General features: G+C 36.9%; 7 protein-coding genes and 1 pseudogene across 10 annotated transcripts; 4 read left to right on the top strand and 4 right to left on the bottom strand.

Annotated features, from left to right (window-relative positions):
• Positions 1–35: 35 nt before the first annotated feature.
• Positions 36–7,369, bottom strand: LOC116002267 (26S proteasome non-ATPase regulatory subunit 13 homolog B). Its single transcript, XM_031242368.1, has 6 exons — positions 7,061–7,369; positions 3,197–3,643; positions 2,128–2,208; positions 1,193–1,389; positions 989–1,088; positions 36–547 (listed from the first exon to the last, which is right to left on the bottom strand). Exons 1-6 carry the CDS (start codon positions 7,208–7,210, stop codon positions 362–364), a joined length of 1,161 nt encoding a protein of 386 aa, XP_031098228.1. The 5' UTR covers positions 7,211–7,369; the 3' UTR covers positions 36–361.
• Positions 7,370–16,521: 9,152 nt separating this feature from the next.
• LOC116001857 lies at positions 16,522–18,948 on the bottom strand. The gene is made up of 3 exons (XM_031241807.1): positions 18,639–18,948; positions 17,673–17,864; positions 16,522–16,878 (listed from the first exon to the last, which is right to left on the bottom strand). Exons 1-3 carry the CDS (start codon positions 18,702–18,704, stop codon positions 16,699–16,701), a joined length of 438 nt encoding a protein of 145 aa, XP_031097667.1. The 5' UTR covers positions 18,705–18,948; the 3' UTR covers positions 16,522–16,698.
• A 4,219-nt stretch (positions 18,949–23,167) lies between these two features.
• On the top strand, positions 23,168–27,106 carry LOC116001333. Its single transcript, XM_031241218.1, has 2 exons — positions 23,168–26,578; positions 26,687–27,106. Exons 1-2 carry the CDS (start codon positions 23,168–23,170, stop codon positions 27,104–27,106), a joined length of 3,831 nt encoding a protein of 1,276 aa, XP_031097078.1.
• A 976-nt stretch (positions 27,107–28,082) lies between these two features.
• On the top strand, positions 28,083–34,554 carry LOC116001618 (secretory carrier-associated membrane protein 4-like). Its single transcript, XM_031241508.1, has 12 exons — positions 28,083–28,268; positions 29,420–29,542; positions 29,642–29,704; positions 29,804–29,837; positions 29,923–30,045; positions 33,067–33,129; positions 33,284–33,377; positions 33,492–33,537; positions 33,619–33,686; positions 33,982–34,030; positions 34,126–34,191; positions 34,315–34,554. Exons 1-12 carry the CDS (start codon positions 28,206–28,208, stop codon positions 34,345–34,347), a joined length of 825 nt encoding a protein of 274 aa, XP_031097368.1. The 5' UTR covers positions 28,083–28,205; the 3' UTR covers positions 34,348–34,554.
• A 759-nt stretch (positions 34,555–35,313) lies between these two features.
• On the bottom strand, positions 35,314–40,443 carry LOC116002611 (plastidal glycolate/glycerate translocator 1, chloroplastic). 3 transcript variants are annotated; one of them, XM_031242778.1, is made up of 9 exons: positions 40,051–40,443; positions 38,993–39,308; positions 38,348–38,609; positions 38,092–38,207; positions 37,290–37,399; positions 36,761–36,938; positions 36,499–36,628; positions 35,552–35,715; positions 35,314–35,453 (listed from the first exon to the last, which is right to left on the bottom strand). In XM_031242778.1, exons 1-8 carry the CDS (start codon positions 40,414–40,416, stop codon positions 35,565–35,567), a joined length of 1,629 nt encoding a protein of 542 aa, XP_031098638.1. In that variant the 5' UTR covers positions 40,417–40,443; the 3' UTR covers positions 35,314–35,453; positions 35,552–35,564. The 3 variants fall into 3 exon arrangements, with proteins under 3 accessions (XP_031098638.1, XP_031098637.1, XP_031098636.1); XM_031242777.1 differs by having other exon boundaries at positions 35,557–35,715; XM_031242776.1 differs by having other exon boundaries at positions 35,314–35,715.
• A 478-nt stretch (positions 40,444–40,921) lies between these two features.
• LOC116001332 lies at positions 40,922–45,006 on the top strand (annotated as a pseudogene).
• Positions 45,007–46,144: 1,138 nt separating this feature from the next.
• Positions 46,145–50,593, bottom strand: LOC116001617 (4-coumarate--CoA ligase-like 6). Of its 2 annotated transcripts, XM_031241507.1 has the most exons (7): positions 49,308–50,593; positions 48,623–48,812; positions 47,937–48,082; positions 47,729–47,796; positions 46,901–47,003; positions 46,665–46,810; positions 46,145–46,338 (listed from the first exon to the last, which is right to left on the bottom strand). In XM_031241507.1, the coding sequence occupies exons 1-6, from the start codon at positions 50,370–50,372 to the stop codon at positions 46,697–46,699; spliced, it is 1,686 nt and encodes a 561-aa protein (XP_031097367.1). In that variant the 5' UTR covers positions 50,373–50,593; the 3' UTR covers positions 46,145–46,338; positions 46,665–46,696. The 2 variants fall into 2 exon arrangements, with proteins under 2 accessions (XP_031097367.1, XP_031097366.1); XM_031241506.1 differs by lacking the exon at positions 46,145–46,338 and having other exon boundaries at positions 46,401–46,810.
• Positions 50,594–57,086: 6,493 nt separating this feature from the next.
• LOC116001687 (CSC1-like protein At1g32090) lies at positions 57,087–62,913 on the top strand. The gene is made up of 9 exons (XM_031241590.1): positions 57,087–57,628; positions 58,011–58,163; positions 58,982–59,117; positions 59,567–59,668; positions 59,848–59,967; positions 60,091–60,171; positions 60,320–61,231; positions 61,312–61,545; positions 62,296–62,913. The coding sequence occupies exons 1-9, from the start codon at positions 57,312–57,314 to the stop codon at positions 62,647–62,649; spliced, it is 2,409 nt and encodes an 802-aa protein (XP_031097450.1). The 5' UTR covers positions 57,087–57,311; the 3' UTR covers positions 62,650–62,913.
• The last annotated feature ends 6,674 nt before the right edge of the window (positions 62,914–69,587 follow it).

Raw genomic sequence — 69,587 nt, 5'->3', positions numbered from 1 at the left:
CCCCCCTCCCTCTCCCTCCCCCGGGCCACAACACAAACTCCAACAATTTAATTAACCATTATCACATATTACGTCCTGTGGCCTAAACATAAGTGAAACAGCAGCAGAAAAATACATGGAAAGAGCACCTAATTTTCCCCCCCCAAAAAAAAACAAACCAAAAGAAGGGGGAGATTGAGAGAGAGTGAGAGAGAGAGGCTTGAGAATTGCAAATTGCGAATTGTGCATTATAATCAGAACGAACATACACTGAAGCCCTCTAGAATGTGAACACTGTCCTGTTTCTTTGCTGGAGCACAGGCACATATCTTCGAATGAACACAGTTGAGACTTGAGACCAGGATATTGTATTGGAAATCTTTTATGCTCCAACTAGGTCAGGAGTTTCAGCTTCCACAGATAATAAAGCAGTGTGCACTTTCTCAACCCAATTGTCTAGGCGATCTCGCAATGATTTTATTTGAGGAATGCCCAGAACTCTTGGTTGTACCCAGGAAACATAAACACTCCCATCAACTTGATCAATTATTCCCTCGATCAGATGGACCTGCACCATAGAATAATTGAATTGTTGATAAATGGCTTCAAGACATTCGAATCCAAGGATGTATAAAAGGCCACACACATATATTTGTAAAAGAGAGATAATTTAAAGATACAACCACCCCTCCACCCCTTTCCCTCTCTTTCTCTTCTTCTTCTTCCTCTTTTTGCACAAGAGCATATGAAACTTATTTCTATATCTGTTACATTCCCCATCACATACAAATCAGTGTCTACAAGCAAAAGCCACAGCACTTAAAAATCTTTCTCCATGAGTGGTCCAGGGGCCACCAAAGATGGAGTGGAGCATTTGAAAAGGGTCAAACAGATAGACATCAATTCTGCAATTCATCTAACCAAATACTGCTTCATGATTGTTGCAGTAAGCAATACCATCTTAAGAGCTAAATATTGTAAGCTGAAGCAATAGCAACCGAGCACTTACAGAAAGACTCTTCATAAGGAGATACTCCACATCTTCTACTGTCAATTTTGTGCGCTCTGCAATGATACTCAATGGGATAGTTCTGTCTTCAGATGGGCGACTGCAAGTAAGTTTTGCTGCATTCAGTTAACATGCATGGTGGCAAACTGGCAATAAAGGGCTTCCTTCAAATCCCAATAAAATCATGAAATTCTATTATCATACCTGAAAATGATTTCCATCAAACAGAGGATGTTGATCTTTTCCAGAAGATTTTTCTCATTTTGTACCAGGGCAGGCTGAGCATTCAAATCAGCTTGATGGACATGGCACAGTTCTTGATAGCGAGCCAAATCACCAGTGTTGAATGCTTCAAGAATATAGTAGAGCCACTCAACCTTTGTCCCTATAAGGCTCTTTATCTGTAACAAATTTCAATTATCACATGTCAGATCAGATTAGCATCTAAAAGATGAAATGAATAATTAGCACCACAAAAACATTCTTATTGCAAAATGCTTAAGGGTCAAAAGCCTCTCAAATTAAATCATAGATACATGCGTGAGCAGTGAAATCGCATAGTGATTCTGTATTAACTTCTACAAAAGAAATGTTCCCTTCTCCCATTACATGTTGACAGAATTTGAGTGGATACAAAGTTTATGGAAAAACATGACTATTATTATATGGAAGAGAGTAACATAATAATAGTTATTAGAATTAGTATCTCTATTATTTTAAACCAATGAAATTGTGAATCTCCAAGTATCACTATTAGTCTTCTAAGGCTGGTGGTATGCCGTGGCCCTGGAATGGGGTAACTTCCTCTCCTAAATATCTAGTATATAAAAAAAAAATAGTATATAGTATATGAAATAAAAACATTCATGGAATGTGTAAACATCTTTTGGATGAAAGAAGTAGCAAGGTGGGATGACTAGGTAAGTTGATTGGGAGTTCACAAGGGAATCACTAAATCACAATAATGGTATTCTAGATACACCCATATTTAGTATATCCTATGTATTATTCCATTTATCCACTTCCACAGGAAACTGTGAGGAATACTACCATATCACTGATAGTTATGTTTTGCACGTGGAGCAAATTAAAAAAAAAATGAAAAAGAAAAGAAGAAAGTGGCATGCTAGTGAACTTACAATTGGATGTGCAAGTAACTCTCCAAAGTTGTATATATTTTCTCCAAGCAATGCTGATAGTGACAAATCAAATGCCAAATCCTAAATAATTAAGACATTGTTAAGATTTCATTAAGAAATTAGAAATGACATAAAGAGCATAAGCATAGAAGCAGCTATCTAATTGACATAACTTTTCATTAAGAAATTAGAAATGAAACCATCAGGAAACTGGCAATTAATAATGCACATTCATTCTACCTTTTGAAAAGAAGCAATTAGAGCAAAGGATACTAGAAGACACTTGCAGCCACTTTTGGAGAAAAGTTTAAAAAATATGTGCCAAAAACAAAATTAAAATGATACCTCAATAAAGTTTTTAAGTTATTTCACATTTGAGTAATTTATGCGACATTCTAAATAATCATTACTCCAACAAACAAGTTTATGTTGCAAAGCAATGATGCACAAAACATGAGCAATGTACAGAAGGTTCAATACATTATTGGTAGAGTATGGATGACAGTTCAGAAACCATGAACTTTTAGTAGTGTTCACTAAATTAAGAGCACAACTGTATTAATGATTCAGTTTAACATCCTAACAGAATTCTTAAAAAGAAAAACACAGCAGCATTCTTGAGTGTAGTGAAATATAAAACTATCAAATATTCACTGCACTAAAGAACTCCTACAATAAAGATACATTTTTTTAACTCCCACGATAAAGAAACTTAAGGAACAGTTTAATCAAATTCTGCTGACCTCAAAATGAATCATGGCCAGAAGTCACAAAAAGAGCATTTCTACAACTAAGACCTGTATGATTACCAAGTATCCAATGTTCAAATACTAATAAAACATTTTAATTTTTTACGTCAGCTAGCCCATCATATATCCTATTATTTCCAACTAGAATTCAAATCCAAAGAATTTGCTCATCACTTGCCTTCAACAACCAACAATATCCCATGTGAACTGATTCTTAGAACTATTAAACAAAAACCAAAATGATGACAGGAAAGATTACAATGTTGATGCAACATCACTCAATTCAATTGTAATTTGCATGAACAATAAAAAAAATTTACCAGCTTGAATGATTCTGATAGAGACTCTACTGAAGTGTAAGCAAGATAGAGAAGAGCACTTTTGTAAAACTCTGCAAATTCTTGACGAGATTTATGATACTGAGATGATACCCAATAATAGCTTGCATATACTGATGGATCAATGTCGGTCATGCTATCAAGTGTGCCCTTTCCCTCTTCCAAAAGTTTATTGCAGCTTTTTTGATCCCCTTGCTCAAGCTTAAATAAAGCAATCTGCATCTTAATATAAAGGATCGGTTCCTCTATGCGCATCTCTTTAGTATTACGAAGTTTCTCAATCACACCTTCAAGGTAACAAATTGCTGCTTCTTTCCCCGAGTACTGCCGAGAAACAATGACAGCAAAATGAGCAAGCTTGAGGAGATTGATCTTTGTCTCAAAGTCAGTGATGAAATTATTATACAGCTGTATAAGTGCATCACCAGCCTGTAAAAAAAATAGCACAACAAAAAGATTGGATTAGGCATACATGTAAGTGCATATGATTATATGAATAAAGTTGGTATTTAAAATGGTGTCCATATGATTTTAAAATGTATCATTCTTGAAGAGTGTTGAGAAATAAGAGAGAGAAGAAGTAAAGAAATAATGGAGGACAAAGTTCAGAAGTGAAGAACCATGTTCTCTTACTCTTCTTCATTCAAGTTTGGGATTACACAATATATATACACATAAAAGATGCTCAAATAGTAAACCTACAAAGCTACCCAATAATCTTTTCAGCTCCCAAGGCTACAGTATGTTCATTTCAGCTCCCAAGGCTAATGTTCACACCGCTCAAGGAAGACAATTCTAACACTCCCCCTCAAGTTGGAGCATAGATGTTAATCATGCCCAACTTGTAACATAAATATCACATGAGCCATAGCTCAGATTTTACAACTAGAACAATCTTTGGATCATGTTGTGATAGGGATTGCACCAACAAAGCTTCCGCCAAATACAAAGAAAACCTGGCCAAACATTGCATAAAATCACTTGTGACTTGTACCCAAGCTCACTCCACAATCTCTTGTGGAGCCAATATGGGATCGTATCATTGTCCACCTCTTGAAAAAGCCGACGCCCACGGTGGCTTACTCTGACTAACACACTGGACTCTTCTTGGCACCAGGTAGCCCTTTTCTCCTTTGGATGGCTTCACTCCGGACCTTATCAAGTACCAGGTAGCCCTTTTCTAGGTCGCCCCTTCCACTAGGCCGGCACCGGATGAGTGGATGGCTTCACTCTGGATAGCTTTCACTCCAGGTTCTTCTCAGGTTCCATCACACTCCGGCCTCTCAAAGAGAGCACCAAAATTGATTCCATCACACTCCGGCCTCTCAAAGAGAGCACCAAAATTGATGCTACTCACATAAAGCCTCTCAAAGAGAGCACCAAAATTGATGCTACTCACATAAACCAAACAAGCTTAGGATACAAAATTGATGCTACTCACATAAACCAAACAAGCTTAGGATATGATACTCCCCCTGAAACAAAAGCTTGGATGTTACCAATGCCTACGGATACCCTCATCACCAAAGTGTTCAACATCTTTCTAGTTGACCACAAAGCCTACTTCTATTTGGCCAAAACTTTCTCCGATGAAGGAATGCCCTTCTTTCTTCCAATGAAGGAATACCCATCTACACAATCCTATGACCCACACTAATTATTTAAGACAACACTTAAACTGAACTTAAGACCAAATTAAAATTACAACAACCCACAAAATGAAATAAAGCAGACAACATAAAAACTACTGCCTAACAGGCCAACTACCCCTCTTATCAGCTTCATCCTCAAGGCAAACCTACTGCAATATTACCAAAAAATTCACAGGAATCAGCAGATAATGCTGACATCTACCTAGACAAACAGCAACCTATAAACTTCCACAACAAAATGAAATGCAGTTATAAAACAACCAACAACCCCAGCTGCAAAATTGCAGCAGCCTGCTGCAAAAAGCCTTAGAACAATGCAATAAGGTTTCTTGGAGGGATCTCTTCCCCCCTTAGCAAGCTGAGATCTAGTTGCCACTAAAGGTCGCCGTTGCTGTTGCCCGAGGAGAATCCAGCACCGCTGCTGGAGTTTTTCTGCTGCACCGAAAGTGAGAAAAAGAGGGGGACATAATCTGCAAAAGTTGCTGAAGACGGGCAGCAGTGACACCATGATGGAATGGGCTCACTAAAATGAGATGAACAATACAAATTTCTGCCGGAGAGGTCGCCGGAAATGGCCTCACGCGCCGTCACGCGCCGACGTGTGGTCGACGGAGGCGCGTGGCGGCGAAGACTCCGTTTGCCGCGAACTTCTGCCGGTGAGATCGCCTTCCTGCGGCAATCAATGCCCAGTAGGCTCTGATACCATGTTGAGAAATAAGAGAGAGCAGAAGTAAAGAAATAATGGAGGACAAAGTTCAGAAGTGAAGAACCATGTTCTCTTACTCTTCTTCATTCAAGTCTGGGATTACACAATATATATACACATAAAAGATGCTCAAATAGTAAACCTACAAAGCTACCCAATAATCTTTTCAGCTCCCAAGGCTACAGTATGTTCATTTCAGCTCCCAAGGCTAATGTTCACACTGCTCAAGGAAGACAATTCTAACAAAGAGGATAAATATAATGATACTTGACGCAACAGGTAAGAATCTATTGCTTCAAATGATGACTTCTATAATAAGACATTATTGTTAGATACCTAAGAATAGTGCAAACTGTGTTGGGAAATGGCTACTTGGCACATTCCCAGAATTATGTGCTGCAGGTTCTCCGAGTAGTAGCACTCTAATCAAGAGCCAGCAAGACCTTATCATTCAACAATTCCTATTAACCATTCAATTCCATTTTGTCACTCCAGGGAAGGAGAACATCTACTACTTGATAAGTAATGAGTTGTTTTAACTAGTTAAAAATGCTTTCCATTTAACAATTTTAAAATTTTTTTGGGTGTGTATATGCAGTATTAAAAAACATGGTTAATAATATGAGAAAACATGTCTTGTTGACATGACTAATGTAAACTCCCTTAGATCATCTTAAGTTTGGAAATTTTCATTATGACACTAGCATGATGATATAATGCTGGATTACAATAAAAAGACAGCCACCACAGGAATGTTAGTCTTTTGTAAGTCAATAACATGATTTCTTCTAGGAACTTAATGGAATGAACAAAAGGTTAGGAGTTTCCTATTTGACATAACAAAGGGAAGTTTAACTGCATAATTTTCTCTTTATCATTGAAATATGGAAGTTCCTCGTTAATTTTTCAAAAAAGATTTAATCAGTGAACCAGCAGATTTACAATTCACTGTGATTTAAAGAGGAAAACCATTATTCTTGTCAAATTCACTTCATTACTTCTGCATATCAAGTCTAAACTTTAGAAATTGGCTAGTCCATTACTCACTTTTCCTTCTTATCATGAAAACCAAAGTTCAATTCATAATTATCATTTCAATATGTAGTGTGGAATTGAAAGAGATCTACTAAATTTCTAGTCATGTATTATAAATGACTTCCGTTTTGAAGATTTTCCAAATTCAAAAGGCATAACGTAATATAACAACTCAAGTTTTTGCTCTGCCCCTGCCTTAATTCCTTAGTCTCCTCCCAACCAAGGCGCCACTTTTTTCAAATTTCAACTTTTATTGACCCCTGTAGTCCCCAGTTTCCGACTCTAAACCTAACCCTTGATACCCAATGACCAAACTAAACCCATAAGAGCATAAAAAAACCCTAATAAATCTCATATACAACCAAAAAGACTCGCGGAATCAAACAATTACATTCTCAGAAATGCAACAACAAATAATTGCATAAGTAAATATTCAGACGAGCGTATATAGACCTGAAAGACGGCGAGAGCAACGAACTGCTCGAGCTTGAGCGTGAGCTGGTGCCAGAGCTTGCGCTGGTACAGATCTGCAAGGGTATTGTACCAATCGGAGAGTTCGGGGTGGGCATTGCGAAGCGAATCCAAGTATTGCAGAGCGGCCATGGGTGATTGAGTGTGAGCGAGCAGGCAATGAAGAAGAAGAAGAAGAAGAAGAAGAGAAAACGGTGATGGATTGGAAGCAGCAAGAAGAAAGACACAGAATTTGGCTTTCTTCTGCTTAAAGAAAAGAATATCAATATGGGGTCGTAGCCGTAATTGCTATAATTCGGGGTCTTGTGAGAATAATAAGAGAATTTATCATTTTCTAATACCGAAATGACTATTTAATCCTTATACTGTATTTTCCAGGCACTTGCTTGTTGCTTGCCACCTTAAAAACAAAAATAAAAATTCTTCAATCACTCTCGACCAATAAACAAGACTTTCACTCTCATTAGTTTCATATCCAACTTCGAACTTTCAGTCCTTTTTTTTTAAAACCTTTCCAGATCAATCGCTTAGAATAAAGAAAAATATTAAAAAGAAAATGTTGTGTAATTTTTTGGTAATCTTTTATAAGTGCACATATTTTGGCTTTCGACTGCACAATTTTGACATTTGAGTGCATATTTTTATGTCTTTGAGTGCACAAATTTGGCCTTCAAATGTACATGTTTGTGCTTTCGAATGCACATTTTTTGTAGATTAGAGCAAGTCCTTGGTAGAAAATTAATAACCAATCTCAGTTTGACATCTAGAAAAATTGAATGGATCAGATCAAATTTTTTTAAAAAAATATTGTGACATTTTTGTAATTATTACCAAATTTATTGTGCAATTTTTAACACAATATGTATTACAGGAAGTTAAAAATGCACGCTTAGTTGTTACAAAGTGCACTTTTGTAAAAGGCCACCATATTTTTTCTAGAAATGCACATTTAGTTATTACAAAGTGTACTTTTAATATTAAAAATTGCACTTTGTAAACTGCAAAGTGCATTGCACTTGGAATTTGTATTTTAGTGTGTATTTGGAAAGCAACAAAATGACTTTTGAAAAATAAGTTATTTTTTAGAAAATATTTTTCTTTTCAGTGTTTTGTTACATTTCATAAAACTGTCTTATAAGTTATTACTAGTTGATGGAGGTTGTGAAGTTTGAAGCTTGAACCTAGAAGATGTAGATGTTGTACGGGTAGAGATGAGTGTTGTTATACATCGGGAGGTAAAAAAAATAGCCTGGCAAGTTTTAGGTTTAAGTTGATGATAAATTAGGAATTAACAAGTATGAGCTATTCCTGAAAACTCAGAATAACCTAATAGTCTAATACCATGGGATGTGAGGGCTTGGAATAAAAACATTTAAGAAACAATGGAATAGGCCTATTTTCAATACTAAGTTAAATATTACTCAAAATTGAATTGTTAATACTTTGATTCAAAACTCGGCAAACAAACTAGACACATAAAAAAGGGGACAACATAACTCAATGGGGTAGCTCAAGTGGCAAGTGAATTCTCTTTGTGGGGAAGAATTTCGGGAGAACCTGAGTTTGATTCCCATAAGTGACGATTCCCCCTGAGCCAACTCATATGCATATGCTCCTGCTCCTGTCAAGTCCATATATGAGGGAAAAAAAATAAACGATACATAAATATCATAATTAAATTAAATAATTAATATGTTAAATATTGTATGCTTTAAATCCTCTTTCACTCATTACTATGAGTAACTTAGGGTCCGTTTGGAAACCTATACAATGTTTTATGGAAAATAATTTTCAAAAAATGATTTATTTTTCAAAAAATATTTTAATTTTCTAGTGTTTGGTTAGTGTTAGAAAACTATCTTTTTATATTTGGCTGAAAGTTTAAAAAATTACATTTTTTCTGTTTGGTTCATTTTCCTGAAAATGAACATAATAATAATAATAATAACAACAACAACAATAATAACAATATGTGGTGGTGGGGTTGTGATGGTGTTGGTGTTGGTGTTGGCGATAGTGGTGGTGGTGGTGCTATGGAAGTGGTGATGGTGACAGTGGCGGTGGTAGTGGTGGTGCTGGTCTAGTAGTGGTGGTGGTGTTGGTGGTAAAAATAATAATAATAAAAAGACTAACTTAAAAAAGAATGGAGGGAAGATAGATGAAAAATAAAAAATCCGAAAAATTGTCTTTTGACTAAAAAACTATGAAGACATTTTTTGTCAAATTGAACATTTTTTCGTTGATCATGATGAATATTTGCCTTTGAATTTTTTTTTTTTGAGTACCCAAACACTAAAAAAATCAGAAAATGACTTTTGGAAGTCATTTTATGGATTTCCAAACATACCCTTAGTCCTCTATTAATCATATCAATAGTCACGATAGCAACATCTATCTATATATAAAACCATTATCTTCCTTCTAAAGTTTCCCGCCCAAAGTTAGTGGCATTTTGGTAAATTAAGTTATTTTATTTATTTATTAATTAATTATTAAATTATTATGGTTAAATGTTGGTGATTGAATAATTGGATTTATTAATTAATCAAAATGTTAAAAAGGTAATATAATATGGTAATATTAATTGGTGATTGAATAATTGATGATATAATTGGTGTGATATATTTGGTGATATATTTGTAATATAATTTTTGAATAACATAACATAAATATATATGTGATTTAATATTGAAATAAATTCCTTCAATATTTTAGTCTTATCTTCACCCATGTTGCACAGAATATTTGATTATAAAATGAACGGAGTGAATAATTATTACATTTAATACAAAATCAAATGACATGAGACACGTGTTAGTTGATTATGCTAAATACTTTTTTAGTACATCTTATAGGAAAATTTCATTTTTTGGATTGAAAAAGTTACTTGAATTTTTTTTAACCCAATATTTTATTAACTGATTTTTTTTATTAACTGATTTAAAATGTGATAAATGTTAAAATTCTTTTATATTCATTTGTTATTATAAATTGACCAATTTGATTGTGATTTAACCAAATAATACAACAATACATAGTAAAAGATTTTGTGGACAAAAAGTAAAATGTGTAGCATTACTTTTTGATCTGACAATCATGCATCATTTTATTTGATTTCAGAGTGCTTAACGCCTGAAGTTATTACATATTATTTCGTTTTTAGTAATAATATAATTAATAAAAAAAGTAAGTCAATTAAATATGTGTATATAATAAGAAGAAGAAATCATACCCTATATATCTATATAACTGCAAATCAATATATAATTATATATGTAAGTTAGGCAATTAGGAATTATTATAATTATATAATTAGGAAAACTATAACGGATGTATATATTTATGTATATTGTTAATATTTAAATATCTATAAGGAAATTATTAAATATCTTCCCCATAATTTTTTTTTTATTTTTTGCATCAGTAGAATTCTATTTTCGTTGCCCCATCAGTCAAACGATCAAAAGCTTCCAAATCTCACCAGTAATAGTATAAGACAATGTAGAGCGCTTAGATTCATCTCTTTACGTTCTTTCCGTATGAATTGTCTACATTTTTCTAACTATATTCCCTGTACTTCAATATTTTTTTTGCAGTTTATATCACTTGGTATGAGCTCGAAGATACTTAAGGAGACTCTGCTTCAACAAAAGGTAAATGAGGAGGAAGATGCTCGGTAACAGAACCCTAATGATTTAGTTTATGGAAGAGCATAGAGATGCGATCGAGGATGATGATGATGGTGATTTTGATAATTTTGTAGGGTTTTATTTAACTCATAGTTAGTATGTTGACTTCGAGGTTTCTATATGCCATTCAAGTTTCTATATTTTTCTTATACAAAGCTATAATTGTAAATTTATATTAGGCAATTATATTAATATAATTAATTATTAAGGCAAGTATAATTTATTTTGTACTGTGGACACATTATTTTTAATAATTTCAATTTAATAATATTATATCTTATTTATTATATATTATTAGTACAAAATAAATCATGCATGCCTTAATAATTAATTATTAATATTATTGCCTAATAATTATTTATTGTAATTCTCTTCACATTTTTCATTGTAATATTATTGACACAAAATAAATTATACTTACTTTAATATATAAATATTTTTTAATTTAATTTCTTAATATTTATTAATGGTAATTATTCTGTTAATTTTTCACTTTTTTCGTGTAACTATTATGGTAATTTTATGGTAATATATTTTAAAATTGTGGCAATTTTATTAATTATTATGCTAAGTTATGGTAATATATTTTAATATTAGAAGAGAAAAAAATATTATAATTGATATAGTTAATGAAATTATTATGGTATTTCCATAATATTTGATAATTATAATTATTATAATTAACTTCATTGAGAAATATAATATTTCTTCCATGGAAATATTTTTGGCAATTTCATTAAATTATAATCAATAAAATATGAAATATAATTAAGGAAATGAAATTATAAAATTCACAAAATATGTGTTCATAAATATTTAGAAATTTTTTAAATACATACATATGCACTACATTAATTATACAAAATTTAAACGCTAAATTTTTAATTTCTAAATGTAAATTTTTAATTATAAATCTATCAATATAAATCTATACTATTGCAATCATCCTATTTCATTCTATTTCATTCTCCCGCCCAAACTTTTGCAATCAATTAATTAAATATTTTATTGGTCAAATAATTAATAAAGCTTATTTGGTAAGAAAATGTAAAATGGAAATTAACTAATATCTATTAATTGGTAATATTGTTTCTATATTCAAGTATCAATCCTATTAATAAAAGTAAAATCATTCCCTTCAACTTTCCCGCACAAACTAATATTATTAATTAATTAGTAAAAAATTAATAAAGTTTAATTGGTTACAAAATTTTATTTCCCAAATTTCGAGAATAATTAAACCATTATAATTGTGAGAATTATGGAAACAAATTTTGCGTAATTTTATAAGAAAAAATATTTTATTAATTATTATTTATACCAATAATAATAATTCGAATACTTATCTATACTTCTATATCACCAATAATAATAATTCGAATACTTATCTATACTTCTATATCTATACTACTATTAATAAAAATAAAATCATATTTTTGAAATTTCTGTCCAAACAATAGTAAATATGAAGTTAACCTGTTAAAAATGTGTCCAAACAATAGTAAATATGAAGTTAACCTGTTAAAAATGTTACCAAACAATAGTAAATATGAAGTTAACCTGTTAAAAATGTTAATTGCTCTTTTTTACGGGTTTAGTGGCCTGTTAAAAATGTTAATTGCTCTTTTTTACGGGTTTAGTGGCTTAATTGTTCTTTTTTACCAAGTTCAGTGGCTTATTTGGGTGTTATTTGACGATGACCTAATTGTTGTTTTCCAAATAGTACGATGGCTTATTTTTACTTTATCCCAACTTTAAATTATTTAAACTTTAAAAAAAATAATTAAACATGTGTTGTTAGATTTTTTTTTAATAATAATTACAATTAATTCATTCAAACATTGAGGAGGAAGAAAAAACTAAACGCGATATGGTGAAAATAACTATACTTAAGGTATGTATAAAAGTATAATTGCACATATATTAGTGTAATTAACTAATAATAATTGCCTAATAATTATTATGGTAATTAAGCTAAACATGTCATTGAATTTATTTTTATACTCTGTAATAATTATAATTAAATTATTTTTCATTTTTCCCATATTTATTTTAGTAATAATATAATTAAATAAGTCATATTACATATCAATATTTTTAAAATAATTATAGATAAACAAGTCATATATTATTTAATTAATTGAGTAATACTTTTGCACTAATCTTATAATCAAATAAATGCACACGTTCAATGTTATATTTTTTTTATCTAAATATATAATAAAAAATTTATCTGTGCATCGCACGGGTAATTGGACAATTATTTGCTCTAATTCAAATAAGGAAAACATATAAAAGAAAAACATAATCGATCCAACAAATTTCATCAATTGCGCTATATAATATTCGATGTTATAATTTATATAATTGTATATTGATTCAAATATTCTTAAAATATTATAACGAATTCATTCCGTGCAACGCACGAGCGAAGATACTAGTTAATAAAATAAAAGAGCAAACCCAACCCATCTTAAAAATAACCAATCATTATACCATGTATCATGATCCACCTTGTAAGGCAGACCATTAACATAAGATACATTTTTATTATACTAAAGGTACATTCTTAATACACTATTAGTTCATTTTTTTTAAAATACATTATTTAAATACTAAATATACATTATTTGATATAATACCAAATAATATACATTCAATATATTAAACATGTACATTTATTCATGATCGACATTACAATGACCCACAATATAATTTGTCAAAAACACTACCTACCCATTACCCAAAACCACATCCAATTAAAAACAGCACAGTTGCGAAGCAATGAATGCACAGAGTGTGAGTTGTGACACCATAATTGATTCTCATCTGACTTATAAGCAAAGAAAACTATAATAATTAATAACCCTTTTTCAGCCTCCATAAAAAAACCCATCACAGTTCACACAAGCACAACCTCACAAGAAAGGCACAATGGTCTTCAAGCTGAGAGTTTCAGTTTTCACTTTGCTTGCTCTTCTGCTCTTCATTCTCATATCTTCCATGGCAGTGTGCAGAGGTTCTGAGGGAGAGAATGAAGCAAGGGATAATCAGAAGTGGGAGTGGAAGCCATGGATGAACCATGGAAGCTTTCGTGGGCCGAGGAAACACCTTATCAATCCCTCTTCTCAGCATCCCTTTCAAGTTCCACAATCTGCACTTTAATTTAATTAATTAGCTCTTCTCAACTGTTTTTCTCTACTTTCTGGTTTTTAATTTGTACCATGATTTCAGTTCAGAATATATATATGTATGATCTTATGTACAAGCTAAGGTTGTGATAGATTGAATTGTGTTATCTCAATGCACTAACATAGTTCTGTAAAGATTCTCCGTTTAGAGCGCAGCTGTGATCCAATACAACACGCATCATATCTTTCCTTATCTCATGTATGAATGATTTTAAGTTTACAAAACTTACCTAACTCCTCACCAAACCAACTCTCACTTCCAATTTTACAACTTACAATTGGTTAATCAACATTTGTTTTGTTAGACCACGGGTGTCGTGATTAGAACGTAACTATAGGAGGCACTTTAAATCCGTATCATGATTAATCTTCATTTGCACCGGGTCAACCAATTAAGAGATAAAGTGCTGGTCATATTAGTTTTTTCTTACGAGATGGAGAGTTTTAACTCCCAATCTCTCTATGCGATGAGAGTGTCACTCACGTCAACCAAGTTGGTTTGGTTAATCAACAATCTTAGTAGTCATGGGTGGACCAAATTGGGTTGAAAGAAACTGAGTGATTTAATTAGTAACTACCACATTTTTTTTTTGGAAAACAGTAACTACCACACTTACTAATTAGTTTTTTCATGTGTGATGCGAAAAAATAGATGTTCAATATTAATACTCAATATTATAATCTTAATTATATTTTAAAAAAATTTAAATAATAGTATACAAATTTTAAGAAAAAAATTTATAGTTATAGAATTCATATTAGGAAAAAGTATAAGTGATAATTTGGGTGATAATTATGTATGATTAATAATTATTAATGTAAGAATTTTATATATGATAAGTGATTAAATATAATTATGATTTTAGATATGGTAAATGATTACATATGATTATGATCAGATTTATAATAACGAAAGTTAATTTGGGTAATACTTATAAATTATGTATGAATAATAATTATTAATGTAAGAATTTTATATTTAAATGATTAAATATAATTATGATTTTAGATATGGTAAATGATTACATATGATTATGGTCTCATCTAATATATATAACTAAAGTTTAATCGTGTAAAATAATTTTGTCTTATAAAAATGATAGTACAATATTTGTAATACATTGTACAAACAATAACATTTGAAAACTTATAATTAATGAAACTTAGATTTCAAATATTATTACAACACAAATAATATAACAAGGAGCCAAACACCTTGTGTTCAGATGATATGTAGTGAATCTCTCATATGGGAGGTCATGAGATTGAGCCTCAGTGGAGGCGTGGTTCTAAGCTCTTTGTGCTTAGCACCCACAAAAATATATATATAACAAGGAAACTTTTTATTACAATGCTTGTGCAAAAAAGGAAATATGGACAATTTTGTCACGCACAACTTTTTTTTCCAACCATTTTATATGATTAAAATACCCTCCTTAAAACAATTTAGGAAAAGGTATAAAATAGGTCACTAAACTTATCACTTCTATGCAATTGAGTCATTGAATTTAAAAAGTATGCAATCAAATCATCAAACAAGTAAATATATGCAATTAGAATATTTTTCTAAATTTTCTCTATAGAACCTGATCATATTACATAAGTAGTACGAGCCACACTTTCCTTTGTCATATTACTTGGAATGAAATTTTTTTAAAAAAAAAAAAAAAAGTTCAACTCAAATTGCATTAATCCATGTACTATAGTCAGACTAATCCATGTTCACACCGACCCGGTCCAATTAAGGGATAAGAGTACACGGCTGCTCACGCCAACCAAGTTGGTTCGTAGAATTCATTATTGACCTACTCTCAACACAGTTTTTAATTACTAGCTCTATAAATAAAATAAAAAGGAAATATGCTAAGATTGGCCTATAGTATAAAGTGAGAGTTTGGACAATTAAATTGCATCCTTTTTTTTTTTAAATAAACCAAAATGTGTACCGAGTCTATCTTCGTCCGTCTTATGGTCTAGGTCCACCCGACTAATCCCAATTCATTCCAAGAAGTACAGGAGTTAGTCCAAGAAAAATGATCACTTATGAAACTCAAACCCAGGTCGTTCCAAAGATCATTCCCACGAAGAAGCTCATTTGTCACTTGAGCTACCCCTTTGGATTATTAAATTGCATCCTAGTTACACTAAACATAAGCAATTGGTGGAAGAGCTAAATTGTTTCATCCAGCTTATGGACTAGTGGATAACCATTAAGAAATGGCAATACACATAGGGTGTGTTTGGTTTGCACATGGGAATCGGAATCGGTATGAGTATCAAATACTTGGTATTTTTGGTAAAAGTATTTTGCATATTTAGTGTAGGGTAGAATGAGAATGATTATTAATAGTTGGGGAAGAAATAAGGAAGGGAAATGAAACCCTTATTTCATTCGGGTATGGATTTTCCAATTAATGGGGTATTCCAAACTCAGAAATATTCTTAAAACCTATCAACCAAACAATAACAATCACTTTGATACTCATACCTTATGCCTAAACCCACCCACCAAACACACCCCTAATGTATATCCGAAAATTTAAGAATGTTGTAAGTTACAATGTGTGTTAAGAGCACAAAATACTATTGCATTATAAAAATTCCCTATATATACATGACCAGATGATCTCAACAAATTATTTAGAATCTGTGATAGAAGACAAGAGAATTAACACGGGGTTTTTATTGTGTAGTATGAAGAGGAAATGAAGTGTTGAGAGAGCAATATTAGATTCCATGGCTAAATCCCAGATTCCTCGAGTAATTTAAGGATGCTATGTTCTGGTGCACTAATTGAGGGATGAATGGTTGGGTTAGAAGGAGGTGTAGGTTTCATCCCACCTCTCCCTGCCTCCTCTCTAGCCCCCAAATCCCCCCTCCTTTGCACTGTGGAAACTATGTCCTTCCATATTCTTCCATCCTGCACCAATTCATTCAAAACCATAAAATGTATACATTACTCGGGCTTTCACGTAATCACGTTCAAGTCTGTTAAGAGTCCCCACATTACAAAAAATAAGAGAGAAAATATGGATTTATAAGGCCATGCATTAGACTAGCTAAATGATTCGATTCAATCGTTTAGTGTGGTTAGCCCAATTGAGTGACCTACGTCATAGGACAAACACTTCAAAGGCAAGTTATACCATGATCAGGGTCTATCTTGCTTGACCCTGGTCCCTGGTCCAAAAATAACATTTAGATTATGTACGATACCTAGGTTGTAGGTACCGTCCGTACAGAATGTGTTAACTGCAGACACATAATGTATTTATGCATGACATTCCAGAATGACCCAGGCGTTTTGTTTTGAGGCTTATGCAAATAACACACCAAGACCAACATTCATTATCACCAGTATAGCAACACCAAAGAAACTAACCAGTAAAAGAGCCTAGAGTTTGTGATCTGCATTGGCTACCAAAGCATAAAGGTGCATACAATAGATTCTTTTTTAAGGAAATTCGAGAAATATGTAAGTTGATGTTAGAAAAAAAAAATTGAACACTTTAACCTTTACCTTATTGGCAAGGCAACCTAAAGAAATCCAGCAGGAAACAATACACTATGATTCCAAACATGATGCATGGTGGGAAAAGAAATGTAGATTTTGTGTGTCTCAATTAAGTGAAATAGCAAAAATATGTGTGGTCCTCTATACTGCAAACACCCTAATTATCAGACAGACCAATAAAAAGTGAGTTTCAAACTTACATTAAGTATAGAAGGCTCTGGCAATGGACATTGAATTGGTCTATCGTTGTCAAGAGGCTCGGTTGGGTGTTCAACCGGCTTAAACTCAATCATAAGTTCGATACCATAAGTGGCAGCAGAGGCAACTCCATCAACAACCGTTACACCCCCGGTCGCTTCCAATCTCCTTGGCATTACTACTTCCCTTTGATCCTGCATTAGGCGATCATGATTTCTTTTTCTTTTTTACTGATGAAAAGCTCTACCTCTCTACTTACCAAGCATCTCTCCAAACAAAGATCTTGCCATTGGGAAATGCCATTTCAAATGGTGAATCTAGCAAGTAGGAGATCATTTCACATCTCCCTCATATGTACCCAAAAACATTACCTTTCAAAATGTGAGGTAAAAACTCCTCACTGTCAATTTCATGAAAGAGGACCATTATATTTTAATGATTTTAAAAAGTTACAATGAAAATTGAAGCATATACTCAATCTCAACTAAAATAAAAGTATGTTTATATATTATATGCTCAACATGCTCCTCACGTGTCTAGGGGTTACTTTTGACGGACTCCAAGCAATACATAACCAAAACCAAAGTGTCTTTTTATGAGGTATACCAAATTGAAGGGTGTACTCATCTTAACAAAAAAAAGTCAATAATTGGATTGCAAATTTATATTTATATATTATATACTCAACAATGAAGGCCAAAGCAAAACTCTATACCAAAGTACCTAACATTTGCTAGGATAAAAAAAGAAAAAAAAAAAAACACTTCCAAATTATATGAATTCAAAACAAATTTACTATCCACAAGTTCCCATCATCAGATTTACCCAATGAAACTATAAATTCACAGGGGGACGATTGAAACCCAGACCAGTAAGGAAATTTACCAAAGAAAAAGTTAAGAAAATGTTGAAATAACACACAGAATCAAGAGGAATACAATACAACAATAGCAGGAGGAGGGTCTTACAAGTGCACTTTGAGATCTTCTATGCCCAGCTTTACTGGCAGAAAATCTTGGAAATATACCCACCATACTCTGAGCCGAAGATCGAGAATCCTCAAAATGCTGCGCGAGGTTTTGTCGATTTTCTCTCCCTAGAATGTTGGTTAAAGAAAGTGAGTGAAGAAGACGATAAGGTGGTGGCTGTCTCTTGGATTCTCCTTAGACAGCTCACATTCAAAACGCATAAAATGAGAATTTTGAATTTGGTATGTTTGAGTTTGTGACATGTCGCTACCAACGCAAGGTTGATGATTTGTTTTTGTTAAGCTGAAGGAAGGAATCGGAAAAGCTGCGAATAACGAATAAAGGGAGAAACAGAGCCACTCGGTCATAATAATAATGATAAAAAAAAAAAGAGTTTATTACTGAAATAGTCCATCGACTATTGCAAAATTACTAATTTAGTCATTGATAATTTTTCGTGTCTAATTAAGTTCATCGACTTTGAAAAATTTAACCAATTTGGTCCTCCATTTATTTTGCCGTTAAACATCCGTTAAATCGGGACCAAATTGGTAATTTCGCTATAGTCAAGGGATCATTTCAGTGAAAAATTAATTACCTAAGATCCTCACGTACTCGACATTGCCATTGACAAAGAACGATTTGGGGTCAGGTTGAATGAGATGAAGATAAGAGCTGGGGATGAAGATGGTGCAATCCACGGCTAAAGAGACGAAAATTAAAAAAAAAAAATTGGCACAGAAAACAAGGAAAAATTGAACAGATGAAAATGACATTGCTTAAAATAGGGGTTCACTTGAAAAAATCATCATAATGACTGAAAATATAATGTCCTAAATATGGTAGTTTTGATTGTGGTTTAAGACTAAATTTAGAACTGACACCAAAGACAAAAGATCTATATTGAAATTAACTCATTGAAAAAAGAATAAAAAATTGAAGAGATGAAAATACCTTTACCTAAGGGTTTCACCAAGGAAATCATCAGAAGGACTAAAAGTGTCCAAAATATCCTGATGGAATTAGCTCTTAGTAAAATTAACTTTAATATTGCAAATGAACTAAAATTCTTGAAAGAGCTTTTTAACAATGAAGATAGTATCAAATCTTTTGTGATTTAAAAACATTAGGCTCAAGTGCCATTCCGCACCATGAACCAATCGCGATTCTTCATGCCGCACCCTCACCTTGAATAACTGCTGATTCGATGCATTAACCGCAAAATTTTTATCGCCTAGCCTATTTTGCAGGTTACCTTTAAGTTAAAGGTAATTAGTTGCTGATGTGGAGGTGATTTTTTGTTGACATGTTTTAATTTGTAGAGGTGGTAGCCATTTCATCATTTGACTCAAATAAACCCACAATTAAAATCTAAAACCAAACCCTAATCACAGCAAGGCTGAACTCTCCGATTTAATCCATGGCTTATCTGATTTGCCGTCCACCAACGTCATCTTCCTCGCTCACCAAGCATCGCTGCCGCACTGCCTGCCACCGCCAATCGAGTCCACAGCAACGCCGGAACTGTGGCTACAAGGAGTACGCCGGGTTTTCTGCTCTGCCTAGATCGAAACTGTAAATATATATATAGAGAGAGAGAGAGAGGTGCTATATTTATGTATATAGAATAGTGGGTTTTTCAATATGATGATGTAAACAACGTTAGGGGAAAATGACTAAAATGAGGATTCATCATCAAACTGCAGTCTCGAAGAAGGTAGACGATGGAGGCAGTAGTAACGTCTTTCAGTTTCAGATTCACGACCGCCGCTATCGCAGCTGGTGGTGTTTGAGCATACCCAGACCCAAACTCATTTTAATGGTCGCCATGCTCTGTCTCTTCTTCCTCTGGTGGCTAATTTTTAACTCTGTGCGTTTGGCGATAAAAGATGAAAGAATTAGGCTACGTTTGGTTCGCGGAAAATATTTGAACGGAAGTGGAAGTGAAATTCCGTGGAAAAGTAGTTACTAGGAAGATAAATTATGTTGTTTGGTTGGTGGAAAAAAAGTTGCTGGGAAAATAAATTCTGTTGTTTGGTTGGATTTAGAATGGTAAGGAATAAGGTATATAAAGACTTAAATGCCCCTAATAATAATAATAATAATAATAATAAACCTAAAAGAAAAAGAAGCAAATCCACATACGGATATACCCTATATTGGGGGCCCAAAATACAATTAGGTTTCTACATTCTTCAATATTCACTCCATTCCATTCTCTGGAGTTTGTAGGTCAAAGCGAAGCAGTCAGCAACAAAGCTAGAGAGGCAAGGTGGCGAAGGCAGACGGCGATGTGGACGCGAAGGCAGAGGCAGGCGTGGCGATGTGGAGGCGGAGGCGGAGGCAGAGGCGCAGTGCTGAGGCGGCGACTTGCTAGGCGGGAGCGACGAGGGCAAAGGCGGCGAGGCGGAGGCGGTCGGCAGCGATCGGAAGCGGCGACTGGTGAGTGCTATTTTGCTGGCTTTCCAGTTTGGCAGGGAAGAAGACAATGATGGAGGAAGAGAACAGGAGGGCAAAATAGTCTTCCTAGATCAATAATTTTTCCCAAAAGCCATGGAAAATAAAATCCTAGGTTCTACTCCGGATTTTGTTTTCCTCATTCTTGAGGAACTCATTTTCCATTGGAATAAAAGTTCCAATGAACCAAACGCATGAACTGACCATTTTCCTTAATTTGAAGGAAAATCTTTTCCTTGGAAGTCTACTTCCTGCGAACCAAACATGCCCTTAGTGGAACCCAGAGGAGTGAATTGCTGCATTTGGAGGAGTTTTTCTTAGATTTTTCTGCCATGGATGGATCACTCACTCCACCACCTGATTAGTCACTGTTTGGAATTTTTATAATTATTTTTTTCTCCCTCTCTCTCTATGATAGTGATGTGTGGTGGTGGATAGATGGTGTAGGCAGTAGAGAAGTACTCCTTGCAGTACTATACAAAGACCACAAAGACCACTGCTACACTCCAGTCACCGTAACTTACCAACCGTGCTGTAAGAAGGACCATCGTTGTCGATGCTCTGCTCGCCGGGAAGAAACAGAGGTCGCCGAGAGGAGCTGATGCTGCGTGCTGCCGTCGTCGGAAGTTCTAGCTGCGTTGGAGTCCGCCGCTGCACAACGAAGGTCGCCGGAGAAGAGAGACAATGAGAGAGACTACTAAGAGAAGGTGAAGTTGTTGGTTTGGTCAAGGAAGGATACCACTGGAAAAAGTGAATCGCATTGTCATTAGGCTAACCGGTGCCATGTCATTAGGCTAACCGGGGAACCTGCAAAATAGGCTAGGCGACAAAAATTTTGTGGTTAGTGCATCGAATCAGCAGTTATTCAAGGTGAGGGTGCGACATGAAGAATCGCGATTGGTTCATGGTGCGGAATGACACTTGAGCCATAACATTATTATTATTTTTCATAATGAATGTATCATATATGATAAAGATAGTAAAAATATATTATAGGAACAAATGTTAAATATGTCACTGAACTTATTATTTAATTTTTGTGCAATTGAGTCACTAAATTTAAAAAGTATGCAAATGAACCATCAAGCAATCAAAATTTGTGTGGTTGAAACATTTTTATGATTTCTTTTAATGCAATTTAAGTTGAGAATGTTTTAATCTTTCATCCCAATTAATATGGCAAAGGAACGTGACATTTCGAGGGTGGTGGATTACGGCCCGTGGACATATGAGCAGAATTTGGTGGTTCTGAAGCGGTTGACGCAACATGATGATCCGTTGCTGGTTAAGTTAGAGAAAGAGTCGTTTTGGATGCAGGTGCATAATTTGCCGGGAGGCTTCATGTCTGAGAAGGTGGCGAAGCTGGTAGGTAATTCAGTGGGGAGGTATGAGAGTGTTGATCCGAAAAATTTTGATGGTGGCTGGAAGACATTTTTACGGGTTAGAGTTGTTCTTACGCTGTCGAAACCTTTGAAGTCGAAAATCCGTATGAAGAAGCCTGGAGGGGATTGGTTTTGGGTTGACCTCAGGTATGAGCGTTTGCCTTCGTTCTGTTTTCAGTGTGGAATCATTGGTCATGGGGACCGTTTCTGTGCTGTTGAATCGGCGAATTCATCTGGTGAGAAGCCGTTTGGTTCGTGGCTCAAGGCTGGTGGTCGGAGAGGGACGCAAGCTCTGGTGAATCGGTGGTTAGTCTTGGATCCGACGGCGGTAGGTCCTGAACCGGATATTTCGGGGGCGGGGTCTGTAACCGTTACTCATAACGTCGGAGTTATGAAGCCATTACATTTGAATGAGACATTTAAGACTATGATTAGTGCAGATGAGGGAGTGGGGGGAGGTAATAATGGGGTGTTGGGGAGTAATGAGGGGGTGATTAATGGAGAGGGTAAGGTCCATTATGGGGAGAGTAATGAGACTGATGAGTGTGAGGGAGTAGTGGTTATTGATCCAAAACGCCGTCGTACGGTAAATGTGGAGGAGGGTAATGGTAGTGGTTTTTCTCCAATGGTCATTGAGAAGCAGTCTTCTAATGATGAGGTGGGCTCTGGTTGCCAGGCCCACCCGGCCCAATGAGTTGTTTAAGTTGGAACTGCCGTGGGCTTAGAAACCCATTGGCAGTTCAGTCTTTATTGGGCTTAGTGCAGCAACATAAGCCTGATATCTTGTTTCTGATGGAGACTATGTGTACTAGTAGACAAGTGGAGGGGGTTCGGGTCAAACTAAAATACGAGAGTTGTTTTGTCGTTGATGCTATTGGTCGAAGTGGAGGTTTAGCTCTACTTTGGAATGGTGGTTTAAGTGTGGAGGTAGTTGGATATTCGAACCATTATATTGATGCGAAGGTGGGCGGAGGTGTTTTCTCTCCAGAGTGGCGGCTCACGGGCTATTACTGCCACCCTGACCGGAATCGACGTCGTGATTCTTGGGCGTTACTCAGGTATTTGTCTTCTCTTTCTGCTCAGCCTTGGGCCTTAGTGGGAGATTTCAATGACCTTCTTTGGGATTATGAAAAAAGAGGCCGAGTTCCACACCCTCCTTGGCTTCTTAGGGGTTTCCGGGAAGCAGTGCGAGAGAGTGGCCTTGAGAATTTCGATTTTGGGGGTTTTCAATTCACTTGGGAAAGGGGTAGGGGAACTGAAAATTGGGTACAAGAAAAGTTGGATCGAATTTTAGTTTCAGGGGAGTGGCGTGATGTTTTCCCGAGTGTGAAGGGGGTGGCTCTTGAAGGGGGTAGTAGTGATCATTTGCCATTATTATTAATCACAAATAGGTTTTGTGGTGTGAGGAAGCGACGCCGGCCGAGGTTTGAGAATGCCTGGGGGAAGAATCTTGAGTGTAGGGGTGTTGTTGAGGAGGCGTGGTTTGATTCTCAGGGTAGGGATTTCGTGGAGCGGCTGGAGGATTGTGGGCGGAGGGTGTGGAATTGGGGAAAAAGGGTGGGGCAGATGGAGGTGGAGGATTTAAAACAATGCAAATTACGTATGGGCTTATTGAGGGGAAAGAGGGAGGTGGAGGCAGTACGTCAGTTTGGGCAAGCACAGGGGCGGTATTTAACTATTCTACAGAACCAAACTGATAGATGGAAGCAGCGTGCAAAGGAATTATGGTACACTTGCGGTGACCAGAATTCTCGCTACTTCCATATGTCAGTCAATCGAAGGCATCGTCGTAATTCCATCCGCTGCTTGCAAAATTTCGAAGGTGTACTGGTGTCGGATGAGGGTCAAATGGGAGCTGTAATGACGAAGTATTTCACAACTTTATTCACTTCCGAAGAAGGGTGTGCTGGGCCGGTGTTGGAGTGCCGTGATAGTCGAATCACTGATGAACAGAATGCAATTCTGCTTCGACCAATTCTACCAGAGGAAGTGAAGGGGGCTCTTTTTTCCATGCACCCGGATAAATCTCCAGGCCCTGATGGATTATCTCCAGCCTTTTATCAATTGCATTGGGATATTCTGGGAGAAGAGGTAGTTTCCTTTTGCCAAGCTTTTCTTTTGACTAGTCATTTGCCTTCTCGTGTTAATGATACGCATATTGTCTTTATTCCCAAAAAAAAATTCCCTGTTTTGATGTCTAAGTTCCGTCCTATATCTTTGTGTAATGTGATTTATCGCATTTTAGCTAAAGTCTTGGCAAATAGGATGAGAGTTTTACTGAATTCTATTATTTCGAATGCCCAAAGTGCTTTTATTCCGGGTAGATCCATTGTTGATAATGTGCTTATTGCGTTTGAGTCTGCCCATACTTTGAATAGGCATAGAGGGAGTCGGGGAGGTTTTGGTGCTCTTAAAGTTGATATGAGTAAAGCGTATGACAGGGTCGAATGGGGCTTTTTGGGTAAGGTCATGTTGGGAATGGGTTTCAGTGAGCGTTGGGTGGATTTGATGAGAGAATGTATTACTACGGTACATTATAGGGTTTTGGTGGAAGGTAAAGAGTGGGGCCCTATTATTCCGGGTAGGGGCTTACGTCAAGGGGATCCTCTATCTCCATGTTTGTTTCTTCTTGTGGCCGAATGTTTGAGTGCTATGTTAAGCATCCAAGAACGGGAGGGGTCTTTGCATGGGTTGAGGGTTGCTAGGAGGGCTCCTGCGGTGTCTCATTTGTTCTTTGCTGACGACTGTTTGTTCTTTTTTCGGGCAAATAGTCTTGAGGCGGGTGTCATTCGTGCGGTGTTGAGGGAGTATGGTGAGGCGAGTGGTCAGAAAGTGAATTTTGATAAAACCAGTATTGTGTTTGGTAGGAATGTGGAAAGGGAGGATAAGGAGGCTGTTTGTGAAATCTTGGGGGTTCATCAACAGCAGGGGCGGGGCAAGTATTTAGGCCTTCCGGGGTATGTGGGTCGTAGGAAGAAGGAGATTCTGGGTTTTGTGCGTGATAGGGTTCGGTCACGGATAAATAATTGGGGGAATAGATTTCTATCTCGGGCCGGGAGAGAGGTTTTATTGAAAACGGTGATTCAAAGCCTCCCAAATTATGCTATGAATGTTTTCCTACTTCCTCAAGGTTTGTGTGATGAGATTGAGCGGGTCATGAACTCTTTCTGGTGGGGTTGTGAGAACCGGGGAGGGAGAGGGATCCGTTGGAGTACATGGGGAGACTTATGTAAACCTAAACCTTTTGGGGGGATGGGTTTTCGTAAAGTGAGGGAGATGAATGTGGCTATGTTAGGGAAACAGGGATGGAAGTTTCTAACGAATCCAACCTCTTTAGTCACTCAGGTTTTTAAAGCCCGGTATTTTCAGAATTGTTCTTTCCTTGAGGCGGGACCGGGGTCAAATCCATCCTTTGTATGGTCGAGTATTCGTGCTTCTCAAGGGGTTCTGCGAGAGGGTGGGCGGTGGTGGGTTGGAAATGGTCAAAAGGTGAGAGTGTGGGGAGATCCGTGGCTACCTGCTGTTGATAATCCTTACGTTATAACCCCAGAACCTGCTTATTTGAATTGTCCTACTGTTAACTCTTTGTTCTGTCCTATGTCAAACACATGGGATTGGGAGCTTCTCCGGAATATTTTTTGCCAACGGGATATAGATCAGATTATGAGTATCCCTGCCCCTTGTGTGCGAACTCAGGATTCTATTTTTTGGGGAGGGAGTGAGAATGGGATTTATACTGTTAAGAGTGCCTATAAGATTGCAACCGGAATTATTCGAACAGGGACTGAGATGAGTTGGGCTGGGATATGGAAGTTAAATCTGCCACCCAAGGTTAAATGTTTTTTCTGGGCTTTGTGTGCTATGTATCTCCCTACAAAAGATGCTTTGCTGTTAAAACGTGTGGATTGTGATCAATTATGTTTATTATGTGGGATGGCTAATGAAAATGCTACTCATATTTTTGCTAATTGCTCTTTTGCGCGTGATTGTTGGCGGGTTTTGGATGATGCTTGGCAGCTATCCTATGTGGCTTCCTTGGCTTCTTGGCTTGACGAAATGATGGAGGTCCTTCCTGTTCATATGCTTGAGAAGGTTGTAATGGTTTGTTGGGGGATATGGGAGAATAGAAATGCTGTGCTATGGTCGAATCAGTGCCGTGATCCCACAACTCTGGTGCAGCATGTTTTGTTTTATGCTCAAAATTGGTAGAATCTGAATGCTACTGTGAATGTTCCTACCGCCAGTCATGAGCAACGTGATAGCTGTTGGCAGCCACCCCCTTCTGGATTTTATAAGATGAACATCGATGTTGCCATGGATAAAAATCGGAGATGTATGGGCTTTGGTTCGGTTATTCGCGATGACTTTGGTGCAATCGTCGGGGTTCTTATGTCGCGAATTAATGGACTATATTCTGTCAAAGAGGCTGAAGCTATGGGAGCTCGGGAGGCCCTTAGTTGGATAAAGAAAAAGGGATGGACGCGAGTGATTCTTGAAACCGATGCACAAGTGGTAACTCAAGCTGTTTACAATGGTGATTTCCTTACCCCGTTTGGGGCCATTGTTCATGAGATTCGTGCTTTTTTGAGTGAGCTACCTTATGTTCAATTTCTTTTTTGCGAGACATAGTAGTAATGTGTTAGCTCATGCTATGGCCAAAAGAGCTCTTTGTAATGTTGAGGGGGAGCAGGTTGAGTACCTGGACTTTTTACCTCGTTTTCTTTCCTCGTCTGGTTTAATATAAAGTTTGCTTTGTTTGGTTTTCAAAAAAAAAAAATTAATATGGCAAAGGAAAATGTGATTTTTTTGTATATACCATAATACTATATATTCCGTAATTTATATGATTCGATTCTACTAGGATTTTTTTTAAAAAAAAGTCTCAATTACTCATATTTTACTTGTTGGCTCTATTACAATATCGGTTCATAACTACTTTCTTAACCCATTGAAGCACAAAACGTCAATACCACCTCTACTGAGACTCGAACCCACAACCTCTAATATGGGAGTGCAATTTGGTGCCACTAAACCACAAGGCTCGAACTCACAATTATTCGTATGGACAGCTCAACTGGTCACCGTGGTGAAGTTTAAAAGCAAAGACCACAAATCGAGTCTCACTAGCAACAATGTGGGATTCCTTGTGTCCAATAAGTGTTTAGTGACAGATATGATACTTTTATCTAGATTACACAATCAAATATATGATAATTGGTTACTTTTATTAAAGAGAAATATTTGAAAATGTTGATAATTGCGTTTTGCATCCAACGCATTTTTACCAAAACGCCCACCAAACCAAGTAACCAACCGTTCGGTGAAGGGGTTAAGTCGTAATTAAAAGTGTAAATATTAGCAGATCCTAACCGCAACGCAGCAATAAGAATCCACTGCGCACACATTCACCTATCATAGCACTTTCCAACCAATCACTGCCTGCCACGGCGAACATGAAAGAGTATCTAGTTATCCTAGCCAATGGCGAGCTCCCACTTCGTAGTCCCTCCTACAGCGTATAAAATCTCACCGCCGTAAATTACTGGATTTTGGAGGGCATAGATGCAAAAAGCTTTTATTTCTTTCCCGCGTTGTACACATGCCGCATGCGTACCCGAAAGCGGAGTGCTTTAACTGCTGCTCCGTAGTTTCTACATTAATCCATTGCTTTGTTTCCGGAGAGATTTTCTGAGGATTTGTTTGGGGAATTTGAAGGTTTAGATGCGCAATGGATCGGCGAAACGATCCCAATCCTTTTGATGAGGAACAGCAAGAAGTCAATCCATTTTCGGTAACCGCCTCTTCATTTCCAGCTTCATGCTCTTTTACCATCCCTAGATCTGCGCTTTTTTTTTTTTTACTGGTTCTATTGTGTGGTTCGTGGATTGTGGTATTCAGCGGAGTTGCAGTCGGTGTTTTTGCGAAATAGGGGGTCGGTTGTGTGATCTAGATCTGAGGAGTTGAACTTAAAGAAGAATGTTGACGTATTTATGAATTGAAATCCAAGTTTAAGGGCTCTTTCGTTGATATTGTTGTTTTGGTATGAATTAGTCATTTGGCAGTCTGAGTACAAGACTTTAGAACTATCGCTGAAGTGCAAGTTGGATTTCACGAAATAGACGCAACAATAATTTGAATTAATTTTTTGAAAATTTACTGCAAGACATCGTGATCTTAATAGTCTGTCGAGGTAGCAGTTGCAACCTCGCTGTGGAGGGCAATGTTTCGTATTGATCTCCGTTATTGCAAAATGTTACTCCATGCATCATGGTAGGAGGTATTGAAATTAAAATCAGAATTAATGAAGAATTACAAAGGACAATCCAGAAAATCAAATTAGAACATAATTGAATTGTGAAATGAAGCAAAGCAGGAATATTTAGTATTGTTTAATTCGGTAGAAGTTGGTAATTTGGCCAGTGGGTGAACAAGTCAACAAAAATATGTTACATTCTTAACCTACATTAACTGAAGGGTGAAACACATATATGCATATAAGTAATTATTTGTATTTTATAAAGGAATAGGGACAATCCAAAAAATGAAGTTACAACGTATTCTCGATATGATCCTTGTAGCTCTCCTAGTGTATTTGTAATACAATTTATTTTCTGAATGATATTACTAGATATGAATTTTTAAGCACCAAGGTTACTTCTTTTCATTGGCCTACAATTTTTATGGCAGCAGCATTTAGATAGGTCTAGAGATATATTTGAATGAAAAATGCTTCAATACTTTTTGAATGGGTAAAATGTGTAGATTATGTTAATTTTTCATCAGGTCTTAATTTTATTTATTTATTTTGTGATCAATGGAAATTTGGTGGCTGAATCTTTTTATTGCTTCTCTTTGACTTGGGAGGATTTTTTGTTCCTTGGTGATTTGCATCCCAATTACTGACTGCAAGATATCCTTATCTCCTATCTCTTTCATTTGCAGAATGGTGGTAATGCTCCAGGATCAAAATCTCGCATTCCTCAAATGGTGGGATTGTTGGCTAATACTCTTGGTTTTGGTCAAAAACATGATGCCACTGTTGATATACCACTTGATTCAATGAATGTAATGCAATTAATTATACAGCGAAACATTTTTTTTTAATTTTTTTAATTATAAAACATACGTGGTTCTGAGTCTGATGTCATATAATTTTATTTTTAGGATCCCAAGAAAAAACAGAAGGAACTGGCAGCCTGGGAAGCAGATTTGAAAAGGAGAGAAATGGTTAGTTTAAAGTTTTGTTTATTGCATAGTCCTCTTAGATATTTGCAATACTGCTTGATTGAATTTGGCATGTAAAATTGTGCACCTCTAATTTTGCAGGACATCAAACGCCGAGAAGATGCTGTTGCTGGAGGTATGCTATGTGATATGCAATCTAGTAATGATTTTGCATTCCATTTTTTCTTCTTTAGATTGATTTGTTTTACTGCTTTGTTTAGCTGGTGTCCCTGTCAGTGATAAGAATTGGCCTCCCTTTTTCCCAATTATACACCATGATATAGTCAATGAAATACCAGCTCAATCTCAGAAAATGCAGTACTTGGCTTTTGCCAGTTGGTTAGGTATGCTCATTTTTCCTCTAGTTTGTTTTGTTTCTTCTCTTTATTGTTTTTGTTTGTAGCGTTTTACAGAAGCTATAATACAGGGACACACAAAAGAAAACCTTCTGCTCAGTTTCCTTATTAATTCTCAACTCAGTTTGTTGGATTTTTATAAACAATTTCCTGAATATTCTATATGCAACTTTCTGCTCAGTGTTCTAATACAAGCACTGTGTATCTCTATGGGGATCTATTTTCCAGTTTAATGTGTCTATATAGTCTTCTTGTCATGTTAGGGGTTTGATCTACCAAATGAACTACTGTTCTATACACAGAACAGGTTGGGAAATTATTTTGAGAAAATGGTTGGAGTAATAAGCAAAATAAATCAGGAGAAAAAAAACCCACATCAGCTCATTTTGTTAGATTTTCAATGCCAGACCATAAGTTGGACCATTGATTTGATTCTTTTGTAATAGATGCACGCATGTAATGCATGACTTTCAATCTTTTGTAGTGTAAACAAACTGGTCTGAAATGATGTGCATTATCATTTTTAAATAAATATAGTCTAGGTGGCATATTTCTCATCAGTCCAAGAGGCAGCAAGCAAATATTGTGTCAGCACTTGTGCGTCATGGACCCTATTATGAAGTGCCAGTGTTTCATAATTGATAACTATCACTAAGTGGCTTGCTGTATCTATATGTAAGAAAGGTCAAGTCATCAAGTGGCTTATTGTGACACCATGGCTAGGATCAAATTTAACTAAAATTTAAATTAACATTAATTTGCTAGTTAAGCACCTTGTAAGAGAGACATTATGATAAGGTCTTTTAAATGTGCTGTATGGGGAAGCCTCTGGTTGAATTTCCTTAAACGCATACATAGTTTCTTGCTTGCTTAACTCAAGTTTAATTTATGCAAAAAATATGTTTCAACAACTTCCCAAGTGTGAAACTAATTATTGCTAAAGCAACTAAACAAGTGCTTTTCACCCTTGTCTTGTCAATGACTTCACTTGTCTCCACAAGGACTTTGGTTTGACCATATGAACTTGTTAGTGTCATATATTTATTTGGTTTTTTGTTGCTAGGAAGATGTACTAAAAAGGTCATTGCAGATGATGCCCTTGTGTAGTTGCAAGTGGAGGGGGAACTAGTCAAAGGTGTTTGCAGTGTTTATGGATGGTGATATTTTGCTAGAACCATAGTGTGAGAAATTCTAAGTAATTCAAATTTCAAAGTTAAGCTTTTATATCAGGCATAGTTTATTTAAAAGGCTAAGAATAGAATGGAGAAAATTTAAAAGAATGGATCAAAATAAGAGAGTAAAATTTTATATACCCTGATGGAGTTATTAAAGATGACTGAAAATTGTTTGGGATATTATTGAAGATGAGAAAATAATTAAATTCATTGTGCCTAGAGTTGGTAGGCTAAAGAATAAAGTCATTGCGTGCTCTTTGTTGAATAATTGGAAATTCTAGTTCTACTCCTAGTAGGATTAGGCTTGGTTTCCTATGCATATTAAGAGACTAAGTGGGTTTAGTGCAATCTTTTATTATAATATATTTTCTCTGTTCTCTCTTTCTTTAGTTTATCACTTATGTTTCCTCCACCTAATTGGCTGGTGGTGGGTATTCGCAACCCACCAGGCTTTTTCAATCCCTCAATTTCTACATGGTATCAAAGCTTATGTATCATCCTAGGGCATTATTTTGTCCTCTATTTTTCTAGCTATTTTATTTTTCCCGTGAAGGAGCGTAGCTGGCCTCTTAGTTCCAATCTTCCCAGTGGCTGCCTTTGCAAACTAACACCACCACATTGTTTGGGACCTCCTCGTGACTTATGCTAGGAAGTCCTATCCGATTTTTCTCATGTCTCTCCTCTAGACTCCAGTGATGTTTTGATCTCAGTACCTACATTGTTGAATTCCTTCCTCTTTGGCGACCAATCCTGTGAAATTTCATCATCATTTGCCATTGTCATTGGCATCATGCACAGCCAAACACCAATGAGCCTCCTTCATACGCTGGCACATGCAGTACACCAATGAAAGCTTTTTGGGTCTGTTGTCAAGTTTTTTTTTTTTTTTTTGCCTAAGGGTGTTCAATTTTGCTATTACCTTGTTTGTTCCTTATTTTCGGGTTGCCATATTTATTCCTCAAGGATATTTAATTTCAACATTACTATATTTTATTTTTGAAGGCCATTTATTATTTCCCATATTTCAAGTAAGGGGGGGAGGGCTTCCATCAACAACCAATTGATCTATTTTATTCTCTTCATCTCTATGGGCTCTATCATTATGGGTAATATGTATTGGTGTATCCCATTGTTGTTCTTGCTCCGCTTCACCCTACCATTTGAAGGGTATTTAGCACATTGTCGTAAGTTCTTATGCTGCCATGTTATCTTGAGGCTGTTCATGTTCGGCTCCATCCTTGATGCTTTCGCCTTCATTCAAGGGTCATGCATAGTGCCATGTTTTCCAAAGCCATCCGACATGATTAACTTCTAGATGTTCTAGCTTAATGGGGAAACTATAGTCGTATTCCTAGTAGTAGGCTTGGTTTCCCATATGTAGTGGGAGTGGTTTTAGCTCAATATTCTTATAAATATAGGATCATTATATAGTTCAATAAACAACGACACATAGCCTAGTATAATCTTTTATTATAATATATTTTCTCTATTCTCTCTTTTTAGTTTCTCACATATTTTGCGTTTGCCTAATTGGAGTAGTGGGTATTCACCATCCGCCAGGCTTATTCAATCCCTCGATTTCAACACTCTTATTATACTTGAACATGCTTTAGTGATTCAAAGCAGCCTAAAATGCATTCCGAGTTTACTCATTATGCCTTGTGAAATACTATATTATATGCTTTTCATACACTTCAATAATCTTTTACTATCGATATTTATTAAGTTCACATCAGAGCTTATCTTTGGTTAGATTTGTTTATTTGTGTTACACAATCTTCTCCCCTCTAAAGAAAATCCATGCATTTTAACTTTCTAATAAATGTCTATGCAGGTATTGTTCTTTGCCTTGTATATAATATTGTTGCGGTGACTGTTTGTTGGATAAAGGGTGAAGGTGAGTTTTCTCTTCCCCACATTTCTTATGGTGTTGTTATTTTTTTCTAGCTTTTTTGTTATGTTTGTTTGTTCTTGCTTTTGTTTTTGTTTTTTTGGGAGAAAAACTGGTAGAGATGACCTCAATACATTGCTGACATGGCTGATTTCTGCAGGTGTCAAGATCTTTCTACTTTCTGTAATATATGCCTTAATGGGGTGCCCTCTATCCTATGTTCTGTGGTACAGGCCACTTTATAATGCAATGAGGTATTTAGTATTGTCTTACCATCAATACTAAAATCTGCAGCACTGTATCCCCATATGATCTAATTATTGTTATGATATGAAAATGACTCTTGTTATTCTTGTCTCAATTTGCAGGACTGACAGTGCACTCAAGTTTGGTTGGTTTTTCTTGTTCTACCTGGTATGCTTTGCCGACAAGCAATAAACTTGGTTTGAATTTTACATATGATTGTTACATAGGTTCTTAAATTTTCTGTTGCAGCTCCATATTGGATTTTGCATATTTGCAGCTATAGCTCCTCCCATTGTCTTTAATGGGAAATCATTGACGTAAGTTTGTTTATGCTTTCTAAATTGAGTTTGCGATACTGGAAATAATGTTTTAAGGATAGAGAAGGCTGAACTCATCATGACATGTATTGGGGACAATAAATATGAGCCAGTTAGTGTTGAGATTGGATGGTTAACTGGTCTGCCCTTGGACACACCTAGTGGGTATGGGTATATGGAGGCAAGTTCTCCTGTTAGAAGGGAAGAATTTATATTATCTGAAATGCTGAAAACTGGTTTTTGTTGTTGTTGAAACTTCATTGCTAACAGTGCCATTTTCTTTCCATCTTCCCAGGGGCATCCTTTCTGCAATTGATGTCTTCTCTGATCACGTGTTGGTTGGGGTAAGTTGTAGTGCTTTTATGTGGTTATTATAATGCATTTTCTCTCTTCAATTCTTCTATGTAGTTGCAGATGTTTAATATTGGTGTACTTGCAGATATTCTATCTGGTTGGATTTGGGTTGTTTTGCTTAGAAGTATTGCTAAGCTTGTGGGTGCTTCAGGTTGGTGACATTAATAAAATTGATGGCATTTGTTCATTTAGACTTATTAATAATAATAATAATAATAATAATAATAATAATAATATATTCACATCTGATGTGGCTTTTGCTTAAACCTTGCAGAAAGTCTACATGTATTTCCGAGGGCACAAGTAATCCAAGCTTTTGGTTTGGTATGTAGAGGAACACCATGTCAAGTTGCAGTTTTGATGTCAGATTGGCTTGTTATATTCCATCTTGTCATTCTGTTTTTGGCGGCCTTTTATGTATATTTTTCTGATTTTCATGTATTTTGACTCATCAAATAATGCAACATTTCTTCCTCTGAACCAATTTTATTAATATATATTATATTATATTATATTGGAAATTTCGCTTTTCGTCCCTAAGTCATAAGATAATTATAAAATTCAAAAGTTATTATTATTATTATTATTATCTCTTGGACAGTCCATCTACATATTCAAATACAAAAAAAAATAACATGTTAAAAAAAAAACATATTCAAATACCACTCATCTATAATATCTTTGGAATTGAATAGACGGTAATTAATTTTCATATATGCAAATACTTTGTCAAATGTTAAGCTTCATAAACTCACATCCAAAACACTCAATAAAAATAGAAGTTCACAACCTAATTAAACATAATAAAATGTTAAGTTTCTTAAAAGCTCGTCTAAAAAACATCATAGAAATGATTCATCAAGGAGAAGGAGGAAGGGAGGTGTCAACATCAATTTTAGTTTTTAAAAAAGAGGGTAATTTTGTTTGAAGGTTTTCTTTTTCCCCTAAAATTCATGAAATTGAAATACCAAAGAAGGTATGAGATTCTAATTCCATGAAAATGAAAGAATTGTAATTCTCTCCAACCAAACACTCTGTTAATTTACTCCGTTAACATGTAACGCTAGATTGATATAAACCGGTAATGCAATGTCAAAACATGGAGCAGATTGGTAAAAAAAATTGACATTAGTGTTGAGGTTGATTAGGAATTGAAGCAGTGTGCGAGAGTGTTTTGGCATATGAAGAAGGAAGAGATGTTTTTAGATGAGTTGTTTAACTATTTAGCAGTTGATCCAACACATGCATATTGAGAATCTGAAGGCAAAGAAAGTGCTGAGCTTGAAGCATATTCTTCTAATCTTCAAATATATATACATATACATACATTGTCCTTGTCTTTGACAACATGCAAAACACAAAAGAAAATGCCACTCACATGTAATTAGACTGACTGTTGCTAAATAAATAGCTCTGCATATCAACCAAATATATATAGAGAGAGAGATTGGTAAGAGAATGGAATAAAGAGGATTTCACTTGCAAATTAAATACCAAGATGTGAAGAATACCTTACCCTCCTATTCAACCAACTATTGCAATTAAGCTCTGTCTCACTGCAGGAACTGAGCAAATCAATGAACCAAATATACCGGTCAGAGCATATGCAATCGCACAGAATGGAAGGGCTTCCGGTTCCTTGGCCGACAATGCTGCTGTACCCAATCCATGAGCACTGAAACAACACACAGATAAGCAGCCTCCATTTTACTCTAACTTCTAATGCAGAAGGATCCTTCTTGTTTTTCATTACAAAAACTCAACTAGTTTACGAGTTAGATTTTAGTCATGTTGCATGCTCTTTGTTAAGAGTCCCACATTTGAAAAAATAAAAGAAAACATATGGTGGGGGTAACCCCAACCAAGATAACTAAGGATGCAAACTTGTAACCACAAGGTCATGAATTCTAATCCCAACCTTCTTGATTTGAGTCGGTTAGCTATGGGCAACCTAGGCTGGTTTACCTCCTTGTGGTCCTTTGCCGGCTAGTGTCACAAAATAGGGTTTACTCAGTGCACACCCTTGAATAGTGATTGCGGATTTTCCTCGTCATCCCAAAAATAACGTTTGGATTCGGTCTTTTAGTGTGGTTTGACCCCAATGTTTTTCTAACTTGGTATTAGAGCATGTTCAATCAAATAAGGTTGCCACTTTTATAGGGATCACAAGTTATCTAAGTGATGAATTTGATACTAGTATCATACGGTATTCCCTTCAAAGTTCAAAAGGTGAAAGAGCATGCTAATAACTCCAACAATGTGATTGCAAATTTGTTCCCCCCCCCCCCTCCCTTTTCATATAAGTAGTGTAAGATGAAAATGGAAAAGACTAGTAATGAAGATCATCTAAATAAGGTCCTACTCAAACCAAATACTCTCTCATCTCAACGTCTCCTAAAAGCAGCTGATGCAATTGATAATGGCTAACTTATTTTTCATCTCAAGAAATTGGTCATACCTAGAAGCAGTTGCAATTCCTCGAGCAATAGGATCGGTGAAGCCAAGTCTATCTAACACCGTCTGGACAAAATTGGCACCCACAAGACCAGTTAGTACAACGACAGCAGCCGTGAGAGACGAATTGGTACCTGGATCAAGTACAAATGTATTTTTAGTATAATATGCAATAGTGAGTTTGATATGATAAGTCCCTTTTGTGATATTCTCATCTAAAAGAAAATTTTTAAAAAAAATCTTTTGAATTCAAGGAAGTTGCTGACCTTCAAAGAAAGAAACAATGCTTAGAGCAAGTGCGACTGTTATACATCGCGGTAGAATAGATACTGTTAAATCTGGTTCTAAGCCAACAAGCCGCCCAATGAATGCAGTAGAATACAAAGAAAATAATGAAGAAATTATGACAGAGGTGAAAATCTCAGCTGCATGTCGCTTAACAAGCTGCAATCATAAGAGAGGAAATTAAGTATCATATCAAAATTTAGCAGTGTTAAGAGTCCCCATATGGGTTTATAAGGTCAAGGTTAGACTAGCTAATTGATTGGATTCAGTCTTTTAGTGTGGTTTGGCGGCTTGGCGCAAGCAATGCAGAAGCCAGAACAAGATTGCTCAAAAGAAATAGCCCTATTATCTATTCTTAATCTTTTTCTTTTCTTAATCTGAAACTTCATTTCATATTCTACCCTATTATCCATTCAGCACAAATAGCCCTTTCTTTTTAAGTTGTTTTATTTGACTATATCTTGCATGAGATATAGGAAATTATGTGATATACAGTTCAAAGAAACTGACCTTTCTTTGTTTGAACATTGAGAAAGCAAAGGAGATGATAACTGATCCCAAAAATCCCATTAAAATGTCACCAGCTCCAGGATTAGCTGAGGCCTTTGTAAGATAATACCCTGATTAAATATCAAAGAGGATTATGCACAAATTCATACAAAATGGCATTTGTTTAGCTATTATTGCAAAACAAACACTGACTAACGTGCATTTTGTGATAGACATGAATACAGAAATCCACTAAAATAGCTTAGTTCACAGTTACATGATGGATTAGGCAATAATAGATTCAAAACGGAACGAGAAGTGAGAATCTGGAAAGAGAGTCAGAAAAAACAGGCAGATTAGTTACAGCAGTTTGTGAACCAGAATCAGCAAAGCAGAGCAAGAATGTCAATTTCCATTCAAAGGATACAGATATATAATTTAGTCAGGTAATCTTCAAAGATTTTATATCCTATAAATAATTTAAAAGTAGAGCCAAATCTTTCATGGCCTCCTTGTTGAAAACCTAATACTATTATTAGAAAGATGGCTTCAAAAAGTTTATGATTTGTTGTGTTTTCCCTTTCTTTTTGCTTCTTTTATTAATTGTGATGGTGATCATTCATACGACTAATGTATTTATAGGCATCTACCCCGGTACCATGGCCCAACCTAATCCCCTCTACGTCTATTCCTTTTTTTTTTTGAAAATACGTCTATTCCTTATACGAGACAAGCTCAACACTTTCCTTAGGCATCAATGCATCATAAGCAACATATATTGCTAATGGACCAAAGGATGACATATACGAAGTACGGTCCGTACCTAAAACTGGATCAAGTCCAGAGCCAGAAAAGTATCCAAAAGCTGCAGCAGCGAGAACTGCAGAGACTGCACAGGAAACAATTGGATGAAGAATCTTCTTCACAGCTGCTGGAAGCCTGAGCATCAATTTACCAGTGAGAAAGGATTAAAATGACACACCACATCAAATCGGGTTAACTGAAAACATGGACACAAAGATATTACAGGGCATTAGCTGAAAAGATGTAGGAACACTATAATATGATTGGAGTGTTACCCTGAACCAACAATGTAGCCTAACACAGTAGACGAGAGTAGGAAAGGCAGGCATGTTCTGGCATTTGTGCCAAGAGCTGTTGGGTAGAAAAGTGCCCCAACAAATGATATCAAGAGAATTCCAGTCCATGTCCATGCCTCCAAAGAAGAGAAAGGAGATGGCTTTGACATAGGCTCAGCTGCTATCATTTCTGTCTTTACCATCTTTCTTACTGAAATAGCTGTGTAGCCAGCAACACAAAGTGAAGCTAGCCAGCCTCCAACTGCACAAGTCCAAATTCAGTTACACCATGTTGCATGATGAAAAACTTTTTTACATTAAAAATTAGAACTGTAAAATAACTAGCTAGATGCTTCATGTATTCCTAGTATCCAACTGTGAAATTATGTTTTTGCAGTTAACACTTTCTGGTCCATTGTATAATTTGCCCTTAGTATCAGATTGGGCCAAGCCAAGGTCACTCAACTGGGCTATAAAGCACATGGGTCAAACCACACTAAAAGACTGAATCCAATCAATTAGCTAGTCTAACACATTGCCTTATAAACACATATGTTCTCTCTTACATTTTCAACGTGGGACAACAGTATCCAATTGAAAACACAAGTACAAAGGTGTTGTAGTGTTAAATAAGCAAAAGGGTACCTAGAATGCCAAAAATCTTCACCCCTGAAGAAGCTGGAATGTCTTTAACAGCTAGAGGCAAGACCACCAAAGAAGGCACATAAAACAGTGGAAGCCATCTTTGAATAAATAAAAGTGCAGGCTCAAAGAAGTTCATCAAGCCAGTTGCTGCGGCAGGGAGAACGGTATCAAGAGCTATTAAAACGGTGAAAGTGCAAAACATCCCAAATAGAGCACTTGGGAACTTAATGGCAGCAGCCACAAATGCCTGTTTCAAGTACTTATCCATTGCTAGTATAAGCCCAAGTGAAACTAGCAAATGGAAAACGCCAATCACCTTTAAAAAAGCATAAAAATAAAAATTCATAACTGATATATTTAAGGGCATACCAAACTGTTAGGATAAGCGCTTACCAATACGCAAAATACTAAAATTAGTAGAGTCACGGTACTAGTGGCCACATGGTGCTGGACTTGGCCCTTACTGGCCTCCGTCCAACAATCCCCTAGCACGTTAGAATCAAGAGCTTACCACTACGCCAAAAACAGTGAATGCATAACTTTATTTTCTTATAAGCGCCTACCAATACGCCAAAAACTATAACTAGTAGTCTAGTAGAGACAGGGTCCACATGGTGCCGGACTTGGCCCTTACCGGCCTCGGTCCAACAATCCCCTAGCAGGTTAGAATCAAGAGCTTACCACTACGTCAAAACCAGCGAATGCATAACTTTATTTTCTTATAAGCGCCTACCAATACGCCAAAAACTATAACTAGTAGAGTCAGGGTTCACATGGTGCCGAACTTGGCCCTTAGTGGCCTCCGTCCAATAATCCCCTAGCCTCATCACTGGTTAGAATCAAGAGCTTATCACTATGCCAAAAACTGCGAATTCATAACTTTATTTTCTTATAGGGCTACATTTTCGAGAGCAGTGGTGGACTTGGCCCTTTACAGTCCCTTGTCCAATAATCTTCTAGCCACATAATGGTGCTGGACTTGGCACTTACTGGCCTCTGCCCAACACAAACGTAACACTTGCAGATAAAAGTGATTTTTACAAATTAAAAGATTTTACCTTGCTTGAAAGGCTTGTGGAGGTGATACTACTGCCGTCTGATCCCACTGAATGGGCAAGGAATTTGGAAGTTGAGTGAGATTTGTGAATACCCAATCGCAAGAACTTGGGGTGTGGCCCAAGAAGTTTGATGTTTGCAGGGTTGGTGATTTGTAGGCCATTGGAGGCAAGCAGTGGAATTTTTCTGGAATTCCGTGGAGAGATGAAAGGGGTGATTCTTGAATGGTGATTGGGAAAGGGAAAAGACGATATGATTCGCGGAGCAGCAGAAGGTGTTGCTGCCATGGGAATGGGCGATAGGGGGGAGTGGGGAGTGGATGCATGGCTTGAACTTGAAATGGGTGTGAGAGGGAATTGTGTGGACATGAATAGGGTAGTGACGGACTTCGAAGATCAGAATCGCACATCACAAACCATTCCCAAACCATTCTTTCACTATCCCACAAATTAATTTGTCGCATTTGGTTGTGAACTTTGTCCCATACTATCAGAGCGCTTATCTATCTCCCTATACGGCATTTACATCTCTTCCAAGTTTAAATTCTTCAAGTTTCACACTTTCAGATGTTATTTTTCTAAAGGGAAATCACTGTTTTATTCCATCAGTTGTATTGTAATTATTAATTTAGCCTATAATTATCAATTTTAAAAAATGTGATCCTCGAATTACTTTAAATTTTGTCAATTGAATCCATAGCCACTATTTCATTAGTCAGCCGTTAGTTACCCTAATAATTTTAGTGGGCATTTTAGACTTTTCTCATTATCCCTTTTATCACTTTTAGCAAGGGTGTTGGGATGAGCAGCCATCTTGGGTTGAGGAGGGAGATAGAGTTTACTCGCGGTGATGGCGACACCATGACGATACCACATGATGGAGATTAGTAGCGGGAGCGACATCGTGGAGACCATTGCCGCCTTCGCACAACAACGCCACCGCAATGTCTCCATCTTGAGTGGCAATGGCATCGTGACCAATGTGAACCTCTGGCAACCCACCGTGCCCAGCAAGGTGATTATGCTGGAAGGAAGATTTGAGATACTCTCTGATAGGATATATATCTCGGTCATACGTACTTACTACTTACACATGCTCGGAATATACTCCGTTTATGGAGAAGAACATTTACCAATCATATCTGACCCCGTTGGGTCTCATCCGACCCGACTTGAAAACAAGGTGCCTTCTTAGATCGATCCCAACCCCGTAGCTCAGGTCCCAACCGGATCCCTCTACCGAATTGCCTCTTACAATAAAGGACAAACTCTTATGTCTAACGCTTCGCCCGATCTCACCATGAATGGACCTGTCAAGAATCGATACCCATGTGTACCTGACGGTAATAATCACTGTTGCAAAAATCCCCGCCTAGGCCGCCTAGGCACCCACCTAGGCGCTAGGCGCTCCTAGACCGAGGCGACTTGCTCCCTAGGCGTCCGCCTAGGAAGCCGCCTAGCGCCTAACTCGGCCGACTGGGCCGAGTTGGCGGCCGACTAGGCCTAATTTGGCCGAGTTAACTTGCCCAACTCAGCAGAGTTAACTCAAGCGAGCCGGCCTTGTTAATTTTATTATTATATTTATATATATTTAAATTTATTTATTTATATAAGTAAGAGAAGTAAGAGATATATATATAATATATAATATAATATATGACATACACCCACACACATGAATTAATTTTTTGTTTTTATAGGTCGCCGCCTAGACCGCTTAGGCGCTAAGCGCTAGTCTACCGCCCGACTAGCGCCTAGCGCCTAGCGCCTAGCGCCTACTGCAACCATGGTAATAATGTTACCGGTATATTATTTGAGTATGAATGTTATCAAGTATTTGAATACAGTATTGAGTGCAGTGCTCAGTGTACAAAATGAGTTGAGTGTTATTTTGTCTAAGTTCAAGTGTCGTCCCTCTACTTTGCGTTGTGAGTCCTTTTATTCCCTTCAGCTCAGTAGTGGAGCATTAATGCTGAGGAGCTGAACGTTGGTCATCAATGCTGAGGAGCTGAACGTTGGTCATCAATACTGAGGAGCTGAATGCTAAGGAGCTGAACGTTGGTCATCAATGCTGAGGAGTTGGACTGTTGCGCATTGATGCTGAGGAGTGAGGTGCCCTAGGTAGTTTGAACGGCAACTGTCTTGACAATGTTTTGGGTCCTGCCAATGGTTACGGGTCGGGTACCCAATTACCCTGTCACCAGCCCCCCACTCCCTAGCTGGCGAGAATGGCTGAGGTAGCTAGGGAGTAATAGCTTGGCACTTGTGCTGAAAATTTGATATGTTGGATTCTAGAAGGAAATTTTATTGGATGGAATTTTTTATTTTTTTTTTTACGTTGCGTCCTCAGCACGAGGCCAGGTCTCCGTGCCGAGGCGTGACCTCGGTGGCCGAGGTCACGGAGGCGTGACCATGGACGTGACCTCAACGCTGGGCCGAGGTCACGATGGGCGTGACCTCGGCGCTGGGCCGAGGTCACGGTTTTGGTTTTTTTTTTTTTTTTGTCGCTCTGTGCGTGACTTCACTTCGACCAGCCGTAGGCTCGGTCAAAGGTCAGCTCTCCCGTCAGGTAGCTAGCGAGATTGGATCTCGTGCCAGCCCTAAGGGACTAGAGTGTGGTGTTTTTGAAATCAAGCATTTGACTTGACCCAGGAAAACACTCTCCCGTCAGGTAGCTAGCGAGATCGAATCTCGTGCCGGCCATAAGGGAGACGACCTCGGCATATTTATTGGTGACGCTGCTCGGGGAGGTGACGCCACTCACCGCTTGAGGAGGTGACACTGCTTGAGGAGCAGCGCCGCTTGAGGAGGTGAAGTTGCTCGAGGAGGTGACACCACTCACCGCTCGAAGAGGTGATGCTGCTCGAGGTGGTGACTCTGCTCGAGCAGGTGACGCCGCTCGAGCAGGTGACGCTGCTCGAGGTGGTGACGCTGTTCGAGGTGGTGATGCTGCTCGAGGAGGTGACGCTGCTTAAGGAGCATCGCCACTTGAGGAGGTGACGCTGCTTGAGGAGCATCGCCACTTGAGGAGGTGACACCACTCACCGCTCGATGAGGTGATGCTGCTCGAGGTGGTGACTCTACTTGAGGTGGTGATGCTGCTCGAGGAGGTGACACCACTTAAGGAGGTGACACCACTTGAGGAGGTGACGCTGCTTAAGGAGGAGCGCCACTTGATGAGGTGACACTGCTTGAGGAGCAGCGCTACTTGATGAGTTGACACTGCTTGAGGAGCAGCGCCACTTGATGAGGTGACGCTGCTTGAGGAGCAGCGCTACTTGATGAGTTGACGCTGCTTGAGGAGCAGGGCCACTTGAAAAGGGCGGATGCACTAGATGAGGTGATGCTCGCTTGATGAGGTGATGCTGCTTGAAGAGCAGCGCCACTTGATGAGGTGACGCTGCTTGAGGAGCAGAGCCACTTGAAAAGGGCTGATGCACTAGATGAGGAAGTGCCCGTGGTTGTTGTTGAGTTGGCTACGGAGATCACCCTTGCGGCGATCTCCCACGCGGTTACTGTTGAGCTGTTTACGAAGATAACTCGAGGGGTGACCATTGAGCTGTCCACGAAGATCACCCGAGGGGTGACCATTGTTCACTCAATGAAAACCATGAGAGTTGCTGGATCCGGGATGACCATTGTTCACTCAATAAGAACCATGAGAGCTGCTGGATCCGGGATGACCATTGTTCACTCGATGAGAACCATGAGAGCAGGGTTGGATCTGGATGCCATTGATAGTGATGAGATGAACTGAGTGGTTTGTGATTTGTGAAAAGTGTGGCTTGATGAGCAAGAGGCGAACGCCACTTGATGAGCATGACACTGCTTGAAGAAGGCGATGCCATAGAAGTGTTTGTGATGTGTGAAGTTTGCCTGAGATATGATCTCGGCTCTCAATGAAAGCACCAATGACGGTAATAATGTTACCGGTATATTATTTGAGTATGAATGTTATCAAGTATTTGAATACAGTATTGAGTGCAGTGCTCAGTGTACAAAATGAGTTGAGTGTTATTTTGTCTAAGTTCAAGTGTCGTCCCTCTACTTTGCGTTGTGAGTCCTTTTATTCCCTTCAGCTCAGTAGTGGAGCATTAATGCTGAGGAGCTGAACGTTGGTCATCAATGCTGAGGAGCTGAACGTTGGTCATCAATACTGAGGAGCTGAATGCTGAGGAGCTGAACGTTGGTCATCAATGCTGAGGAGCTGAACGTTGGTCATCAATGCTGAGGAGTTGGACTGTTGCGCATTGATGCTGAGGAGTGAGGTGTCTTGGGTAGTTTGAACGGCAACTGTCTTGACAATGTTTTGGGTCCTGCCAATGGTTCCGGGTCAGGTACCCAATTACCCTGTCAGTACCTATTGAGAAGGTCACCGACCACGCCAGTGCATGTGGGACACGTGGCGAGTATGTCGAACGCCCGACATGTGCTCCCTCCATTCGCCTATAAATAACACATTTATTGCTTGGAGGGGGACTTTTGGACCTTCACTTAACGCATACTTTCTCGGGGACTTCCGACCTATTGTCATTGTTTCCCGAACCCATATACCCCAATCAGTACATAGACCTAATCGTAAACCGGTGTATTTACTACATCACTCTCCTTATTCTCGCGTGTTTCTACCAACGCAATCCCCGTCGGGAGCCACAAGATTAACAATGTACCTCGCCGGCGGACATGGCCAAGTCGTGGGTGGAAACGTGGTGGGTTCACTGCTGTCTTCACAAGTCGGTGATGGTGATCACTGCCACCTTTACAAACGCAACCTACGAAAGACTATAGTTGCTGAAGGAAGAGTCGTCGTTGCCACCTTCAGAAGTGGAAGCCGCAAATCCACCATCTTCTTCCTCGCTATCTTTATACAACTTACCTCTCAACTTGTTCTCCAATGGCCATATGCCCCATTAAGTCTTATGGTCTCCTCCATCACATCCGCATTTGTCAAATTATTAAGCGATAATAGTTAGAGCCTTGTTGAGTGGTGGTAAAAGGGGGTAATGAGAAAAAAGTCTAAAATGCCCACTAAAATTAGAGTAACTAACGGCTAACTAACGGCTAACTAACGGAATAACAGCTAACTAACGGAATTCTTTGTGGGGAAGAATTCTGGGAGAACCCGGGTTCGATTCCCACAAGTGACGATTCCCCCTGGGCCAGCTCCCATGCCTCCCGGAGCGAACGTGGGTGTACCTGGACCGTTAAACGGACAGAGAAAGACCCCATGAATTTACCAAAAAAAAAAAAAAAAAAGGAATAGTGGCTATGGGATTTAATTGACCAAATTTAAAATAATTCGAGGATCACATTTGTTCAAATTGAAAATTAGGGACTAAATTGACAATTGCAAAACAATTTAGAGATCAAAACAATATTTTTCCTTTTCTAAATTTAATTTTTATATATCTTTTTTTTATTTATCTGATTATATGGTAAATGTATATATTGTTTGCTTTTCTTATATGATTTTTTGTGTTTAGTAAGTTTTTGGTTTTATATGATTTTCTATGCTTTATATGCATCATATACCGTCCATCTTCTCATTGAACATAACAATAATTATAGCCAATGGTGTTGAACTTACCCAACGACAATGGAGTTGATACTTAGGCATGCACTATGAATTCAATGAATATATTACAAATTGATTGGTTGCATGAATATTTTGTTTGATAAGGGGTGTTTTGAGAAAAGATTTTATTTTTGCAAAACGCCATTAGCAAATTGGTAATTTAGAGCAAACTGTTATTTTAAACTGTCATGCTATCAAATATTTCTTTTGGTGTTTTTACCTTAGTAAAAATGTTAAAATGATATATTCGCCAAAATTTTAATTTTTGACAAATCCACTATTTACCAAACAGGTTCATCTTGTTAATTATTAAGGTCAACTATTATGAATATAGCAATAATCATTGTAAATGTCAATAAAATAATGATTTTAACTTAAGGCATCAATATTATCTATATTAAAATAATTTTCCTTTCTTATTTTGACAATTGTTATTTTATTTTGATATTGAGAGAATGAAATTTTAAATTTGTGAATCTAGTTTTTTTTTTTTTTCTACTTCCTTTTCTTTTATAAAAAAACTTGTCGTCTCTCTTAGTCTCGAATCGTAAATTATGCCGCTACACCAACGATTTATAACACTTAAACAAATTTGATGTGTCTAAGCATCTTGTGACTTAGCTTAGCAGTTAGCATGTCAAAATGAGTTTGATTGCGGCCTGTGATTAGGGGCAGGACCTGTGGGCTTAGAATTAATCTGACGAAATTGGAATCACCTAAATATTAAAAAAAAAAAAAAAAAAANTTCAATAGTGTTGTATAAAAACTAGATGTACAATTCTAAGCAAAAAAATTCATTACATTAGAAGAGAAGAGAGGAGGCTAACAATTCAAACTAACATTGTAACTATACCCAACTGTTAGAAATGAATCTCATTCTAATATATTTCACTGAAAAGAAAAACAGAAATGTGAAGGGATCAAATATCACATTCAAATTATGAACCTAAAATACTCTTGCCAACTATCTTTATCCTATTCTTGCTATATGAACCCAAATCAAAAGGGTAAACCAGAGTATTGAATGGCAACTGCATTTTACCTGGCTGCTCAAAGCGGGCAGCATCAGTTACCCTACATTCTCGATTTCAGCAAGTTCCGCAGTTCCTTTCTTAGAACCTTTCCAGCTGCAGACCTTGGTATCGACCCTCTAAAAATGACCTTTCTCACTTTCTTGTACGGTGCAACCTGCCATTATAGTTGTAAATCCTTGAGCTGTTAAGGAACCATGGTTTCAAGCATGCATGCGTGTTAGAGAAAAGAGAGAGAGAGAGAGACCTGCTTAGCGACAAAATCGATTACATCTGCTTGGGAAAGTGTGGAGCTATCTTTCTTGACCACAAAAGCCACTGGAATTTCCCCGACTTCTTCATTAATGACTCTATACAAATAAACAAGCTTCAGGCAAATAATATATGGCTTCAAACGTTATTAGTGAAGTGCTACTTCCATATGGTTTCTGGAGAAGCTAATACAAAGCTCCTCAAAATACTTAAGCTGCCTAAAGTATATTGGCTCAAAGCGAAGGCAGATTGTTGGGCAGAGGCCGGTAAAGGGCCAAGTCCAGTAATTGGTGGCTAGGGGATTGTTGGGCAGAGGCCGGTGAAAAGCCAAGTCCAGCACCTTGCCTCTTGAAAATGTGGCAGTATATAAGGAAATAAAGTAGCACCTTCGCTATAAGCTATAGGTTTTGGCGTAATGGTAAGCAATTGACCCTAACAGGTGGTATCTGAGCCAGGTCACAGATTCGAGTCCATAGGAGGGGAAATTGTCTTCACGTTTACAATATACAATGACTTAAAAGAAAAGTGAATCATGCAATAAATTCCCAATGTTTTTATTTCACTGCACAAATCATGGCTCATGTTGAAAACGCATGAAACCTCTAATTTGATGCCTTCAAATACAACACAGATTTGAAAGAGTTTCACTTCTTATAAAAAGAGGTCAGACCATTACTTTTAACTAATTTTGCTCTCTTCTTTCAACTCCTCACTAGAGGACTCTATGTCCTTCATCTTGGTTATTAACTATTTTTAATTCGACCAAAGAAATAATAATTCTCCGTAATAGTTAGGGTGAAGTTAAACAAGGAACCAGACTTACGAGGTTACTGCAGCATCAATAATATCGGGATGAGACATCAACACAGCTTCTAAGTCAGCAGGAGCAATCTGCAGAAGGTACAAGTGAACAACAAAAGAGAAATGCATTTGTGACTCTCAACTTCATGGATAATTCTTAACATTGTCTTGATGGTAGATTCTTAAAATTTTACGGAACCTAGTATAGAGATAAAGATATAACTATAAACCTGAAAGCCGTTGTATTTTATTATCTCTTTCAAGCGGTCAAGCACATAAAGATATCCATTTTGGTCAAAATATACAATGTCTCCAGTATGAAGCCAGCCATCATCATCTACTGTAGACTTAGTAGCTTCGACATTATTTAAGTACCCTGGAAAACGAAATGTCAAAGTACGATATTACCTTCTCAGGAAAAACAAATCACTGAAGGAAAGATAACAAACCCTATGAACAATGAACAATGAACAATTTGATATATCCTTGACTAAACCTGTTGAGAGTTTTGACATCAGTCTTTTTTCACAATACTTATTGTATTTTGATATTTTTCAAATATGTTTCAGATTTTAGGGTTGTAATAGTTTATTTTAGTCCTTTAGGTAGCATTACTATGTCTTTCAGATAAGATCATATCACATATGCTAATGGATATTGAATCAATGAAATAGTGGTTGAAAATTACATAATGACTAGTAGCTTGGATGCTAAAATACCGGAAAGCCTATAATTCCCTATAAATAGGCATCTTATGTAGTTTACTGCAACTTTCATTCAAATCCAGTACAAACTTACTTCAAAACTACTTTCTTTGACATAGTTTAAGACTTCCCTTCCTATAATCCTATTCCCAATGAACGGAATGTAACAATGATGCTATGCAACAGAGATGATCATTTTTTGCAAGATTTACCTTTCATGACATTAGGACCACGTAGCCAAAGCTCACCCGTGCTGTTGGGTGGTAAGGATGAACCAGTAATCCAATCAACAACTTTAGCTTCTGTGTTTGGTGACAAAAGTCCTGCTGAAGAATAATTATGAAGCTTCTCAGTATTATAACCACGTGTTCCAACAGCAGTAGACTCCGTCATGCCATAACCCTGGGACCAAATTGTATAATCAACAATCAAAAGAAGTAAGGGTTAAAAACGGGACTGCTTGTAGATTTCTAGTTTCAGTAAATAATATGAGGTTGATTTTCTATGGGGAGTAATTTTCAGTTTTTTTCACCAATTCTATCAAGTATTTTAATGAATTATCCGCGTGCATATTCTAAAAATAAATATTGCAATTAAATTAAGTCTGCAGAGTGCAAGAGCCACATATGATCGTTTTCACATTCTTATCTTATCTACTTCCTATAAAAATGATAGAGAGCAAGGTAGATATCAAGAGTATATAATATATAATATATAAACATAAATGTGTAATCCAACTATCAGCTTAGACTTTTAGTAGAGATGGAACGCCTACTTCAATTATTTGAAGAACTGTTGTTCAAATGCATGATACTAATGGAATTGAATAGTTCTACTTTGTTATTTGGGAAACCAAACAGAACATTTCTGAAATAAAACTTCCTAGTCTTTAAGAACCTGAATGAAGTCAACGTTAGGGAAAGTCCGAATGAAGTCTTGAATGCATTTTGTGTTCAACGGAGCAGCCCCACAAGAAACCTGTTTCAAACTCTTCATAGAACGCTGAGCAACACCCTTTGCTCTTCTTGTCAATGCCATTAGTAATGGCGGGACAACCGGAAAATGAGTAACTCCATATCTGTCGATAGCCCTTACCATCTCATCAGCATCGAATTTTCTCATCACAACCACAGTAGAACCCAAGGATAACAACCCCATCCCAAACAGAGACAGTCCATACACATGAAACATCGGTATAACATCCAAGTATACATTTTCTGTACTTAAATGCTCGTACTGTGAAGCTTCAAACCGCATAAACAGTTCAACCGTAGCTATAAAATTCGCGTGAGTCAAGACTACGCCTTTACAATTACCCGTAGTTCCTGAGGAGTAAAGTATCACTGCAGTGTCCTGTTGCTTGATTCTAGGCTTTGGGGCCAATTTGGGATCACAAGAAATTAGCTTATGAAAACCAGAATCTAAATTCCTTTCTGAACCAAACATAAAATGTTGTGGTAAACCTATAATCTGAACACCCAATGTACCCAATTTATCAACTCTTTCAAGGGTTGTAAATACCAGGCTAACATTACACTCAGAAACCTGCTTCTTTATCTCTACCAAACTACTGAGAGGATTCGCAGTGGTCACAACCGCACCCAAACTCAAAACACCCAAAAGCACAACTGGGAAATAAATGGAATTGGGGAGCAGAATCATGACCACATCACCTTGTGAAACATCCATTCGATGAAGACCAGCGGCGGTTGACTTGACAAGGGAACGCAATTCCGAGTATGAAATCGAAACTCCGGATTGGGAATCGACCAGAGCGGAAACCCCACCATGTTTGTGCGAGAAAATGAAGGAAACAACATCAAGAAAAGGGTCAGATGGGAGGTGCACGGGAGGGTGAGTGCTTTTGCATATTCCAGTTTCTACAGAGAACCAATGGGGATAGCAGTTTCCTTTAGCTTCAGCGTCTTGGGTTGCACCGGTTTTCAAGAATGGCGTCGCCATTGAATCTGTTTCTTAGTTTCGTGGTGTGAATATTTTAAGAGAAATACTGAAGAGCAGAAAAAGAGCTTCCAAGCTTTGAGATTCGACTAGGCGAAGGCAGAGCCATTCGATTAGCAGATTCTATTTGGTCCAAGAAGCAGACTCTCCACTTCCGTTGATCAGCGGCCAGGGAATCAGGGAATCAAGCTGGTAAATGGTGCATTGGCGGGCGGAGTGGCGGTTCAAGAATGGTCGCCAATTTTTGGAGTTTTGATTTTGGGAAAATTGCATCCTTCAATTATAACCGTACTATAAACTTATTTTTTAAAAAAAATTACCGTAGTATAAACTTAGTTTCTGAGTTATATGTGTAACATTTTAACCCCTAAGTTATATATGAAGTGGCGATTTTAGTTCCTTGGAGGCTATTTCTATCACCAAGAATTAAAATCGTCACTTCATGGATAACTTAGAGGTTAAAATGGTCGTGCATATAACTCATGGACGAAGTTTGTACCGTGGGTATAATTGGAGGACTAAAAATGTAATTTTCTTTTTTGTTTTTCAAGACCTAATTCCATTTTTGTCTTAAACTTATAAATGACAATTCACTTTAAGTCCTTATTTTTTCAGAACATCTCCATTTGGTCTTAGTATTATTGTGACCAGTGTTTCACTCAAAACGACATCATTTTAAGCGAAAAAAAATCCTAAATTGTTCAAACTCTATATGTTTTTTAGGTTAATATTTAATATTTTAGTATTAACTATTAAAGTATTAAATAGTTTATACTCCGTAATTATTAGTTTTACAAATTTAAGAAAATTAAACAAATTTTTTTAAAAATAAAATAAAAAATACACGGGTGCCTAGGCGCTAGGCGCACCTCGAGCGCTCTAGGAGCGCCTAGCGATTTTTTTCAACCATGATTGTGACATGACCATTTTTATCATCCATCAACAAAACCGTTTAAATTTCGTAAAATACAAGGACATTTAAGTCTTCAATTCTGAATTTTAATATATATATATATATATATATATATATATATATATATATATGTATATATATATATATATGTATATATATATATATACATATATATGTATATATATATATATATATATGTAGAGAGAGAGAGAGAGCGAGTCAACCCACTTTGTATAAAAAAAGATCGAAATGTCCTTGTATTTAACGACATTTCAACAATTTTGTTGACGGATGATAAAAAATAGTCATAACAGAATCATACTAGGACTAAAGGAGGTTGTTCTGAAGAAAAGAAAAAAAAAAAAGACTAAAATTAGACTATCGTCAATAAAGCTATAAATTTAAGACAAAAAATAAAATTAACTCATTTTTCAAATAAGGCACTATTTTAATGAATTGAATTGTGTATAAATGTAATTATGTATACAGTAAATTATTTTTGGAAAGTTACCTCAAATGAGGTTAGAGTAAGTTGGACTAGTCTCAACCCAAGGTACTAGTATACTATGCTAAAACAAACGTTTCAAAAATGATTAGTGTAAACAGTTTTTTTTTTAAATATTTTTTTGTGATGTGTAATATAACTCTTTATATTAATTAATTATATATAGGACTTTTGACTGAAATTGACAAATTTTAAAGTATTGGGAAAAGATTAGATACTTTTACTTTTCAATTTTGGATAAGCATAGAAAAACTTCATTGGACTTGCTTTTTTGGTAAAAAATGCAAGTTCCAAATGGAGTTTCTCATTTTTATGAATTTTTTTGTCCGTTTAATATGTGAAACGCTCAAATCCACTTTTGAGAAAGAGATTGACCAAAGAGAATAAAGATGGGCGCAAGGAACCTGAACATAAACATTACTCGTCCCTTCAGGTTGAATTAGTCTAAATAGAAAAAATCACCCAATCAAGACACAATATATATGCATCCCAACAAGAGAAGTGAGCATTACTTGCATCCTGAAACAGTGTGGAGGGCTTGGTTTTAAGCGGCTTCGGGAGTTTAATATTGCATTACTTGCCAAGTAGGGTTGGTCTTTAGTAAGTCGATTTTTGAATGCCAGATATTTTTCAACTAGTAATTTCCTTGATGCAAAGTTGGGAAATAACCCAAGCTACTTGTGGCGCAGTATTATTGCTGGGCAGGAGATTCTCCGTGAAGGTGTGGCTGGTAGGGTTGGTGATGGGAAAGACACACTAGTTTGGGGATACCCATGGCTATCTGATAGAGAGGATCCATATATCCGCACTGAGTGCACTCCTCAACTTCGTGAAACCCAGGTATGTAACCTGCTAGATAATTCTGGGAACTGGGATGTGGAGTTGTTGCATGATATCTTTGATGCTCAGGACGTTGAGAGAATATGGATAACCTCGATTTCACCCCCTATTTTCTGATTGTTGATATTGGAAGGGTGATTTGAGAGGACAATATTCGGTTTATCTTGGATATCAAGCTCAGACGAATGACCTTTCAGTTCAGGAGTCTAACTTGGTATTCACTGCATAGAAACACCTTTGGAAGATGAGAGTGTCACCAAGAATTAAAAATTTTATTTGGAGATGTGTCCGTAATATATTGCCAATCCGAGAGGTTTTGCGTGCAAGGGGAGTTGCAGTAGAAGGAGGGTGTTGCTTATGTTCCTCTACGCTGGAGTCCATTAACCATCTCTTCTGCGAATGCCTGTTTGTTAATAGATTATGGGCTGCTTTCGATGGCCAAGTTGGAGGTTCGTTGGTTGATTTTGTTGAGAGGTATCTCCGTAGCAATGTTAGTCATAAAATTATGGGTTTGGCTGCTTAGACTTTGGGCTACTTGGTCTGCACATAATGATGCGCTATGGAACAATAAAATTTGGACTGCAAACTACTTAACTGGATTTGTGGAGAATTGTGTGAATTCATGGAAACAGTGTCCATACTACTAATGCAAGCCGTGAGAATAATACTGTTGAGTCAGCAGCTTGGTTTCCTCCACCGCCTGGTATGTTAAAATGCAATGTTGATGCCGCGTTATTGCATGAGAATTTGGGGTTTGGTGCGGTTATTCGAGATCATGCATGGCGATTTGTGGCTGCATACAATGGTTATTTGAATTGTAAGAGAGACCCCTACTTTGTTGAGACAATGGCAATTAAGGAGGCGCTTACATGGTTAAAGAGTCGAGGGCACAACAATATCATCATGGAATCTGATTGCCAAAACTTTTGTTTAAATTTTAATTCTGCTTGAAATGACCTATCTTTTGTTGGTTCTCTTACAATGTTGAGGTATTGCTAATGACATTGGGAACGTCTCTGTTCGCCATGTCAATAGGTCTGCGAATCATGTAACTCATGTCTTAGCACATGTGACTGGTTCTTATGTTTTCCTAGGTGTGTGGGAGTTTGTCCTGCCTGACTGTATTTCGATTTATTTCAGTGATTTAATATAAGTTGGTTCGTTTGATTTTCAAAAAAAAAGTGCAAGCCTAAAATTATTTTTATATTTTAGTTTTAACTTTAAATTTTAAATATTTGGTACAACCGTCTTTTACAAAAATGTCAATATGAAGAAATAAAAAAAAAATTAATTGTTGAATTTTGGCTATTATAACATGGAAAGTATAATTTACAAAAATAAAAAAAAAATAAAAATCCGAACCGGCGGTTCCAATTGAAACTGAAACCTTCCTCGGATGCGGATCGGGGGCGGATGGCTTGTTTCGGATTTCGAATCCGGTGGGTTCTTCGGATATGGTCGAGTTTGCACAACCCTATCTGTCACTGTAATAAGAACATCTATTGTATGTATAATGTCGAATGAAACTACAGTTGGAATAAAATAAAACTGTAGTTGTATTGAAATAAAATTACCATATATATAAAATGAAATTGAATATGTCATACAAGTAGAATTACTTACGTGAAACGGCACAAAACAGGTGTTGTTTCTTTTTATTAAAAGAAACAACACCGTTTTACACCATGGTCCACAATACTCTGAAGACCACAGTATAACTTAGCCCATACTTAAATTATCCTTTTCGTATTGGGGCACCAAGACGTCAAGTTTTTGATTAAACTAAAAGACACCCGCATTATTTTATTCACACTCCATATGTATAATTTTTTCTTTCAATTTAAAGAAGTTATAATTTAGTCTCTATGATACATCAAACTCTTTTTGCATAGAATTTTATAAGGGAGTATTTGTAACTTTCAAAATGTTTTTAAATTTTTAGGGAAGAGCTAATTCCATTTTTGGTCATAGATTTATAGGTGACAATTCACTTTTAGTCCTTTTTTATTAAAACATTCACTTTTAGTCCTAGTATTATTGTGACATGATCATTTTTGGTCCTTTATCAACAAATAAGTTTAAATATCATTAAATACAGGAACATTTTGGTATTCAATTTTGAATTTTTCAAAAAAATAAACATAAAAAATATAGTTGTTCAACATACTTTGTACAAAAAAGATTGAAATGTCTTTGTATTTAACGATATTTCAACGATTTTGTTGTTGAAGGACTAAAATTGGTCATGCCACGATAATACTAGGACCAAATGATAATATTTTAATATAAAAAATGACTGAAAGTGGATTGCCACCTATAAATCTAGGACCAAAAATGGAATTAACTGAATATTTTCAAACACTTGACCCAACATGTTGGTATTATCACACAAAGAGTCAGTGCCGCCTCCGCTGAGGCTCGATCTCATGAGCTCCCATATGGGAGAGTCATTACATGCCATTTAAGCACTGGGATCGCTCGCCAGCTAAGTCGGATTGGAGCAAGATTTTTTGAGAAAAAATTCCCCTTATTCGGGGGGTGGAATGACCTCTCGATCTACTTACTGCAACCCAAATTTATAAGCGGTTAAACGTCGTCTAGGCGTTCCCTGTTGCTCCGATCTCCCCTACGCTTAGGACGTTGGTGCTTGGCAAGTTTATATAAGTTGTAAGTTGTAAGTTTTTAACTTTTAAGTTGTTTACTAGTTACTCCGTACTACTTAACTTTTGAACGGTAAACTGTAAACAGTTAAAATTTTACTTTATTTAGTACTTTATTTTGTGGTTTTTATTTTTTATTTTTAATTTCAATCCAATAAAACCCGCAATCCAATTCAAACCGACTACAATCCGAATAAATAAAATCCAATGAGTTGAGCCGTTTAAAATAAACAGATATGGGATAATTTAGGTTATCCAAAATCCGAACGGGGTGTGTGGTTCCCAAATCCGAACCCCTCGAACCTGTCCAACGCTCATGCCTAGTGAGAGATGTTATTGAATTTCATTTTATACACACTGTAGTCTTATTACAACACCATTAAATTATAATTCTAATTAATTCAAGTATGGTTTCATTCGACAATATACACCCGAATATGTGAAACTGTTATTCAGTTTCATTTTATATACACTGTAGTTTTATTACAACACACCCACAGCATCATTTCGATATAACTACAATTTCATTAGATAATATACACTCAAATATGTGAAACTGTTATTCAGTTTCATTTTATATACACTGTAGTTTCATTATAACACAACTACAGTATCATTTCGATATAACTACAGTTTCATTTGACAATATGCAGTCAAATATGTGAATCTGTTATTTAGTTTCATTTTATATACTATGTAGTGTCATTACAACACAACTACATTATCATTTCTATTCAGCTATAGTTCTATTTGACAATATACACCCAATATGTGAGACATATTATTCAGTTTCATTTTATACATGCTACAATTTCATTTCAACCCAACTAAAGTACTATTTCAATTCAATTACAACTTCATTTGATAATATAAACACAATATGTGAGATAATTTTATTTTAGATACACTGTAGTTTCATTTTAATATTTTATTATGAACATAAAAAGAATACGGGATCTGTTAAAATGTAACGACAGCCGTTTCTTTACACTTAAAAAAACGGCTGTCCGTTTTTGGACAATGGTCCACAGTATAACAACCGTTTAAGTATGTGGGGTCTTAGTATTTAATTGAGAAAACTTTTGGTCAAACAAAATAAAAAGAAAAAGTGAAAAAATTAAACTTTGACAATATACAACTCAATATGTGAGACATATTATTCAGTTTCATTTTATACATGCTCTAGTTGTATTTCAACACAATTTAAGTATCATTTCAATTCAATTACAGTTCATTTGATAATATAAACACAATATGTGAAACCGTTTTATTTTAGATACATTATAGTTTTATTTTATTATAAACACATAAAAATTACGGGATCTGTTAAAATGTAACGACAACCGTTTATTTACTTAAAGAAACGGCACCGTTTTTGCACCATGGTACACAATATAACGTGCCGATTCTGGACCATGGTACACAATATAACAACCGTTTAAATATGTGGGGTCTTAGTATTTAATTGAGAAAACTTTTGGTCAAACAAAATAAAACGAAAAAGGAAAAAAAATTAAACTTAAAACAACTCTTTTTTTGAAAACAACTCTAGAATAAATGATGAACTAAAAATGTGATATTTTTCAAGAACTAAATAGAATACCAAAAATATACTTCAGTATTACAAAAAGTTGGTTTGATTCCATCCCAAAAATAGGCCCGGAATTACGGCGATTAATTAGCGATTTTGTCATTATCATCCTATGTCCGCCGCCCCTGCTCGGTGACCACCTTTCCGGTAACAACTCAAAAGTCAAAATCTCCAAAAATTATACAGAAAAGGTGTCCTGTAACGCACTCAGCAAATGACTCATCACGAACCGACTCACATGCACACAACCCACAATCCCCTTTCAATTTCTCCACGTTCTTCTGCTCTTCCTCCTTCATAATCTTTGAAACTTGAAGGGGCATTACTGGGTATTAGGCAACTCATTTGCGTTACTGAGTTCATATGCCTGGATTTCTTTAAGAAAGATACCACCTTTTTGGTTCTTTGTGTTTCTGTTTTTGTGTGTTGAGGCATGGCGACTCTGGGGGACATTGGGGTGTCAGCGTTCATAAACATAGTGAGTGCCTTTGCGTTCTTGCTTGCCTTTGCTCTGCTCAGGATTCAGCCCATCAATGACAGGGTTTACTTTCCCAAATGGTACATTCTTGGAAGGAGGACTAGCCCCCCCGGCGGAACTCGCAACTTTGTTTCCAAATTTGTTAACCTCAATCTCAAGACTTACCTTACCTTCCTCAACTGGATGCCCCAGGCTCTGAAGATGAGCGAGTCTGAGATTATCACTCATGCTGGGCTTGACTCTGCTGTCTTCTTGAGGACTTATATCCTTGGGTATACCAAAATTTCCTCTTTTCTTTTTGGGTGTTTGCGATAATTGGTTGTTTGGAGTGATACCCTATCTTGAGATTTGCTGTTTTAGTGTAATGGGTGCTTTCTTGTTCTTAAAATTTGATCAAAGGTTGAAAGTTAAGTCTGTGTTAGTTTAGCAATTAGCATGGACTCCATGGAGTAGTTTTCTCTTAAGTTGCATCTCCTACTTGTTTATCTTGTTAATTGGTTGCTGCATTTTGCATTTATCCAGTTTGCATACCAAAGATTAAATCTTTCAAGGTTCTGTTTCCCTGCAAGGTTTTGTGTGTGTGTGTGTGTGTATTTGGAATTCCCAAATGATGGCCTTTTCAGGCCAAGCTGATGTTGCTTATTTCTTTGACAGTTTAAAAATATTTGGACCGACTGCTATTGCAGCTCTATTGGTTCTTATCCCAGTCAATATGTCAGGTGGAACATTATTTTTCCTCCGCAAGGACCTGGTTGTTAGCGACATTGACAAGTTGTCCATATCCAATATCAGCCCCAAATCTTTGAAGTAAGCTTGTTCGAGTTGTTTCCTGTTCATAGTTTCATTTATCTACATTATGCTCCATTTGATTTTATTTCCTCTGAATTTTATATTGCTATGTAATAGAGTTTGGGATTTTGTAGTAAATGCCACTTGTTAAAAAACCACGTAATTTTTAAAAACACGTAATTTTAACATAAGGAATAACACAGAAAATTGTGAAGGTTAAGTATTATGTCCATTGGAATGCTAGGGAAAATAGTTTCCTTGGTGGAGCTTGTTATAAGTAGTCAAGTGATCAACATGGTAAAATAATAATTGTTTCTGTATGAACAGGGAGTCACCTGGTAGTAGGTAAATATTTTTATATAGATAAGGAGGATTTAGGAAATGAAATATGGAAAATATTATTTTTGTTATAAAGATCATGGAACCAAGAAAAATCTGTGAGACTTAAAATTTACTACTGAAGTGAACCTTAACTTGAAACCTAAAACAGAAACTTAAAGGCATAGAAACTTAGGAAATGTTTTGCATCCGAGGATTCTGCCTGTTGCCCTGCTCTTCACTAGGCTGTAGAGGTAGAGAAAATAATAAGTATGAATGTTGATGAAAAAGTAAAACCTCCACAGCCAATTCAAAAGTGATGTCCCCAAGCAGAAAAAAGTTGAACTTTAGCAACATGGAAGGGAATAATCAAAGCCTTGTATTGGACATGGTGTGCATATATCTTTACTTTTATTGAGAGTGTTCTGCTTTACTTTTTAAATCTTTTGTGCTTCTTGTGAGTTCTAAATGTTTAGTTGGGTCTGGCATTAAAAAGAGAGCTTCTATGGTTGATTCAGGTTTTTTGTGCACATAGCAATGGAATATTTGTTCACATTTTGGACATGTTATATGCTGTACAAAGAATATGGTAGAGTGGCGTCAATGAGATTCAAATTTTTGGCTTCACAGGGCAAGCGGGCTGAACAATTCACAGTGAGTAAAAATCAATTGATTGTTGCTTTGTGAGAGGGAAAGCAAATGTTGGTTGACAAGATTGAATTTTTCTACCCAGATTCACTAATTTCACTTCTGGCCACTCAAGTATAGTGGCAATTTCAAATCAAATCCACAACTATTGGTTGAAACACGTATTGTCGATATTCAGGACAAAATTCCACCTTTTGCCCATCGAGTATAGTGGTATGATAGGGGATGTCACTATATTTGATGGACTAAAGTGAGCCATTTTTCAAGTAGACTGTAGACGGCCATGTGTCTAAATTTAAAGTTCTGAATGTCTGATGATCATGTCAAAAAGTGGAATTAATTCATTTAGGATACATTATATTATAGGCTGTTTATGAATCTTGTTGAAAAAGCTGTCCTTTATTCTGTTTGATGTACTCTTTCTTCGAGTAATGTTTTCTTATGATGTCTCTCAGGTTCTTGTCAGAAATATACCACATGAATCTGGCCGCTCAATATCAGATCGGGTGGAAAACTTTTTTAAGAAGAATCACCCAGATCACTATCTTTGCCACCAGGTATCATACTACTACTCGTTTTCTGTTTTAAGTCTCTTCCACCTCAGTGGTTTTTATTATTTTCTGGACTCGGTCTGTTTGTAGTCATCTGCATTAGGTTTTCATATACTCCTTGTAATGCTGTTTCTTGCATATATAAACTTACTTTGATCCAAGTTACTCCGGTTACCTTTATTTAGGCCGTCTATGATGCAAACAAGTTTGCCAAACTTGTTAGAAAACGGAACAACCTTCAGAATTGGCTGGATTACTACCAGATAAAGTTTGAAAGAAATCCAGACAAGAGGCCGACCACAAAGGTGTGTACCTTGTTTGCAATAAAAATTATATGATCAGCATGTTCTGCTCATGTTCACTTAGAATTAGCTCCGCCTGTTGCCGAAATCTGTTGTCTAATGCGATAATGTTCCTCTAATCCTCAGACAGGCTTTCTTGGACTTTGGGGTGAAAAAGTTGATTCCATTGACTACTATAAACATCAAATTACAGAGCTGGACAAAAGAGTAAGTTTTGACTGCTAGTTTCTTTTGATTTATATATTATTAGTGATCAATTTGCCCTTTTCGTTTTATCCACTCCATATAAATTTTATGCATATATCCCTTGTCTTTTTTATCTTTGAGGTAATATTCTGTGTTTCCATTGTCCCAGTTGACAATCAAGCGTGAGAAGATTCTTAAAGACCCAAAATTTGTCACTCCAGCTGCATTTGTATCGTTCAATTCGAGATGGGCGGCTGCTGTTAGTGCTCAGACGCAACAAAGCAAGAATCCCACATTGTGGCTAACAAATTGGGCCCCTGAACCTCGGGATGTATATTGGAAGAACGTGTCAGTGTCGTTTCTTTCTCTAAGTGTCCGGAGACTGGTGATAACCATATTATTGTTTGCTTTGGTCTTCTTTTACATGATACCGATTGCTTTTGTGCAATCACTGGCGAACTTGGAAGGTTTGGAAAAGGTTGCACCTTTCCTTCGGCCATTAATTGAATTGAAGGTCATCAAGTCTTTTCTACAGGGTTTCCTTCCCGGTTTAGCCCTTAAAGTCTTCTTGTTTGTTCTTCCAACGATTCTTATGATCATGTCAAAAATCGAGGGACACGTGGCATTATCGGTGCTCGAAAGGAGAACTGCTGCAAAGTATTATTATTTTATGTTGGTCAATGTATTTTTAGGGAGCATTGTGACGGGAACAGCTTTCGAGCAACTCCACGCTTTTCTTCACCAATCCGCTACACAAATACCGAGAAACATTGGAGTATCGATACCTATGAAAGCTACCTTCTTCATTACGTATATAATGGTTGATGGGTGGGCTGGCATTGCTGGCGAGATTCTCAGGTTGAAACCTTTGGTCATTTTTCATCTCAAGAACATGTTCTTGGTGAAAACTGAAAGGGATTTAGAAAAGGCAATGAACCCTGGGAGCGTAGATTTTCCCGAGACTCTCCCGAGCCTTCAACTATACTTTCTTCTGGGAATCGTCTATGTTGTGGTCACTCCAATTCTTCTTCCTTTCATATTGGTCTTCTTCGCCTTAGCATACCTCGTATACCGTCATCAGGTTGGCACATTTCTTTTCGTGGCTATTGTTCGTGACATTAATGTTCTCGTATTTCTGATTATGGCTTTGTAAATGTGCAGATTATCAATGTATACGAGCAACAATATGAGAGTGCTGCTGCGTTTTGGCCACATGTTCATGGTCGCATAATAGCTAGCTTATTGATATCTCAACTGCTTTTGATGGGTTTACTTAGTACCAAAAAGGCTGCTAAGTCGACTCCTTTGCTTGTCGTGTTGCCAATTCTGACATTAGCATTCCACAAATATTGCAAGAACCGATTCGAACCTGCATTCAGAAAGTATCCCCTCGAGGTAAGTTTTGTTTACTAGTTGTTGAACTTTATATTTTCAAGGTATCTTTTATGATTAGGACTAGTGTTGAGCATATATAATATATAAACATTAATGTGCGGTCCTACTATCAGCTTAGCTTTTTAGTTGAGAAGAAAACATACTTCAATTTGGTATCAGAGTCAACCCCATGTAAGAGGTCATGGGATTATAGCCCACGTGTTGCTTGAGCATATAATCCAACTATCAGCTAAGGTTTTTAGTTGAAGCGGAGCATATACTTCAATTGCTAGAAGTGATGACGGCTATAGAATTCGTTCGTGTAACTACAAGTGATATTGTTCTTTAGTTCTCAAATTTGTAGTTACCCTTCCCACCCACCACCCAACCACGTTAACCATGACGTTCGGTTGGAATGAGGGAATTAGGGGGGAAAAGGAACTGTATTTCTGTGCCAAAAGAATAAGGTGGGAATTTAAATTCCATTGTTTGGTAAGCAAGAATAGAATAGTTGGGGATTGAAAGGGAAAAAGTGAACAAAGATTAACATGCCCTTGTATAATATGGAGTAATAATAATAATAATAAGCAAAATTGTAATTTACTATGGAATTCCAATTCCATAACCAAATAATGAAATTTTTATTCCATGGAATTTGGTAGGAATGGAATTGCAGTTCCATCATCGTAATGTCGTATTTGACTAGGCTAGTAGTTGATTTTGAAAAGGATGCATTTATCATTAGGGTATATTTTTCTCCATCTTTTCCAGGAAGCAATGGACAAGGACTTGCAAGACCATGCTAGTGAAATCGATGCCAATATGAAAGCATACTTGGCCAATGCATATCTGCACCCGATTTTTCACTCATTTCAGGAAGTTGAATTGGCCGAGGTTAAAGCCGAAGACAAAAACCAGGATCACGTCCAGAGTCCCGTAAGCGAACACCTCAGCGCTCCCTCTCCATCTCGCGTTGCCCATCACCGCGAAAATGATCCGTCGCACAATGCCCAACACTATGAAGTTGGGCAGCCGGGTGATGATCTATTTCACTATGAATATGAGCAATCACATAACATATATCATTATGAGATGGGGTCACACCAGCATGGATACAATTATTGACCTTATTGGTAAAGATTCATTGTTTTGATGGTGGGGTTTTAAGTAGATTTATCTGAGACAAGTGTTTTTAGGCAATTTAACATTTAGTTATTAGTAATCTGCCCCATAGCCTGTTGTAAAATTTTGACCATGATTGGTGAATGGAGTGCGGACTGGTTTTCGTAGTTCTAATTGATTCTTAAACTTGGGCTGGAGCTAGCCAGCTAGGGTTGCTCAACTGTTGTAATGACAAATGACTAATGAGTTCAAGCGGGTTTTGGTAAATAGTTGTTAGCTAATTGGGTTAGTGAGTTTGACTAATTGATAATATTAGCTGATTGTATGGTAAATCAGTTGTTAGCGGATAGTTGATTATATACAAAATGATTTTCTCAAAGAACTGATCAAAAAGCTGCTTTGAGTAGCTTTTTAAATTTTAGTGTTTTGAAGTAATAAGGTTAATTAATCAAACACGAGTTGTTTAAACAAGTCAAACAGTTAATACTAGTCAAATAAGTCAAAATTATTTGATAAGCTAATTATGTATTTATGTTACAATATAATGCCTATGACTTGCTTCTTAATTTTCTTTCCAAAAGGTTGAATTCTCAATCCCAAGCTAAGGGCCCCTCAGACCTTGGCCTGACAAAGCTAATCCTTTGCTTACTGTGCATAAAGAGTCCTCTTTGAAAGGTTGCTCTCACACTGCCACTGGTGAGACTCGATCCCTGATCTTTTTTCCTAAACTTCATCCCTGTGATCAATTGAGCTGCCTATGCGAGCTACTTGCTTTCTTAACTTGTCTACAAATGTGGAAGCATGCTTATTTTCTTTATTTTTACTCCAATCCAAATATTCAATGTTTAAGCAAAAATTTGTGTGAGACCGCTTTACGGGTCTCAATCCTTGAGGCAGGTCGAATCTTTGATTAATGAGGTCAAAAATTCGGTCCATTAATCAAATATTTGACCCATTAATAAAAACCTAACCCGTTCCACGGATTGAGACTCTCGCACAAATGTTACCCCAATGTTTAAGGATTAATACTTTTGTTTTTGTTTTTTTTTTTTTAAAAAAAATTTCAAAAACATTATTATTCAAACAGTTGTTACAATATAATGATTTACACAATTAACCCACTATCAATGATAATAAATGTGTCGTTACACTACATAGTAGTTGGGTTCAACCTTTATTAGTCAGTTAATTAGTTTTTTTTTTTTAAATTTTCTTTTGCTAAAAACTTCCAAATTTGCATCTCAAATACATTATTAATATTAATATTAATATTATTGACGGTAAGAATGGTTACCGGAGTAATATTGATAAGTAAGTAAGAATAGTTTGAGTACAAGTGTTTCAGTACAATAGACAAGTAAGTAACATTGCCATAATGTAGATCTGTGTACTTAGTGAGAGTGAGTGATTTTGAGAACAGTATAGTAGTGTTGTGTATCATAACCCATCCTCTACCACAAGTCTGCTACTTATACTATGGCTGCAACGACTCTTCCTCTAGTGAGTGTAACGAAGTGCTAGTAATGGTGAGCTGCATTGATTGCTGGTAATGGTGAGCTACATTGAGTAATTATCATCCCATCAGTGTGTCGTCTTTGTGTAACGGGTGACCGTTTGTTGCCTTCGTGTCTGATGATTCGGGTCAGTGCTGATTCTCAATTATCCTGTCATCAGTCCTCCACTCCCTAGCCAACGAGAGTGGTTGAGGTAGTTTGGGAGTAAAAGATTATTTTTTTCCGAACGGTAAGAGAACTGTGGCCGAGGTCAGGCCTCAGCCAAAGTTTGGCCGAGGCATGACCTCGGCCCAATTATAATTAATTTTTGTTGTTGTTTTTGTTTTTGTTTTTTGTTTTTTTTTTTTTTTTTGTCGTTGTTGTTTTTGTTTTTTTTGTTTGGCTGTTTTTTTTTTTCGGGTGCTCTGTGCGCGAGCTCACTTCGACCAGCCGTAGGCTCGGTTAAAGGTCAGCTCTCCCGTCAGGTAGCTAGCGAGATCGGATCTCGTGCCGACCCTAAGGGAATAGAATTTTTTTTTAAATATAATTAGGACGGACCATCAGCGAATGACATGTTTTTTGCGCTGCGCGGGCTTCTCCTCTAGCTCACCGTCTCTTCCTTCCTCACCCTGGTCGCACCTTCTCTTCTTGGTGTTGGAGGCTGAAGGCTCAGGATCTTCTTCCTTTCGCCACACATTGTCGGGTAGGCCTTGTTGATGCTGGTACTGCCCTAGATACTTAACGAATTGAGTAAAGTATTCGCTCTTCACCAGTGCCTCTACTTGTCCTTTAAAAGTATGACACTTGTCAGTATCATGTCCAACCTGTCGGTGGAACCGACAGTACTTGGTTTGGTCCTCGCACGTAGAAACTGCCATACACTCTGAGAGAAAATGCACCATTCTCATTTCCTTAGCGTGACTTACAATCATGCTAATCAGGTGAGTAAGAGGTGTTAAGTGTCGCGGTGGGGCGAGACGAGGCCTTTCTTGAATTTTCCCCTTCGTTGTGGATAACTGGTTTGGGCGTGGTGCGTGGTTGGTCGGACCAACTTTGTCAGGTCGCCCACTCCTCCTGCCCTCTTCTCATCTTTCTTCTTTTTACCAGCCTCCTCGGCCTCGGCATAGCGGTTTGCTATCCTCATTAGCTCCTCATGAAAATTTCCTGACCTCAATGCCTAGATGAACATGAGGATTGCCGCCTTAGAATCGAAGTCGCACACATTGTTGACTTCCGTCTTCCATTTGCTTAAGAAATTTCTTAAGCTTTCGCCCCTGTCCTGTTTTACTCCGTAGAGATATGAAAATGGTTTCTTATGTTGTATATGCCCGGAGAAATAAGTCAAGAAATGTTTGGACAACTCTGCAAAGTTCTGGATCGAACCATCCGGAATCGTGTTGAACCAATCTTGGGCGGTTCCATCCAGAGTGGTCAAAAACGCTCTGCACATTATAGTGTCGCCTGCCCCGGTCATTACCATGGCTGCCTTGTACCTTGTCATGTGGACACGCGGGTCAGAAGTCCCGATGTAGGCCTTGATAGTGGGCAACCTAAAATCTCTTGGGAGGGGCGCATCCATTATACTAGGAGAAAATGGAGCGGTATCCTCACATCAGGTTCTGGTGAATGTTCTCTTACTTCTACCCTTCTCTAGCTCTTCTATCTGTGTTTGAAGTTTTTCCACCACTTCCTTCTGCATGTTTGGGGTTTGCTTGAGTGCCATGGACTGACACGGAGTTGGCCCCCAGACTCACCCATCCCTTCCATCTAGTGCGACTGCTCACCTTGGTCCTTTTGGTCTTCGGTTGTGCCCACAACCTTGGCTGGATAGCAGCCCTTTCACCACACCTTCCCATGGCAGGCATAGAAACGGTCGGCCGACGAGTTGCACCATGATACAGACGTTGGGTCCTCTATTCCTCTATTTCCTCATTCTGCGCGGATGCTTTGGGCAGTTGAGCTTGAGATTGCACCTCCACCTCTAGAAGAGGCGGTAGCGGTGGTGGGGCCTGGCCTTGCATCCCTGCTACTAGCTGGGCCATTGTTGTCGCCGCCTGCTGAATGACCTGCGTCGCCCCTTGGAAGTCCGTGGCTTGGATGGGAGTAGCATTCACTGGGAGGGGAGCGCGGGCCCCATCGTGGTTGTTGTTGAGTTGGCTATGGAGATCACCCTCTCGAAGATGATTGTTATTGATCTGGCTGCGAAGACCACCCTCGCGACGATCTCCCACACGATTACTGTTGAGCTGCTCACGAAGATCACTCGAGGCGTGACCATTGTTCACTTGACGAGAACCATGAGAGCTGCTGGATCTAGATCGCGCCATTGTTAGCAATGAGATGAGCTGGGTGTTTGTGATGTGTGAAGTTTGCCTGAGATCTTATCTCGGCTCTCAATGAAAGCACCAATGACAGTAAGAATGGTTACTGGAGTAATATTGATAAGTAAGTAAGAATAGTTTGAGTACAAGTGTTTCAGTACAATAGACAAGTGAGTAACCACAATGTAGGTCTGTGTACTTAGTGAGAGTGAGTGATTTTGAGTACAGTATAGTAGTGTTGTGTATCATAAACAAAAGTGTCTCATCCTCTACCACAAGTCTGCTACTTATACTATGGTTGCAACGACTCTTCCTCTAGTGAGTGTAACGGAGTGCTAGTAATGGTGAGCTGCATTGAGTAATTATCACCCCATCAATGTGTCATCTTTGTGTAACGGGTGACCGTTTGTTGCCTTCGGGTCAGTGCTGATGCCCAATTATCCTGTCAATTATTATTATTCTTCTTATTCTTATTATTATTATTTTGTTGTTGTTGTTGTTATTATTGTTATTATATTTTTATTATTGTTGTTATATTGTAGTAGTTGTTGTTGTTATTATTATTGTTGTTGTTGTTGTTGTTATTGTTATTTTTATTCTTCTTCTTTTTGTTTTTAGGGAAAAGCGTCAAATAGACCCCTAAACTTTACACCAAAAGTCAATTAGGCGCACAAATTTTTAAAAGGTATAGTTAAAACCTCAAACATGTTATTTTTGGTCAAATAAGTCAAATTTACGGGTAACCAACAGGTTACTCGTCAAAACTTGTCAAAAAAACATCACCGCCGTCGGAAAACATCGGTCCGGTCACCAGCTACGAACTTCTGACGACCGGCGTCGCCATCTACGGCGGAAGGCGACCAGAACACTGGTAATTTTGTTATAGTTAAGGACCATTTCGATAATTAACTCTTATAATAATTTAAGTATATTAAATATATAAATAGTGCTTATCTATCCAATTGTCTAAATCCATTGAAATTAGTTTAAAGAAGTGCACTTCTTTAGGGGAAAAAAAAGTTGCACATGTTTATCTAGGTTTTTTTTTTTTTAAATAAAATTTCTTGGGTGTACTTTCCACATGTATTTGGCAAAGAAAAAGAAAAACAACAATACGATGTAAACAACATCTGTGTCGTTCAATCATTAAATTAAAAACGTATACAAATTGAAGAGGAATTATGTATAGTAGTGGCCGGCTTTTATGTGTTCAAGTCCAATATGAAAACGGAGTTTAATTTGGGAGGGTACGTTGCAATTGTTGGTTAATTGATGGAGAATATGAGGAATAACAGAAACGAGGAAATGAGATCTTCAGGCGTGATATCACTTTCCTATAAGCTTTTAATCTTCCTTCTCACAAAGCAACGAGGTTTCAAGACTAAATATTATGGGATACAAGAAGATGAAACAAAGTTCTTTGTTGCTTGAAAAGAAACTTTAGGAGAGATTTGAACCGTGAAATAACTTGATAGAATGCAAAACTTGCTATGTTCATCAGATGACACTCCCTAGAATTTATAGAAAAAATTCTAACCGTTGGGAGCAGTTACTGGAAGTTTATGGCTGTTGGTAAACCACCTTCAACCATATATTTGAATTCCAACCGATTTTGGATAGGATAATCCGGTTTACGTAAGTTACGTACCCATGCATGATAAACGTGTTAAAACACATTCTAGTCTTAATATCCCCAATGCAATATACTTGTTGCAAAATAAGAGATACTAAAACATGTGTACAATACTTACCCTTACATATATCAGATCAGCATTCGAGTCATAGAACGCTTCACAGATTCGCATCTCTCGAGAGTTGGAAGTTTACAAAAAGACCATCGAGACATCTGTCGATCGAACTAATCTCTTGATGTATCTCTCGAACATTCCTATCTCTCGAGACACCGATGTTCCGCGAACTGATCTTTCGAATAAACTGACCTCTCGAGGTATCTCTCGATCATCCAAAATCAACTCCACCAAACTAAATAATACTTATAACTCCACAACTCCAAATATTATTTAAGCTTGCATGGTAGACATCTGAATCATTAATATCCATTACTATATAAATATCCAATAGCAATTGTATCCACAATCATATGCGCGCTTTTGCCCCTCCACTCTATTATTATTTCCTTTTCTGATCTATTATGGAGAGAAAGAGATGAAAAAACAAAGGGAATCTTATCTCATACAAAAAGGGATCAAGATAATGCATGCATGGGAAACTAATATCACAAATAGTGGGAATGCATGCAAATTGCATGTTTTCAAAAGAGCTTCATTTCTTTCAAAAGTTTTAGTTGTATATATATATACAAATGTTACCCAATAATTGCACGTAATTATTTACAATTAATTTAGTGATTTATACGCAACTTCCACGAGTAGAGTTGATATTCGAATCTCTTGTTTAAATATTCAATATTAGATTTATTGTCTATCGATCTTATACGTTTCTATAGCTTTTTTTTTCATCAAGTTTTGTTGGAGCATATCTCTCGATCGGAATAATTAGATTAGAAGAATTTAATAAAATCTTACAAATACTCATGATTTTTTTTACGGAGTAGTATCTGTCGACTACTGGGGTTCGAACCTATGATGATGACCACACATTTAAAATGATAATCGAGATGCTATCACACTGCATGGTAGTTGGCATGTAGTTACTTTGTAACACTTTTAGCTCAGTTTCTCTGTGCATCATGGCATGTTACGTACAAAGTTCATTAAATTGAAATAAATATCCAACCATTATTGGCAATCCTTTCATCACTTTTTATAAACTAAATATATATTAATCATATTTAAACAAATATTTCTTCTGATTAAGGTGAATTAAATATTCATCAAGTCTTATCAGATACCAAAATTCATTATATATTTAGTGCCAATTAATTAGCTGTATACAAACTAAAACATCCAACCTTTGAAGTTTGAATATTATGGTTATATTTACTAACGAGAGAAATTGTTCACTAAAATTGAAAAAATTTGGAGAAAGGAAAATAAGTATATATTTACATGTACATTTCTCTAATTTAAAAAACAGATAATAAAGAATACAAATTTTTTTTTTAAAAAAAAAACATAGAAAACTAGGGAAAAAGTAATATGATGGG

Source organism: Ipomoea triloba, chromosome 13 (genome assembly GCF_003576645.1).
Source record: "Ipomoea triloba cultivar NCNSP0323 chromosome 13, ASM357664v1".
Lineage (NCBI taxonomy): Eukaryota > Viridiplantae > Streptophyta > Magnoliopsida > Solanales > Convolvulaceae > Ipomoea > Ipomoea triloba.
This window is presented reverse-complemented; position numbering and strand designations above follow the sequence as displayed.

Coding starts and splice junctions, on each gene's coding strand:
- LOC116002267 (XM_031242368.1), bottom strand. CDS start 7,210: ATGGCCGCTCTGCAATACTTGGATTCGCTTCGCAATGCCCACCCCGAA. Junction 3,644..7,060: donor TTGCTCTCGCCGTCTTTCAG/GTCTATATACGC, acceptor TTTTTTTTACAG/GCTGGTGATGCACTTATACA. Junction 548..988: donor TCCTTATGAAGAGTCTTTCT/GTAAGTGCTCGG, acceptor TCTATGGTGCAG/GTCCATCTGATCGAGGGAAT.
- LOC116001857 (XM_031241807.1), bottom strand. CDS start 18,704: ATGGTGGGTATATTTCCAAGATTTTCTGCCAGTAAAGCTGGGCATAGA. Junction 17,865..18,638: donor GAAGATCTCAAAGTGCACTT/GTAAGACCCTCC, acceptor CGCCTAATGCAG/GATCAAAGGGAAGTAGTAAT. Junction 16,879..17,672: donor CAGAGCCTTCTATACTTAAT/GTAAGTTTGAAA, acceptor GAATTGGTGCAG/GATGGAAGAATATGGAAGGA.
- LOC116001333 (XM_031241218.1), top strand. CDS start 23,168: ATGAGTTGTTTAAGTTGGAACTGCCGTGGGCTTAGAAACCCATTGGCA. Junction 26,579..26,686: donor TGCTTGAGAAGGTTGTAATG/GTTTGTTGGGGG, acceptor CAAAATTGGTAG/AATCTGAATGCTACTGTGAA.
- LOC116001618 (XM_031241508.1), top strand. CDS start 28,206: ATGGATCGGCGAAACGATCCCAATCCTTTTGATGAGGAACAGCAAGAA. Junction 33,538..33,618: donor GGTTTTTCTTGTTCTACCTG/GTATGCTTTGCC, acceptor TTTCTGTTGCAG/CTCCATATTGGATTTTGCAT. Junction 34,031..34,125: donor CTGATCACGTGTTGGTTGGG/GTAAGTTGTAGT, acceptor GTGTACTTGCAG/ATATTCTATCTGGTTGGATT.
- LOC116002611 (XM_031242776.1), bottom strand. CDS start 40,416: ATGTCCACACAATTCCCTCTCACACCCATTTCAAGTTCAAGCCATGCA. Junction 38,208..38,347: donor GGCTACATTGTTGGTTCAGG/GTAACACTCCAA, acceptor ATTGATGCTCAG/GCTTCCAGCAGCTGTGAAGA. Junction 35,716..36,498: donor GGAATTGCAACTGCTTCTAG/GTATGACCAATT, acceptor GTGTTGTTTCAG/TGCTCATGGATTGGGTACAG.
- LOC116001617 (XM_031241507.1), bottom strand. CDS start 50,372: ATGGCGACGCCATTCTTGAAAACCGGTGCAACCCAAGACGCTGAAGCT. Junction 48,083..48,622: donor TGGTCCTAATGTCATGAAAG/GTAAATCTTGCA, acceptor TTCGTTTTCCAG/GGTACTTAAATAATGTCGAA. Junction 47,797..47,936: donor TAAAATACAACGGCTTTCAG/GTTTATAGTTAT, acceptor TACCTTCTGCAG/ATTGCTCCTGCTGACTTAGA.
- LOC116001687 (XM_031241590.1), top strand. CDS start 57,312: ATGGCGACTCTGGGGGACATTGGGGTGTCAGCGTTCATAAACATAGTG. Junction 58,164..58,981: donor ATCAGCCCCAAATCTTTGAA/GTAAGCTTGTTC, acceptor TGGTTGATTCAG/GTTTTTTGTGCACATAGCAA. Junction 59,968..60,090: donor ACAAGAGGCCGACCACAAAG/GTGTGTACCTTG, acceptor TCTAATCCTCAG/ACAGGCTTTCTTGGACTTTG.